The sequence below is a fragment of the Ursus americanus genome, chromosome 15 (assembly GCF_024610735.1).
Source record: "Ursus americanus isolate L20-20 chromosome 15, mUrsAme1.1.p, whole genome shotgun sequence".
Taxonomy (NCBI): Eukaryota; Metazoa; Chordata; class Mammalia; order Carnivora; family Ursidae; genus Ursus; species Ursus americanus.
This window is the reverse complement of record NC_142141.1, coordinates 45,009,388-45,081,476: the sequence shown is the minus strand read 5'-3', so window position 1 is coordinate 45,081,476 and position 72,089 is coordinate 45,009,388. Positions and strand designations below refer to the sequence as shown.

At 34.0% G+C, this 72,089-nt stretch overlaps 1 pseudogene; it reads right to left on the bottom strand.

Annotated features, from left to right (window-relative positions):
- Positions 1-32,088: 32,088 nt before the first annotated feature.
- LOC123785404 (AP-5 complex subunit mu-1-like) lies at positions 32,089-59,105 on the bottom strand (annotated as a pseudogene).
- Positions 59,106-72,089: the final 12,984 nt, after the last annotated feature.

The following is a 72,089-nucleotide window of genomic DNA, read 5'->3' as shown; positions in this document are numbered from 1 at the left end:
CAATATGTGCCCTCCTTACTACCCATCACCAGTCTATCCCATTCCCCCACCCCTCTCCCCTCTGAAGCCCTCAGTTTGTTTCTCAGAGTCCATGATCTCTCATGCTTCATTCCCCCTTCTGATTCCCCCCCTTTCTTTATCCCTTTCTTCCCCTACCGATCTTCCTAGTTCTTATGTTCCATAGATGAGACAAATCATATGATAATTGTCTTTCTCTGCTTGACTTATTTCACTTAGCATTATCTCCTCCAGTGCCATCCATGTTGCAGCAAATGTTGAGAACTCGTTCTTTCTGATAGCTGAGTAATATTCCATTGTATATATGGACCACAACTTCTTAATCCAGTCATCTGTTGAAGGGCATCTCGGTTCCTTCCACAATTTAGCTATCGTGGACAATGTTGCTATGAACATTGGGGTGCATATGGCCCTTCTCATCACTACGTCTGTATCTTTGGGGTAAATACCTGGTAGTGCAATGGCTTGGTCATAGGGTAGCACAATTTTTAACTATTTAAGGGACCTCCACACTGTTTTCCAGAGTGGCTGTACCAACTTGCATTCCCACCAACAATGTAGGAGGGATCCCCTTTCTCCACATCCTCTCCAACAATTGTTGTCTCTTGCCTTGTCTATTTTTGCCATTCTAACAGGCGTAAGGTGGTATCTTAGTGTGGTTTTGATTTGAATTTCCCTGATGGCTAATGATTTTGAACATTTTTTCAAGTGTCTGTTAGCCATTTGTATGTCCTCATTGGAAAAGTGTCTGTTCATATCTTCTGCCCATTTTATGATTTGTTTATTTATTTCTTGCGTATTGAGTTTGAGAAGATCTTTGTAGATCTTGGATACCAGTCTGTAGCATCATTTGCAAATATATTCTCCCATTCCGTGGGCTGCTTTTTAGTTTTTTTGACTGTTTCCTTGGCTGTGCAAAGCTTTTTATCCTGATGAGGTGCCAAAAGTTCATTTTATCTTTTGTTTCTCTTGCCTTTGGAGATGTGTCATGAAAAAGCTTGCTTTGGCAGATGTCCTAGAGGTTGCTGCCTATGTTCACCTCTAGGATTTTGATGGATTCCTGTCTCACATCGAGGTCTTTCATCCATTTGGAGTTTATTTTTGTGTATGGTGTGAGAGAGTGGTCAAGTTTCATTCTTTTGCATGTAGCTGTCCAATTTTCCCAGCACCATTTATTGAAGAGACTGTCTTTTTTCCACTGGATGTTTTTTCCTGCTTTATCAAAGTTTAGTTGCCCAAAGAGGCTAGGGTCCATTTCTGGGTTCTCTATTCTGTTCCATTAGTCTATGTGTCTGTTTTTGTGCCAGTACCATGCTGTCTTTATGATCACAGCTTTGTAGTACAGCTCAAAATCCAGCATTGTGATGCCCCCAGCTTTGTTTTTCCTTTTCAACAGTTCCTTGGCGATTCGGGGCCTTTTCGGGTTCCATACAAATTAAAGGACTATTTGTTCCAGTTCTTTGAAAAATGTTATTGGTATTTTGATCTGGATACCACTGAAAGTGTAGGTTGCTCTGGGTAGCATGGATATTTTAACTATGTTAATTCTTCCGATCCATGAGCATGGAATATTTTTCTATCTTTTTGTGTCTTCTTCAAAGTCTTTCAAGAGTGATTTATAGTTTCTAGAATATAGGTCCTTTACGTCTCTGGTTAAGTTAATTCCAAGGTAACATATGGTTTTTGGTGCTATTGTAAATGGGATGGATTCCCTAATTTCTCTTTCTTCAGACTCATTATTCGTGTATAGAAATGCAACTGATTTCTGAGCATTGATTTTGTATCCCGCCACATTACTGAATTGCTCTATAACTTCTAATAGTTTGGGAGTGGATTCTTTTGGGTTTTCCATATAGAGTATCATGTCATCTGCAAAGAGAGACATTTTGACTTCTTCTTTACCGATTTGGATACCTCTTATCCCTTTTTGTTGTCTGATTGCTGTTGCAAGGACTTCTAGTACTATGTTGGATACTAGTGACGAGAGTGGGCATCCTTGTCGTGTTCCTGATCTTAAGGGAAAGGCTTTCAGCTTTTCCCCATTGAGAATAATATTTGCTGTAGGCTTTTCATAGATGGTTTTTATGAGATTGAGGAAGGTACCCTCTATCCCTACACTCTCAAGAGTTTTAATCAGGAAAGGATGCTGTATTTTGTCAAATGCTTTTTCTGCATCTATTGAGAGAATCATATGATTTTTTAATTTTTCCTTCTGGATAAAATCTAAGACACCGATCGATTTGCAAATGTTGAACCACGTTTGCATCCCAGGGATGAATCCCACTTGGTCATGATGGATAATCCTTTTAATGTACTGTTGGATTCTATTAGCCAAGATCTTGTTGAGAATTTTGGCATCCATATTCATTAGGGAAATGGTTCTGTAATTCTCCTTTTTGATGGGGTCTTTGCCTGGTTTGGGGATCAAGATAATATTGGCCTCATAGAATGAGTTTGGTAGCTTTCCTTCTGTTTCTGTTTTTTGAAATAGCTTTAGGAGAATAGGTATTATTTCTTCTTTGAATGTTTGGTAGAATTCCCCAGGAAAACCGTCTGGGCCTGGAGTTTTGTTTTTTGGAAGGTTGTTTATCACTGACTCAATCTCTTCATAATTAATTGGCCTGTTTAAAAAAATCAATTTCTTCCTGTTTCAGTCTTGGCAGTTTATAGGTTTCCAGGAAGGCCTCCATCTTCCAGATTGCTTAATTTATTAGCATAAAGCTGTTGATAAAAGTTTCTAATAATCCTTCCAATTTCATTGGTGTTGGTTGTGATCTCCCCCTTTTCATTCATAATTTTATTTTTGGGTCCCTTCTCTATTCTTTTGATAAGTCTTGCCAGCAGTCTGTCAATTTTATTGATTTTCTCAAAGAACCAGCTACTAGTTCTGTTGAGCTGCTCTACTGTACTCCTGGTTTCTAATTCATTGATTTCTGCTCTAATCTTGGTCAGCTGCTTCCTCGTGCGTGGATTAGGCCTGTCCCTCTGTTGCTGTTCCAGCTTCTTGAGGTGAGAATATAAAAACTGCATTTTAGATTTTTCTATTCTTTTGAGTGAGGGTTGGATGGCTATGTATTTCCCCCTTAGGACTGCCTTTGCAGTATCCATAGGTTTTGGACCATTGTGTTTTCATTCTCGTTGGTCTCCATAAATTGTTTAAATTAATTTTTGATTTCCTGGTTTATTGAATCATTCCTGAGCAGGATGGTTCTTAGTCTCCAAGTGCTTGAATTTCTTCCAAATTTTTCTATGTTGTTGAGTTCCAATTTCAAAGCGTTGTGTTCTGAGAATATGCAGGGAATAATTTCACTCTTTTGGTATCGGTTGAGACCTGTTTTGTGTCCCAGAACATGGTCTATTCTTGAGAATGTTCCATGGGAATTAGAATAGAATAAGTATTCTTTGGTTCTGGGATGTGGTGTTCTATATATATCTATGAGGTCCAACTCATCGAGTATGGCATTCAAAGCCCTTGCTTCTTTGTCAATTTTTTGCATGGGTGTTCTGTCTATTTCTGATTGTGGAGTTTTGAGGTCCCCCACTATTAACATATTTTTATCTATATGTTTCTTTATTCTGGTTAAGAGTTGGCTTGTGTGTCTTGCTGCTCCCCTGTGGGGGCATATATATTTATAATTGTCATATCCACTTGTTAAATGCATCCTTTAAGAATAATATAGTGCCCTTCTTTGTCTCTAACTATAGTCTTTAGTTTAAAATCCAATCTGTCTGATATGAGAATTGCTACCCCAGCTTTCTTTTGAGGTCCATTGGCGTGAAAGATGGTATTCCATCCCTTTACTTTCAGTCTGAATGTACTTTAGGTTCAAAATTAGTCACTTGTAGACAGCAAATGGATGGGTCATGTCTTTTTATCCAATCTGCAACCCTGTGTTATTTATGGGAGCATTTAGGCCATTTACATTGAGACTGAATACTGAGAGATATAATTTTAATGATGCCATGTTGCCAGTAGAGTCTTTGTTTCTATCATTTGTGACTTTCTGTTCTGTATCACTCTTGGGGCCTTTTTACCTTTATAGAACCCCCCTTAATATCTCCTGCAGGGCTGGTTTCGTGGTTACGAAATCGTTCAATGACTGGCAATTCTGGAAGGTCTTTATTTCTCCATCAATTCTGAATGACAGCCTTGCTGGATAAAGGATCCTTGGCTGCATGTTTTTCTCTGAAAGAGCTTTAAAAATGCCCCCCCAACCCTTTCTCTCTTTCCTGGTCTTTGTAGACAGGTCTGACATAATTCTGATAACTTTGCCTTGGAACGTGAGAGATTTCTCTTCTGGCCACTTTCAATACTCTATCCTTGGATCTAATATTTGCGAAATGCACTATGATGTGACGTGGTGTAGGTTTGTCATGGTTGAGCTTGTTAGGGGTCCTCTCTGCCTTTTGGACACGGATGTTTATTTCCCTTGCTAGATTAGGGAAGTTTTCAGCTACAATTTGTTCAAATATCTCTTCTAGATATCTGTTTTTCTCCACCCCCTCGGGGTTGCCGATGATTCTGACATTGGAACATTACATTGAGTTAGTAATCTCCCGTAACCTATATTCATGAGCGTGGATTTTTTTACGTCCATATTCTGTTTTAGCTTTCTCTTTTACTAACCCATCCTCCAATTCGCTGATACGTTCTTCTGCCTCATTCACCCTGGCCATCAGAGCCTCTAGTTTTGACTGCATTTGGCTCATAGAATTTTTAATTTCTGCCAGATTCGCTCTCATTTCCACCTTTAGAGATTCTATATTCTCATTAACGTTTTCGTTAATACTTTTTTCAAGTCTACACATCATCTTGACCATTGTTACTCTGAATTCCATTTCTGATAATTTGGTTATATCCATATCCATTAGTTCTGTGGCAGAGGCCACAGATTCATTGTCTTTTCTTTGTTGGGGTGATTTCTCCTTCTCATCATTCTGATGAGGAGAGGTTGCGGGGTTGTCCAGAGCCCAAATTATTGACTGGGACCCAGGTCGTGTGCCCTCGTTTTATAGGGATCTTAGGGATGTGGGCCCCTCACCCGGCGTCCCAGCCCTCACTTCCAGGGCTGGCGTGTCTCTGTCCTTTGTGTTTCTAACACCGCCAACCACCAGCCACCCCTGCACGTTCCAGAGCTCCCAGTCTCAGTCTGGTTCCAGTGAGCACACCGGAGCTCCGTTTCAGTCTGGTGGCACACGTTCCCCAGCTCACGGTCTCAGTCCACTCTCTCACGGGTGCCGGTCAGAGAGCCCGCCCGCCCCCCCGTGCAGGTGGCTACGGCTTCCCGATGCCCGAATGCGGCGGCTCCCTACCCCTTCCATTTATCTTCCTATATCTGCGCGGTTTCACAGCTCCCCACTTCGTACCTCAATACTCAGCGCTGGAGATGTTCATTTGTAGAGATCCAGATGTATCTTCCTGAGTCTCAGGCTGATTCCGTGGATGTTCAGGCTGGTCTGGTACCTATCCAACTCGACTCAGGGGACCGGCTGAAAAAGCGGTCCCCTACTCCTCTGCCATCTTAACTCCTAGCCATAAGTAGAACATTCTTAAGCAAACTTTTTAAAAGCATCAAAATATCTAATCTCTTAAATTAGGGAAAACCTGACCTATCAAAATTTCCTGAAGACTAACAATGCCTAAATGACTAACTTCATATATACATATATACCCTATCACCTCCCCAAATAATCTCTTCACTCAAAGGAAGTATGTCACATGGACTCACACTTACACTAAAAATAGTAATAATAATAATAAGTCCAGTATCACAATATGAAATGTCACATATGTCTGCTTGAATATCTGTTATTCAAGAAAGCTTATTCTAGCCAACATCAATGACTTATTATGAGAGTAAGAAACTCTTAGAGAGAAAGCTGAAACTAACATAGAGGAGGTAGCTTGAGGGTATTTAATTAGATGAAGCAAAACCCTGATATACAATTTGGATTTTTTCCGTTGGAGATTGGAGTTAACGAGAACCAGCCAAAGACCACAGATAAGATAACTTCACCTAGCACAAAATATACAGAGGTAACTGCAGTGCTGAAAGAACTTATTCTGAGGGGTAGTAAGAGAATTCTAGATCAAATATCCTCTGAGTGGAAAAAATATTTAAACCCAGTTCTCTGTAACATCAAAGACTTTCTTTCTTACAATACTACTTATGCCCAATTGCACCAAGTTGAAATCGAGAGCAAGCCCAAGAAGTTACTAAAGCCCAGAATTCAAGATGATTCTCTAATCAAAACAACTGATTATAGATTTCAGCTGAGAAAGCCCACATTCAAGTGTCTATACTTAACTCTAAAGTCAGCTGCTTAGAAACACCGACAGTGCACAACCTATAGATACCATCCAATACACCGAAAGTGTGATGACACACATGTTAGACCAAGAACTCCCTAAAAGGTGTATCATACCAAGAAAATCTACAGATGATCTTGAAAAACATTGGAAAATCATCTCTATAACCTTGGCTCCAAATTTTATCCATTAACTAATTACATATCTCTTAATAAATCTCCAATAATCTAGGACCCCGTTACTCAATTTTCTAAGTAAGAAAGTAAGACAGGATAACTTTTAGGACACTTTCATTAATATAAATGTGTGATAATATGAAATATAGAAAAAACAATCATTTAATTTGAAAGTGAAATGATTGATTCAATTAAATGTGCAATGAATGAGTTAAAACCCAGAAAAGTTTTGAGTGTCGTCTGGTAGAAATTTATTTGATACTGGTTTAAAAAAAGGTGTCATGAACTATGGTTAAAGAAATTGAACTGATCAATCATAGTTTGCAGAATTACAGAAATAGAAATAAGTCAAGCAGAGAAAGACAATTATTATATGGTTTCACTCATTTATGGAACATAAGAAATAGGAAGATCAGTAGGAGAAGGAAGGGAAGAATGAAGGGGGGTAAACAGAAGGGGGAATGAACTATGAGAGACTGTGGACTCTGGGAAACAAACTGAGGGCTTCAGAAGGGGGGGGGGTTGGGATAGGCCGGTAATGGGCATTAAGGAGGGCACGTATTGCATGGTGCACTTGGTGTTATATGCAAATAATGAATCATGAAACATTACATCAAAAACTAAGGATATACTGTATGGTGACTAACATAACATAATAAAAAATTATTATTTAAAAAAAGAATTATAGAAATAAAAATATATTGGCTTAGGCTGTAACCTGAAAAAAATTAACTAAATGAGATACCATATAACTTAGGTAGAAATAATAAGATATATGTGAGAGGGGGGGAAAAAGCTAGATGAATGAAAAAAGCAAAATTGGAAAGATAAATAGGTAGATAAAAAAGGAAGACTGCCAAATTCACCGCTGGCCCACTGCAACAATGCTTTCCTTGAGCTGGCCGCAGACAATTTGCATAAATCACTGAGCTTTTCCAATTTAAGCTCAAAACTCATCACCAACAGTCTTTCAGATCATTACCAGCAGGTCAGCATTTGCACATTAAAAAAAGACTATTTCTGTCTTTGGTCCAATGTAATCTTATGGAAAACTTAACAAATTTCTCAAATAATAATGGTGTTTTTGATGTCCCTTTACCTCCTTTTTTTGTGTTCATGTCTCATCATACATTAATCTTATTTCTTTGACATCCTAGAATATTTCCTATTATAGAACCTAGCCAATCTGCCTAGATTTCATATGGAAAAAATAAATTTTAGAATAAAATTACCTATTTCCAATATAATTCATCAAAGTTCTAATTTAGATTTTTTTATAACTTAACTAACAGCTAGGAGAAAAAGAAACATGTAGTCTGTACTAAGGTGTAAATAAACTTCAGATATACTGTAAATCCTGCTTACTTGCCTTTCATCACAAAAGTATTTTACCGAATTCAGATCAATGACACGAAAGAACATCAAAAAGATTTGAAACAATATTTGTGAAGAGAATGCATTTCAGCTTCCCTTGAGTCATGTGGATAATTACCTATTCTGCCTGTGTCTAGCATCACCCCTTTTTATTCTAATTTAAAAGCAAATGTGATTTTAAAATTGAAAATGAGTAACCTGATTTTTATCAATATTGAAATAAGAAAACTTTGTAAGGGCCTTAGGAGAAGTTTTATGCCTGTCATGGAGAAATCATGTTTGGTATTCCTTAAATGTGTATTTTACTTTTTATAGCTCTTCAGAAAGTATAACTTTTATCTATTTTTTTTTCTCTTTCAAAAACTCAAGATCACCTTGACAATGATTGCTCCATTTGAACCGTTTGAGAAAGAACAGCAGAGCAATTTTACCAAGGACTAAACAGTTTCAAATGGGCTGAGATACTGATTCCAGACAGCCAAATGACCATTAAAACAGAGATGGGCGGTTGTGGAATATGAAACTAATTTGAGAAATGTGTATTTTGACATTTTTTATTACACAAGCAGTCATATAAACTCTAACATTTCCTTCTGTATATGGGGAAAAGTTATTCTTGCTGTAGAAATGAAAGGACAGTTAAGGAAGGAAGCTCATTTATATAGATTTTCAAGTAACTAAGATAAAAACCAACAATACCTAAATGATATAAGTGCGGGGAATGATAGGTGCAGGAAACCACTCAGCATTTGACCCTTGCCACTCGATCTTCTCAGAGACGCTAGCAGTTGACACAAAACCAAATAAACACACAAAGGGGGAAAGAATTAGAAAATGTTTAAAACTGGGTAATAATATACTAATATCTTGGTCCCTAGAATTTTCTCTTAAAAGTATTTTTTAAGTATTTTAAATAGTTTTGTGTAATTTGAACTTATTGTTAAAATAATAAATAATATGATTAATTAGCTATGTAGATATTGATCAGCAGAAGTTTAGCTCATCATAGTTCCTAAACATAACTCATAGAAATAAAGTAATACATATATTTCCATAATTAATAAAATTAAATATTTAATTTAATTTGGCATAACACTTGGTAAAGAGACTATATTATTATCAATATATTATAGCTAAATACTCTATTGCAGGAAGAAGTTAAATCATGCACTTTAACTTATTTTTTCTATTATAAATCAAGTCATTATCAGAAAAGGGGGTCTTATGAAGTCTTTACTAAATGAATGCTAACTGTTGCTTATAAATTCAATCTGCAAAGTATTAGCATTTTTTCGATTATCTGTCCTTATGGTATAGGAACGCTATAGCTCAATACAAAAATGGAAAACAAAGCACATAGAACCAAGCAAACAAAACTATACCTATTTGTGCTCTTGAATTTTTTATTAGTTACTTCAATAAATATTCTATTTTACTGATATAATCACAGTAGTTTATATATTCTATACATGTATGAGAAAACTCATTTGTAAGGTAAGCTTTGTGGTACCTTCTCCTTTTTGAAAGAAAGAAAGAAGAAAGAAAGAAAGAAAGAAAGAAAGAAAGAAAGAAAGAAAGAAAGAAAGAAAGAGAAAGAAAGAGAAAAGAAAGAAAGAAAAAGAAAAAGAAAGAAAGAAAAGAAAAAGAAAGAAAGAAAGAAAGAAAGAAAGAAAGAAAGGAAGGAAGGAAGGAAGGAAGGAAGGAAGGAGGGAGGAAGGGAGGAAGGAAGAAATTTATAAAATTCTTGCCAATTATACTATTGTTGGCATGCAGTTTCAAGAATGTCACCTTATTATTTTCTGGTTATCATTTGCAAAGCCTGCAATGCCTTTGCCTTAGAGGCTATGCAAATTTCTTGTTAGATATAAACCATCTCATTTCTGATTTTAGAAAGTCAACATAACCCATCTGCTGCTTTCACTTCCCAGCTGTATGCAGCTATGCCAAATTTCTCTAAGTTGAGCTTTATACTGTCTTCGTAGGCAATCTTTTACCCACCATGCCTACATTTTCCTTGTGTAATTCACCATAGACACAGGTGCAGATGGTATGTAAGAACAATGCTTATGGGAACATGCAATGTTAGGCTTGCAAGGCTTTTGACAGAGCTTTGAATTATAGCCTAAAAAGTGATTATTTAGTTTAAGTATAGGCACTAGTGCGTCAAAATGACTACAGACCTCAAAATGATGTCTAACTTCAGATCCAAAGTCCCTATATCCATGTTTTATTGAAGAAATCATATACTTCCATTGCTTCATTTTAAGCATTTCCAGAGGAAGATCTTACAACTTTTTACTAACTTCCCAAAGACACTACATTAAAAAATTTAGATAGATAGATATGACATTGATCTGTACTTATTAGCAGTGTGCAATATAATTATAATTATAAAATAATCTTTTAAATAACATTTAGATAGGCTTATATTCTAATTATGAATGATATTTAAAATAAGAACTGAGTACTCAGGTAATCTTTATCAACAAGGCCATTATAGTGTGCTCTGACTCCTCTGAAATGATCAAAAATCAAAGTGTATGTTGAGACGTTATAACCTAATAATTGCCCATTGAAAAGCTATATGTGGCCACCATCAGTCTCCTGACCCAGATTTTTATATAGATGTCATTAAGACCTCTTTGATTACTTAAAGTACAATTTGTAACCTTGGCATGTTTGACTTTTTATATGATATTTGGGACTGTCAGGTGGATAATTATTCTTTTCATGTTAAAATATTCTGCCATCTTTCTTTCTAAGAAAAGCAAGTTGATAGGAAAGAGTAATCTTTCAAACTTTCGAACTCATACCCATTTTAATATAGTTACTCTCTACAGTGACTATTTTTCATCAAAGTGGTGGAATAAATATACCTCAATATGGTTTTAAGTATTTTCTACATTTAGGCATTACCAGAACTGTAGAACTTAGCCATTTGTGACAAAAACAATGCCCACAATGAAAAAAATAAAAATGTTCTATTACGAGTATCAGTATATTTTATGATCTGATTGAACTTCTGGATTTGTTTTGAAAAGACTCTCTTTACTAAGTTGTAGCTTTTATTCTTGAATTGACATGATATATCAGGAAAGATACCATCATAACTGCTTGATGTCAAGTCTTCAAGATGAAAACAAACAAACAACCCATGAGTTTATCTGTAAGGATGTCATATGTTTCTTAGATATTTGACTGGCTTGTCACTTTACAACTTTTACAAATGTCATAGATATGCATTTAAAATAAAGGCTAAGGGAAAAAGTGTATAACTTGTGTAAGTTTAATAGAAATGACAAACTGCCCATTCTCCTTCCTAACCCCCTGCTGCTCAAATCAGGACACAATGGAATCATCAAAAGTATTGATTCCATTTTTCTGCTGTAAAAAAATAATTCCTAATAGGCTGTTCAGTCTATAACTATACTTTTGGGTCAATTCAGGGAATGCTGATGGATACAAACTATACAGGAAAATGAAGACATGATATTCAAATCTGATTATTTTCCACTTTTTAAAAATCACATTTTTAAAGGTCCATTTTCTTTCAAAGAATTAGAAATGAAATTGAAATAACTTTAACTTGCTAAAAACTTTTCTCTTGGGGGGCCTGGTTGGCTCAGTAGTTAAGCGCCTGCTTCGGCTCAGGCTGTGATCCCAGGGTCCTGGGATTGAGCCTCACATAGGGCTCCCTGCTATGCTGGGAGCCTGCTTCTTCCTCTTCCACTCCCCCTGCTTGTGTTCCCTCTCTCACTGGCTGTCTCTCTCTGTCAAATAAATAAATAAAATCTTTAAAATTAATTAATTAATTAATTAATTAAAAAAAACTTTTCTCTTAAATTTGAATATCGTATTTTTTTATCATTTTACTTTTTTCCCTTATAGTAAGTGTATTCTTTAATCCCCATCCCCTATTTTCCCCATTGCCCCCCCCCCCCGTAACCATCAGTTTGTTCTCTATAGTTAAGGGTCTGTTTCTTGGTTTGTCTCTCTTTTTCTCTCTTTTTTTCCTTTGTTTGTTTTGTTTCTTATTTCCACATATGAGTGAGAGCATATGTTATTTGTTTTTCTCTGACTGACCTATTTAGCTTAGCATTATACTCTCTGGCTATATCCATGTTTCTGCAAATAGCAAAATTTCATTCTTTTTTACGGCTAAATAATAATCCATTACACACACACACACACACACTCACACACACACATATATATAAACACATATGTATATTTTTTCATGTTTTTTGCTAATTTTTCAATTGAATTATTTGTTTTTTGGGTATTGAGTTGTATCAGTTCTTTATATATTTTGGATACTAGCCCTTTGTATGTGTCATTTGCTAATATCTTCTCCCACTTAGTAGGTTGCCTTTTAGTTTAGTTGATTGTTTCCTTTGCTGTGCAGAAACTTTTTATTTAGATGTAGTCCCATTAATTTATTTTTGCTTTTATTTCTTGCCTCAGTAGACATATCTAGGAAAATGTTGCTATAGCTGATGTCAGAGATTACTGTCTATGCTCTCTTCAAGGATTTTATGGTTTCAGGTCTCACATTTAAGTCTTTAATTCATTTGAGTTTATTTTTGTGTATGGTGTAAGAAAGTGGTCCAGTTCCAGGTTTTTTTTTTGCATGTAGCCATCCACTTTTCCCAACACCATTTGTTGAAGAGACTGTCTTTTTTCCCATTGGATATTCAGTTCTCTTTTGTCGAATGTTAATTGACTATATAATTCTGGATTTATTTCTGGGTTTTCTGTTCTATTCCATTGATCTGTGTGTCTGTTTTTATGCCAGTACCATACTATTTCAATTTTTACCACTCTGTAACAGTTACAACTTGAAATCTGGAATTGTGAGACCTCCAGTTTTGCTTTTCTTTTGAAAGATTTCTTTAGTTATTTGAGGTCTTTCATTGTTCCATACCAACTTTAGGATTGTTTATTCTAGTTCTGTGAAAAAATGCTGTTGGTATTTTGATGGGGGTTGCATTAAATGTGTAGTCTGCTTTGGGTAGTATAGACATTTTAACAGTATTTGTTCTTCCAACCCATAAGCATGGAATGTTTTTCCATTTCTTTGTGTCTTCTTGAATTTCTTTCATCAGTTTTTCTAGTTTTCAAAGTACAGGTCTTTCACCTGTTTTGTTAATAAGTTTATTCCTGTGAGCTTTTCCCCTAAGCTCAGGAGAAAGACCAGAATGTCTACTCTTACCACTTTTATTCAACATAGTACTGGAAGTCCTGGCCACAGCAATTAGATAACATAAAGAAATGAAAGGCATCCAATTTGGTAAAGAAGTAAAACTCTCACCATTTACGGATGACATGATATTACATATAGAAAACTCTAAAGACTCCACCAAAGAACTAGTAGAACTGATTGATGAATTCAGTAAAGTTGCAGGATACAAAATCAACATACAGAAATCTGTTGCATTCCTGTACACTAATAATTAAGCAGTAGAAAGTGAAATTAAGAAAACAATCTCATTCACAATTGCACCAAAAACAATAAAATATTTAGGAATATGGTATTTTAAATTCTGGTATTTCCTTAATTAAAGATGCATAAATGTATATTCTTTATGTATTATTATTTTATTTTAATACTTTAAATAAATTGAAAGATCAAGGAAGCCAGAATATACAATATGTAACAATTTCTGATTGCTATGAAGATTGGAGGAGATTATGCCATGTTTATTTTAAAGAATATTCTGAGACTATATATTCAGTCAATTAACGAAAATATTTTCAGTAGAATAATCTTACTGTATAAATCTCAATATATTCTTAGATTTCTCAGCTACTATTATTATTTTTTGGTTTGAATAGTTCTATAATTGTTTAGTCTATTATCATATCCACTAAGAATGTAATGTGGCTAATAATTTCAGAGCCAAGCAATATAGATAACCCTTCTCTAATGCTCTTATGTAATCTAATATTCTTATTGGATTTGAGTTAAATACTTATATCACATGTTTGATGAATAAGTTATTATTTCCATACTCATATAAGGGCTATGCTTGCCTTCAGGGGGCTCTCAGTTTACTGATACATAGATCCAAGTTTGAGTTGGCATGTAGTACACTGGTTAGTCAATATGAGTTTTGTTTTTTCAACTGACACGTCCTATTGCCTATGGAAGAATTTGAGATGCAGTGATGTACTGTATATTGGACCAACATCAACACTGTTGATCCATATGTTTGAGTAGGTAGTGGGATACACATATTCCATGGACAAGACTGAACTGAGGTAAGGAAGCCATCTTTCACTTTCCAGATAATGGAGGAATATCTGTATACCTGTTTGAATTAGAATGGGAAAGATCAGAAAAGACTATCCCTTCTTTATTACTAGACAGAATTACTGAAAAATCACATGCATCTTTAGGCTGGTATAATTTAACTGGTTCATTTATAAAATTCCTTCTTCACCACTGTCCCTGCTCTAATCTGAAGAGTAATCTAAAAAAAAAAAAATCTGTATTGTCTTCACTCTAACTATTCATTAATTTCTAATTGGGTTTAGGATAAAAACTCTATTTCCCTATTTACCATTCCACCATCCTCTGTGAATAATATCCCTTTGCTTCTTGTATGCTGATGCCAATAATGCCATGTTCCATTCCCTCCTCATTGCCAAACGTGCGCCCAATATGGAGCTTTGTCTTGTTTTTTTTTAACCATATTCATTTACTTAACCCTTACTCATTCTCAAATCTCATCTCAAATATTGCCTTTAAGAAAAGTGCTTGTGACAATAATTATAACTTTAACTGATTTTGTGTGTTGTTTTGATTGATGCCTTACTCAGACATTAGAATATAAGCTTTAGAAGACAGAGTTTTGTTTATTTTTTAGTCACATTTATTTGCTCAGTATATTTCCCATTGGCCAGCACTCTACTGCTAATAGAAGTCTGAATAATATTTGGAAAGGTTGCACAGCAGTTCATATAATCTCAGGAGTACATTGGAGAAATAAATAATAAAGCAGGATTTTAGACTTCCATTGATTAAGTTAATAGTTTCATATTCCTTGTTATTGTCTCTGCTATAATAACTTTCTCCCTGAAAAGTGTTTATTTACTGGTTTACAGGATAATTTTCATATGCATTATTTTATTTTGTCTTCACAACTTTTCTAACAAGTAAATAGCTGCTGAACATAAATCTGGATGGGCAGATTCCCAGTCTCCCTTGCCCATACACACGTAGACCTCAAAGTATGGTGCATAATCTTTCCATATATCCAGAGTAATAGGAATATCATCCTCTCCATCTTTTAGAATCCAGATTATATTATATATTCTGCTGTGTGTGTTTCAGGGGTGGACAGTTTTCCCCTGTTTAGTTTTACACTCTCATTATTTTAAGCTCCATATGTAAAGTTAGTGAATTAATGAACTTCATTTTTTTTATTTAGGTTTTTGAAATAGAAATTAAAAGAAGTACTTCTTGGGGTGCCTGGGTGGCACAGTTGGTTAAGCGTCCAACTCTCAGTTTTGGCTCAGGTCATGATCTCAGGGTTATAAGATCAAGACCCACATTCGGCAGTGTGCTGAGTGTGGTGTCTGACATTCTCTCTCCTTCTGCCTCTGCCCCTCCCACTTATGTTCTTTCTCTCTCTCAGAATAAATAAATAAATCTTTAAAACTAAAAATAAAATAAAAGCAGCACTTCCCTTAGTAACTTCACAGTGTGAAAAAGAAAACCTAACTAGTCTTTATTTTAGCATAATGTGAAGAGTAGAGTAGAGGAAGTTGTGTTCTTAGTTTAAAATCTTGCACATTTAAGCCAGTGTTTAGTATACACAACAAGGACCTGAAATGGTAGTATCACTATTAAATTGAAAGCATTGTTTTCATACAGTTTTACCAAGCCTTTGACAGTCCTAGTTATAATCTAATGCTTACATATTTTCTTTTCTTATTTCAGGAGTTCATTATAGTGCCATTTTTGTGGAAATTAGGAAAAATGATTTTTTTCACAAATTGGTTGCCACATTGGTTGCTTTATTAATTTATTTAATGGTAATGTTTAAGTAGCTGCAAGACAAGGGAAGTAGCTTATGTTTTTATATTCTAAAAATATTATTCATTTCCCATTTTTAGGTTTACTAAGAATCTATTACCTTAGGTAAGGCTTTGTGCCTTTCATTTTATCAATCTATAAAATTGACATAATATTGTTTATTATGCTTTAGGATTAGAGATATCAGCACTAGTTGATACTTCTAGCATATTTTTGAAATTATAGGATAACATTTATGTATTTCTAGCCTTTTTATTTTCACCTAATTATTCTCTTTCAGTGTAGAGATCTTCATTTATGACCTTTGTTGATCAAATTTGCTTTTCCTTCGTTCCATTTTCCCATGTCTGCCAGTTATAATATTTTGAAACAAAATTGCTCTAGGAGAAAACTGGTTTATTATCAAACTTCAAAAAGAACAAAAAGGTATATTGTGCCTTTATAACATTAATGAAAATGTCTGGAACAGACATTATTACCATAATTTGGTAACTCTACAGAAGGTTGAACAGTTCAATAATAACTTGTTGTCTTAAATAACGTAGAAGGATTCTGATGTTTTGGAGCAATAATTAGAATAATTTATTATGCACCAACTATTTGTTTGCAATTTGCCACCAAAACACCAAAGGGAAGAAAGTTATACAGAAATGTCTAGATAAGTGTGTTCCTGATTCTATGTCAAGTGCTACACAAAAGCCATAAGGTTATAAACTTGGCGGTTATAAGTACTTTAGTTCAAGATAGTAGGATTGCCAAATTGTTAATTCCTCAATTAACTAAAATGAAAAGAGAGGAATAAAAAATACAGAAACTTTTCTTGAAAAAAAATAGATGGGATAAGAAAATATAAACAATGACTTGTCTTAGCAAATCTCCATTTTCAGAAAATGTATTAGGAACTGGAGTACTTAGTTTATGGGCAATTTAGCAATCTGAGTGATGTGAACAAAATTCACAGTATAGAAAATCAAAAATTCTAGCAAAAATAATATGAAAACTTTTTTCCAAAACATTTCACAGCAGGCATGAAAGTGAAGGATATGTGTGGGCCTAAAATGATGATAAAGTGTGAATTTAAAGAAGAAAGTAAGCTTTGAAGTTGGTAGTTACCTTAGGGCATTGATAATCACTTGATCTTATGTCTTGGTTTTTAATTATCTGTGTGTATAGAAGATACAAAACAAACTCTTGAACCAACACATAGTAAATGTCAAATTATAGACTCCCAAGTAAAAGTGAATTCTTTGGAAGGGGATGCCATGCATAAAATTGAACAATTCTGGAAATCTACCACATAGAACTTGACTGTACCTACACTTGCTTTTATAGACTTTCATTTTCCTTGGAAAGCTCAGAAAAGTTTCCAGAAAATGCACAAACAGAGATTGGAATCTGAATTCACTGTATTCCTGTGTCCCCAAACACTATAATCCTAGAAGATGGTTTAAACTGGGTTGGTAATGACACAAGGCCAATGACAGACCCACATTTCTGAAGAAAAGCATCTTTAAACTCAGGCTTTCAAAAATTAACACATAAAGGAATATCAGCTCACAATGAAAAAGGCAATAAGTACATAAAGAACAAACCACTCTGGACAGGAATCAAAAGAAACAAGAGAAAAGACAAGTATGTTTTATTTGTTTAAAAAAGTAAATTTGAATCGCTTCTCGGCCTTTCGACTAAGATCAAGTGTAAAAAAGTAGATTTGAAATTATAACAGAGGAACAAGAGATCTTCAAAAACTAGGTTTGGAAAAAAATAAAAATTTTAAGAAGTAAAAATACAATATTTGAGATTATAACCTTGGTGTATCAGTTAAATAACAGATCTGAAATATCTAAAAAGGGATTAGAAGCTCAAAAATAAATCTGAAAAACAATAACAACATAAGCAAGGAAATGGAGAGCATGAAAGAGAGAACAGATATGGAAGGTAAAATTAGACAGTTCGACATATGACTTTTTATGATTCCAGTAGTAGTTAATAGAGAAAATGTGGAAGAGGCAAAATACAAAGGGATACTGAATGAGAATTTTCCAGAAATGTTTAAAGTCACAAACTCTTAAATGAAGACTAATAGATTCCAGAAAGAATTCCCATTTTGTCATATCATCATGAAGCAGTAAAGCACCAAAGACAATGAAATATGTTAAAAGTAGCTGGGGAAGGAGGGAGGAATATTATGTAAGGAAGGATGACAATTAGATTATCAGCTGACTTCTAATAATAACAACAGAAACTTGAATTAATACTAAATTAAATTTAAAAAGCATTTAAATGCAAGCCAAAATGTGAGATTGTACAATTTTGAGCCTATTGTTAAAGGAATTTCTTGAACATAAAACTCAGAGAGAAGGAAAATGAACTTAATAAGAAATTCTGAGGTCCAAATAAGAACATCCATTAAATAAAATGTTAAACATGCAAATGAATTTAAATAAATTGATATATTAAATGGAAATAATTTCTAACAGGTGGCATAAAAAGGAAAACTATTTTACAAAGTTGATATATAATTTGAAAGAATATCGTCAGAGAATTCTTTGCAGTTGTATCTTTTATAAGTGTAGTAAAGTTATCATTAACTTCATAGTTCATTCAATTAGTATATTGAAGGAAACAACTAAGAAAATTCAAAAGAGTATATACTTTGAACAAAAAGTTAATGGAGTTGGAAAATGAAATCAATCAAAACCAAAAGAGGAGAAACACACACACACACACCCACACACCCACACACACACACTTTGGTATATAGAGTGAAGTAACTAGAAAGAATGAAATAAGTGACTTTATAAATAATCAGTAATCCAATTAGATATAAAAGAAATAAATTATTCATTTAAAAGATAAATATTTTTAGGCTGGTTTAAAACACAACTGCATCTATGTGCTGTTTACAAGAATAATGGCTAAAACACATAAACAGATATACTGATAAGAAAATACAGATATACTGAAATCTAATAATAAAAACAAAAAGTTGGTGTAGATCTATTGAAATTAAAAGGAAGACATTTTAAGGCACCATTAAAAGCATGATGGAAATTTTAATTTTAAGCTCACATGCCCCTAACATAATATTTCAAAATTATAATTAAAATAATTAAGAGAAGTAAAAGTAAATATGTACCCCTATGATCAAGGTGTTCATTTTTTTTACATAATTCATTCAACAATTAACTGAGCATATGCAGAAAATCAGCACATATGTAGATTTTAAAAACATATAATAAATCTTAATCAGTGGACAAATAAAACAATACATGACTATATGATGCACATTTTCAAGCATACATGATTTGTATACGCCACTAAATTTTCTATGTATTATTTCAAAAGGAGGTCTTTCTTATTAAATTTCAAAACATTATATAACAGGAGTAAAAAAAAAATTTTCTGTAAAGATGCAGAGTAAATACGTACATCTTTGCCTGCCATGTAGTCTCAATTACAATTACTCAACTCTGCTGTTATAATACAAAAGTAGAACTGAAAATATGTAGATGAATGGGCATGATTGGATTGCAGTAAAACTTTTTTTTATCAAACAGGATTGGGGCTAGATTTGGTTTGTGGGACATTCTTGTTAATCTCCATTATAAAGTACACATTACCAGATGACATATATTTAAGCTCAAGTTCATATGATACTTAATAAAATTTTATATAGAATAATAATAATTTTAAAGATCATATCTATATATCTCAAATCAAAAAATAATCCATAACAAGAATGGAAATATATTTAGAAGTAAATAATAATGAAAATAACACCTTATAAGAATATCACAAATGCTAACTCAAGAACCACTTATGAGTTAATTAGAACTTAATAAAAGAAAGGTTGAAATTCAAAGACATAAATGAGTATACCTGAGAAGATGAAAATTAATGGCTAATCCAAACAAGGAAGAAAGTAAATAGTTAGAACAAGAAAAGAAATTAAAGAGAATACAAAATTAAAATGAGGCAGTATATAAAAGCATTTATTTTAGTCAAACACTTAAAAACTAAAATCAAATAAAATTTTAAAAGAACTGAAGAGCTGGGATGCCTGAGTGGCTTATTCAGTTAAGCACCTGATTCTTGGTTTATCATGATCTCAAGATCATGAGATCAAGCCCTGCATCGGGCTCCCCCTACTCAGTGCACTCAGACTCTTCCCTCTGCCCTTCCCCCACCTCTCTCAGATAAATAAGTTAAGAAAAATCTTAAGAAAAAAAGGAACTGAAGAACTTTTGCATATTTCCTTCTCCTCTCAAGGGGAAAAAATGCACAAGTACCAACAGTATATAAAAAAAAAACAGAGAATAATCATAAAAGTAGCATATACTTAAAAGGAAAATATGATCAATATTTTGCCAATATATTCAATATATTTAATAATTTAAACTAAAGAAAGCATACAAAAATATAACTTAAGAAAGCAGACTTATGAATAAGTGTAGACACTTAATAAAATAAAATGAAACAATATTGAAAAATTATTGTAACAACAAAATAGAAATATCAGTGTTACAGATGAGTTATATCACATATTCCAAGTAATATAATTCCAATATTATACTATTCAGAGAATGCAAAAAGTAGAAAAAAATCAGTCTACTCTTCTTATGATATAGAAATAAAACAGAGATGATAATAGAAATGAATATTATGGTCAAATGTGTCACAAAATACATGCAAAAATCCAAAAAGAAATAAGAAAATGTATTTAAAGGATGCTATATATATATATATATATATACACACACACACATATATATATATACACACACACATACACATGTGCATGCATACATACACATTTATTCACGGCACTGACATATTAAAGGGGAAAAACTTAAGCATGTAGCAAGATACAGAAGGAAGCATTTGGTAACGCCTTCCATATGAAGCAAAAATGAAAAAAAATTTAAAGTTTCCCAAAATAGAAATCGAAAGGATGGGACAACCATAGTACTGTGTGGTGAAAACATAAGAGCATTTCTTAAAAAGGTAAAAATACCAAGGATACCACTATTAATAAATCAGCCTGTTGTATTAAAAACTTTGGCCAGTGAAAAAGGAAAAGCAAGATCCCGAAAACAGTTTTCCCTTTCCATTCTTTCCTCTTGCCATCTCTTTCTACCAACAGTCACAAAGATTCTTGTCACTTCTCTCCTGAAATCAATCCAGTTTTTTTCTCAAATTTCTTAGTTACATCCAAACCCTAACAATGGCCTACAAGGAGTTGCATGATCTGACTCTCTTCTCCTCTCACATATCCTTACTCTCTGTTCCAGCTGTTCTGTCTTTGCGACTTAAGGCACATGCTCACTTTAAGATATATTCAGCAGCGTTTCCTTCGTGTAGACGTGGTTTTTCTAGATGGCCATTGCAGCCAGTCTGATCTTTACTGAAATTCAGTCTGCAATGAGGCGTAGTCTGACAGCCAGACTGACATGCAGCTCCCTCTCCACCGTCTCCCACACTCAATACCATCCACCCCACTTCACTATTTCTTTTTCTAGAGCACTTATCACCTAACATTCTCTATAATTTACTACTTTATTTATTTTGGTAAGTTGACCATTTAACGTATTATCTGACTAGTACAATTTGAAGAATGGAAGTTTGCTATTAACATGTCATGAAAACAGGCACAAATTGAAACATCACAAGCAAATGGGGGTATGTTTTTTTTTTCACTGTTATCATTTTTTTTCAATATTATGAGTTCCCTGAATGCAAATATCTTTTTTATTGTTGTTTAATGACATAATCAGGTGGCTAGAACAGTGTCTGCCAGAATAAATATTTGTTCAGAGACAAAATGGCTGAAAACTTATTCTTAGCCATTAAAAACAAACAAACAAAAAAAACCCACAACAAAACAAAAACCTTTCCTCCCCAAATACTCTGTGATCCGAAAAGTAATCAAATATTTTTGATCAGTTAACTAGGTCGCAAAAGGAATTCCTAATAATTCATATAGCATAGATTTTCGGTTATTCAGTACACAGTAATCATTTCTGAGGTGTAGCCTCACATTAATATGGATTTTTACATAATTATCTTGAATGAAAAGTTTCGAATTTTGACATAATGCAAGAGGGTGTTTTGATATAATATATTTTCTTTAAATGTTAAAAGTTTGCTTTTCTCTCATTGAAAAATTAGGTTGATTTTTGCAAAATAAATTGGAGAAGCAGGTGTCGGCAACTAGAACACATACATGCTGGCAGATGCCAAACAAATAGACCAACAAGCATTTGGAGGCTTTACATTCTTGCCAGTCTGATGCCTTAGCACAATCTGCAAAGTGCTGTGAGGATTGTCCTTATGTTTATTCATTGAATAGAAATATTTGTAAATTTCTCTTTCCCCTTTGGATATAAAGTTCTGTGAAATATGATAAAGTAAAAGGAACATTTCAATGACAGAATCTGCATACATTAATTCCATTACAGGCAATAGAAATGCTTGCGACTTCCCATCATTCAAGTATGAATATATATTTAAACATCTACTAGTAGATACTTTTTTATAGGAGAGCAATCAATAGAAACCTCAGGAAATCAGTATTTATTTTTAAATATGATCATTTAAAAAATTAATATTCTAAGCATTTAAATCTAACACCAGATACATGAAAGAAAAAATGCCACAAAATATTATATCTGGTTTACACAGCTAAATCGAACCCCTATCAGATATTGAAATATTTAAAATTATAAATTTTAGATATTTATAATCTTTGATAGAAACGTCTTTGTTGTGTATTTACATTTTTTTAAAAAACAGATTATTAACTTTGGCAACATACATTCCTTACCAAGTGCTTTGCAAATGTAAGATGTTGAGAACAAATGAGGTTGTCTTAATACCTGTAGGGTATGTTCATTTATCTTCTGTTTCCCAAACTCTGATTCTATTTGCATTGTACAAAACCCTTCAGACAAAGCCTCTTGCTTCTTGCATTCTAGACTAGACAACGAATACACATACACATATGTGATGCGTATCACACATCTTGTATACATGTCACATATATTAATATTACATATACACACATATCACACATACACACACACACATATATATACACGCATGCATATGAACATATATACTAGATATATAAATTTGGATTACCAATATTACATCACTTAGGAAGTTGGTTTAGAAATTCCTTAGAAATAAACACTCGAATCACTAAGTCTTTTTCATCACTTTTAAAAAAAAGGGCCACATGATGCTGTCTTCTAGTATAGAGGTAGGTAGTGTAATCCTAACTATATTGTTCTTCAGCAACTAGCATGAGTCAGAAAATTCACCCTCAGGAGGACCTTTCTAAATTAATTCGCTACCTGACAGCCGGGGCTAAAATAGTTGCTAACATAGTTACTGGAAAGTAATTGAAGTCACCCCAGAATCACATGTACAAGGAATTGAAGACATTTTCTTTCTCTATATAGATAACGCAAACATTTCTGGACATACTATCCTCATATTACCCTCAAATGTTAACAAGAATATTGCACACTTGTCTAGTGCTATCTGTATCTCTGTGAACTCAGAAACTTCCCCTGCACAGATTTATAACCATCACAACTCTGTCCAAATAATGAAAAAAAAAAACAGTCACAAACAACAATAAATTTCTCAGTAAACCTGAAATTGTAACATCCAGCCCACCAGAGAAGCCAGTCTAATGTAACAGAGAAAGGATTTGTTTTGTTGCTAGGCAGAGGAGATTAAATCTTGATATTACTAAGGGATAGCTAGGTCAACTTATTTATCCTCTCTAAGTCTTACTTCTGCCACCTCTAAAATTGCAATAAATCATAATTTCTGTGTATGTGCTGAATATTAAATGAAAAAGTTTTTAGAGTTCTCAGATCATTCTGTGCTTAGTATATGGCATATGTTTCCATCCTTTTCAAAAAGTTAAATATTATTATTTTATCTTAAATTTTTTAAATGATTTGAATTCTAATTTATTTGAAGTATCCTAGAAACATTTTACTATCCTTTAAAATGATTCAAAATCGAATATGTAGGGCATGGGTCTTTTAAACTTCCCCCTTTATATCATTAATAACAGAGAAAAGAAAATAAAAAGGAACTAGGGATGGAATATTGTTAATACTTTTGCACAATTAGTACTTTTTCACACACTAAATTGACAACTATCTATATAAGCATTCATATTTTCCTGTTAATTCAGTATTTTCCAATACAGTCATTTTTTTCTTTTCTTCAAAGATGTGTTTTTACTAACAAAGCACCTTGTTAATTATCAACTTTATAAGTCAACAATATGAATTAAAAAATAAAAATGGAAAAATAGGCTTAGTAGATTACATCCATCATTTTATATAGTTGTAAAGATTAGCCTAATCTTGGTCTTTTTATTCTTCTTCTTATTTTCAAGGATGTTCTGTGCGCTTTTAAATGTACCCATTTGTACATTTAAAAATAATGTCCTAAGGTGATGTTTTTTGGAGCTTGACTGCCCTCTTTGACACAAGACAGATATCTACTTATCGGGCTGTGCCAACTTTTCATCTATTTCATAAAATTCACTTATCAAGGCAATTTTCAAACTTTTCTAAGAGGAAGCTCCAAGCAATTAATTAATTTGTTTTTTGATTATACTTTTCATTGCATTGCTGCCAGCCAAGAATTTTCTCTTTTGAGTTGCAAAAGCAGTTTGGTCATATTCTTTCATAATTTGCATTATTGGCTTCAAAGTATTGCTCTGAGTGATATTTTCATTTAGTTATTGCTCAGGGTTTTCTCTCACAAGAGACAACAAAATGCAAACTCTTTTGAAATTTCAAAGTAATAAAATCCATATTTTTAGTATCTTTAAAAATCCCACTTTTTTTTTCTTTTACTTTGGCTAATGAGTAAATTGCAGTTATGATAGCCTACCCGGAAGCAGGAGCATTCTCTTTCCACTCTTGATGATTTCCAGTTATTATTCATTTTTCTTAGTATTTTATTGATTATAATATCACATATTAAAAATCTTTTAATCTCTGATCCTCATCTCAGTTTTTAAGAATAGAATTTTAAAGTATTATTTTTTAAATGGAAAAGTATCTGAAATATAAAATATTTTAGAATGCATGTATATAATATATTTGCCTCAAATGGAATTCACAGAAATATTATTTAAACTTAATGTATTTCCTTTATTTGGAATAAGTACATGGGGCAATAATCAGCAGCCTCAACGAAGGATAGATAGGATTGCAAAGTGACCAACTTATAGCGAAAGCCAAATGTGTTGAACTTTGAGAACACTAAAAAACAAAACAAAAAAATCCATTACTTTCTTCTTTTCTCTAAATAACCAGCACTAGCTGTACAGACCAGTGAATCAATGCTATCCTGTTCTAGTTCAGTATAATAGTGTTCTTTTACCAGAGTGATCATCCTTCCAGGTTCCAAAATAAGGCTTTTTGAAAAGTATTATTTACTGGCCACCTAATTCTCTGGGCATTGATGAAGAAGCTTGAGATCAACTAACATGGAAACATTGATTGATGAACTTACTTGCCCTTCTATATGGCAAAATCTTTAAGAGGAAATATATTTAAAATGTTTGTTTATTTTATTCTAAGATTGAAGAAGTAAGCAGTCACATACTTGTGTGATGCAGTATAAGATGATACTCCACCCCATAGCTCAGCTGTATTAATATCTCATCTTGACAGCACAGTTTGAAAAAAGTGGAGCTGGAAATCGTTGAAGTACAGTCATCTTCTTTGAAGTCTAATTAAATTAAATGGAATATTTTTATTATTATAGCTAGGAAACTGCAGTTTTTCTGGCATTTTTAGTTGAATCATTACATTCATGATCACCTATCGTATATATTTAATTGAAACTGTGAGTCAGCAATCATAAAGATATTCCAATATATAAAATCCTCAAATCTGTATTTAGTTATACTCAATTCTTAAATATTTCTTGGTTCTATGGATATTTTTTATTTCAGGAATTACACCATTACTTTATTATAATGGATATGACTTCTTTATGACATTGACTTAACAGCAAAAGGAGTAGTCTATAGGGGCTCATTCTCCTCTACTCTCACGTCTGTAACAGATGCTTTGTATGGTTCCAAAAGTTAATTTCCCCTACATATACTTGACAGAGTTCAAAATGAAATGCTGGAGAAAAAAGGAATAAATTTAGGTGCTTTATCTTATAGTGGCTTATAATAAACTATTCCAATAATTTAATTAAAGATATAAAGAATGCTACATAGATTTGTAGACCTCATTCATTTATTGCAAAATACTTAGAGGAAACATAGGATACTACTGACTGCCCCATAGTCCTATGAGGAAAAAAAAATAGCTGACAAACCCTTTCTTTCCAGAAGCAAACTGTATTAATGTTTTAAACTGAAACTACAAATAGAGACAGCAATTGCTTTTGGATTCTAGATGCTGAGAGTTTCACACATTATCAACCATTGATGCTTTAAACTCAGGATCATCTAATTTACAACATGGTAAGAATTTTACAGCAACATTTAATTCAAATAATCATACAATTCAGATATCACTACTATTAGATGTTGCATACTGGCAAGGCACATGCTCTATATTGCTTAAATTGAAGTTTCATTTGGATAAGAAAATATTGGTGTACCAATGTGTGTGTGTATTAATTAAATTTGTATTCGAATGGGCAATACCACATAATATTTGAGATGTGTACTCTTCTCAAAAAAAAAAAAAAGGACAAAATTGCACGTTTACCCCTTTTCAACACTGTGGCAGAGCTGAATAACAGTCATCTGTCATCTGTAAGCTTCATCACAACACAGTAGGTAGTTTCCTACTATCTACTCCTCCCCAATGATTTTTTGACATTCAGGCCCAGTGTCAGCCATCAATCACCAGCGTTTCCTTTTTGGTTTTTCTCATGAAGAGAGAGTCCATGAAGGAAAAAGCACATTTTCTGTATCCATGACTCGATAAAAACCAGACATTACAAAAAAATCAGTCAGCTCATAATCTTACATCTGGCTTGACTGTTTCAGTTCTATCACTATGCAAACTTCTGTACACATTTAGGTTTTGTAACTCTGCACTACAATATTTCCAAAGGTGATTATATGTAATTTTTTTATTATGTCATGTGCTAGAAATCTGCCACAACATGCAGCCCATGTCACTGAGGAACAGATGCAGCTATGAAAACTGTCTCTCTCTCTCTTTTTTTTCTTTAGGATTTTTTTTCATTAGGGACCTATTTTTTTTCTTTCTCACCAATTTACATTTAAGAGTGATCTGCTCATTGCACAATAAAAGTTTGCAGAGTATATCCATGATAACAAATATGATCAAAATAATACCTTGCACAGTCCAACCCATTATCTGGGTTAAAGCAGCATTATAAAATGTGAACTAAGCCTTTAGAAAAATTTCATTTAAATATCTCCCCGTCATCTGCATTAACATTCATGGTGTGTTTTCTAAATATATTAGAAAAGCATGGCCTTCCTCACTTATGAAACATAATCATTTAGATGTATATAAACCATGCCATTATCTTTTAATTATTAAAAAATCAGAATAAAAACTAGAGATATTTTTAAGTTAAATATGTTCTGACATGCCACCTATAAGAGATAGAATATTTTCAATAAATGTTATAATACATTATAAGCAAACATTATGCTTCCTCCTCATCCCTGCATTTAAAATTTAAGTTGTAATTTATTTAAATAACCAAGGTATACAAGCTAACATTTTGGTGTCACTATATCTACGTAAGACAATCATGAAGCCATGCTCTGTAGCGAGCACATATATATAAATTAGAATAGCAGGATGTTATATTTAAAAACAGAAAAATACAACCTCGGGGCGCCTGGGTGGCACAGGGGTTAAGCGTCTGCCTTCGGCTCAGGGCATGATCCCAGCGTTATGGAATCGAGCCCCACATCAGGCTCCTCTGCTATGAGCCTGCTTCTTCCTCTCCTACTCCCCCTGCTTGTGTTCCCTCTCTCGCTGGCTGTCTCTATCTCTGTCAAATAAATAAATAAAATCTTAAAAAAAAGAAAAGAAAAGAAAAGAAAAATACAACCTCAAGAAATTATTAAATATCAATTGAGGGGCACCTGTGCAGGTAGGTCGGCCAAGTAGCTGACTCTTGATTTCAGCTCAGGTAATGATTTTAGGGTCCTAGGATGGAGCCCCAGGTTGGCTCTGCTCAGCGGGGAGTCAGGATTTCTCTCTCTCTGCCCCCTCTATCTTTCTCTCCAAATAAATTTAAAAAATCTTTAAAAAATATATCAATGGAACACATTTAGGTGTTAAAAGAAACATAAATGTTAGGTGAAATAAAAATAATTATGTTTGTTATATATAAAATTATGTTTAGGTAAAAACTCTCCTAAGGCAAAACGTCTATTCAACTGTTGGACTATTTTTAATGATTTATTTAGCATCTAATAATTGAGTTTGAACAGTTCTTTATATACTCTATTTCCTTTATCAGACACGTTTTGTAAACATTTTCTCCCAATCTGTGGCTTATCTTCTCATTTTCATAATGGTGTTTTTTGAAGTACAAAGAGTTTCCAGTTTTGATAAGGTCCAATTTGTCATTATTTTTTCTTTCTTATTAAGGATCATGCTTTTGTTGGTTCAGTTAAGAACTCTTTGCGTAACCCATAGTCATGGATATTTTCTGCTATGTATTCTTTTAGATATTTTATAGGTTTAGTTTTGTATTCAGGTTTATTTATCCTTTTGAGTTAATTTTTATGTACAATATAAATTATCTAATTAATTTATTTTGCAGTGAATGCCCAATTATCTCAACACAGTTTGAAGATATCCTTTCTCAATGAAACTTATTACAGATTGATATAACTGTAAATGCAGAGGTTATTTCTGGACTCTCAATTCTGTTTGATTGATCTATATACCTGTTCTTTCACCAAAGCTACACCCTACACTATCTTGATTACTGTATATTTACATAATTTCCATCAAAATACAAATACATGTTAAGTTCGATTTCACAATTTCTACAAAAATATCTGTTGAGATTTTAAAAAGCAATGTGTTGAATATAAAACAAATTTTTACAGAATGAAAATTCTCCATTTACTTAGGTGTTCTTTAATATTTCTCAGCATTGTTTTGTATTTTCAGGTTGCAAGTTCTGACCATATTTTGTTAAATTATTCTTTTTAATGTTATTATAAATGGAATATTTTCAATTTCATCTTTTAGTTCATTGCTGTTTTCTAAAAATACAATTAATTGATTTTATTATATTCATCTTGTATCTTGAGATGTGATGAAATAGTTTTAATTCCAAAAGTTTTGTTGTATATTCTTTGGGATTTTCTACACATAAGATGATGTCATCTGCAAATAGCAAAGTTTTATTTTTCCTTTACAATGTAGATGGTGTCTATCTATCATCTATCTATCTATTTCTCTATCTACCTATCTATAATTTTTGTCCAATTACACTGGCTAGAACATCCAGTATAATGTGAGATAGAAGTGACAAGAGCAGACATGCTTAAATTTTCTAATAAAAAAAATGTAGTGACTCGGTATCAGTTTCATTGTTCTATTGCGGAAGTATAATCATTGAATGTCTCTAATTCTTAACTCAAATGACTTTGCATTAATGAGGACTTTATTAAGATTCTTTTTCCAAAATTGATACTTGTTTTAAATTATTTTCAACATAAGTAATTATATTTCATTAGACTTTTATTATTAAAAAAACACGTTTAGGAAAGTTTATCTAGTCATATGAAGGAAGGAGTATGTCTTAGTTTATTAAATTAAACTTTAAAATGAGATTAGCAATATATCACTCCATATAGAAAATTAGACTCTTTGGGGCATTTATTCAAGAGTATATCATGTGTTATTATGCTGTATATTCTGATCTAGAACATATTTAATAAAAAGGTTGATATTCATCTACTCAATTATGTTCTTAAAATATTTATATCAACTTTTTCTTAAAAACATAAAAATTAATTATGATTTTTTATTGCCTCTGCCCCTGATTCTCAGGAGGTTGGATTTATTTTACATTTGTTAAAGTTTTATTTTTGATAACATAATTTTATGGAAAAGAAAGTTAAATATGTAAGCTTATATATTGGAAAAATTTTTATGGAGTGTTTTGTGTTTATTTGGATGTTTTGGTTATTTTCCTTAGAGGGGAAAAAAGAACTCCAAACAAAATACTTTTCAGAGTATATCTATGGTTTACTTTTTATTTTTATTTTTATTTCAGTGTATAGCTGACACATATTACATAAGTTTCATGTGTACAACACGGCATTTCAGCTTTATGCTATGCTCACCACAAGTATGGTCACCATCTGTCACCACACAACACTATTCCAATATCATTGACTAATTCCCTGCACTGTGCCCTTTGTTCTTGTGATTTTTTCATTCCATAATTGGAAAACTATATTTCCCACTTCTCTTCACCCATTTTGCCTATCTCCATTCCCCCCACCCCCTTCCCTTTGGTAACCATCAGTTTGTTCTGTGTATTTGTAGGTCTGATTCTGCTTTTTCCTTGCTTGTTTATTCATTTGTTTCTTTAGATTCTATATATGAGTGAAATCAGATGGTATTTGTCTTTCTCAGTCTGACTTATTTCACTTAGTGTGTGGTTTTTCACCATCCATGTGGTTGCAAATGGCATATCTCATTATTTTTTATGGGTGCATAAATTATATATTATATATATTACATATATCTAATCTTCCTTATCCATTCATCAGTCAATGGACATTTAGGTAATTTCCATATCTTGGCTATTGTAAATACTGCTGCAATAGACATAGCAATAAATATATCTTTTCAAATTAGTATTTTCATTTCCTTTGGGTAAATACCCAATAGTGGAATTACTGGATCATGTGGTATTTCTAGTTTTTTTTTATAGAGGAATCTCCATGCTATTTTCCACAGTGGCTACACCAGTATGCATTTCCACCAACAGTGTTCCTTTTTCTCCACATTCTTGACAACACTTATTATTTGTTATTTCTTACCTTTTTTATTTTAGGCATTATGACAGGTATGAGTTGATATTTCATTGTGGTTTTAATCTGCATTTCCTTGATGATTAGTGATGTTGAACATCTTTTCATGTGTCTGTTGGCCATCTACATGTCTTTTTGGAAAAATTAAAAATGTATGTTCAAGTCCTCTGCCCTCTTAAAATTTTCTATTTATTTTTAAGTTTTTTTTAGAATTATGCAGATTCTTTATTAGTCAATAACATAGTTCTGATTAGAACAGGTTACTATTTAACCAATATTCCTTCATTTTTCATTGACTATTTTTTTTCAAGAGATTTACGGTGGTTTCTGATGTGGTATCTGGTATTACATAACAACACATTATACTGGGGGCTTACTACTCAGCTTTGAAAGAGCAAAGAGGTTTTTTTTTATCTTGCATATCATCTTCAATCCATCAGGAGTAGCTTCCTGCAGCTCTGCAATGAGAAAGAGCCTGAGCCCATATCCACGAAGGCTTAGTGGAGAAAGAAGGCTGCAGCTGATAGCCACATCTGCCACAGGGGCAGGAAGGAACATGTATGGTAGGGTGACCCAGGACTAGTCTAAAATAAGCCTGAAGTGAATCACTACTATTTTATGCTCTAGATCATATTTAAGTAAAATCAAGGAGTAACAACATAGGAAACGTTAATCTTTAAGATGTTCTTTCAAAATGGGGCACCTGGGTGGCTTAGTCAGTTAAGCATCTGCCTTCAGCTTGGGTCATGATCTCCAGGTCGTGGGATCAAGCCGCACACCAAGCCCCTCATCAAGCACCGCATCAGGTTCCCTGCACGGTGAGGAGTCTGCTTCTCCCTCTCCCTCTGCCCTTTCACCCCCCACCACTCCACTCCTGCCTACTCGCGCTCTCTCAAGTGAATAAATAAAAATCTTAAAAAAAAAAAAAAAGATGTTCTTTCAAACTATGTCAGATTAAAACTTTAAACCAAAGCATTTTTTAAATTAAATCATTCAATGATTTTTTTTCACTCATAGGTTATATGCATACACATTAAAAATAAAAGACTACTATTTAATTTAAGCTATGTTACCATTGTATAGATCCTATTTAAGCATGGGAAAATTACAGTAATAATGATCCATATGTTACTGGAACAGGAGCTTTATAATTCCAAATGTAATAGTCAGAAGAAATTTGTTTCCGCTATGTACTTATTTTTGGTTTTCCTGATGCAAAAACTTGAACTAAATGCTGATCCACATAACAACCAGTGAATGTATAATCTAAGATTCTAAAATGAAGCTTTAAATATGCTGTACCTCCAATGAAAATCTGGTCAAATAGCTGCTTCTCGTGACTCTTGGCTCCAAAAGTTACAGTTCCAGAAAGACCAATTTCCATTGATTTGGGGAACTTCTGTCCAATAATCGAGATCAATAAGCTTTTCCTCGAAATACTTCAAGCTGGCCAAAACTAACTTTGCATTCCACATGTGTAATTGGACCTCTATTATAAAAAGGTATATGAGCTTCACAGAATTCAAAATTATTTTTCACACTTTCATGAAGTTTTAAATTAACTGTTATTTTTACTTATACTTCTTCCTCTTTCATTTGGTAAAGACCCACAATTGGAGGGATAGAGACCTGGAAAGTATAGTAGCATAAGTTGAATGACTCTTAAGGAAGAGTGAACAGAAATTTGTAGGGTACACTAACAGCAGAATCATCCATTGCACCAGTGCTACTGTAAGTCAGAATGGCAGGGTCAAGATAAGTCACACAAGGATGAACTACAATATTCTGAAGTGGAGATCCATTGGTGGGGAGACTCAAGCTGGTGGTAATGTTTGGCATGATTCCTTCTAAGTCACACTTGCAAGTGATAGCTCCAAGTACTTGCCTTGTCTCTGCTATATCCTATTTATCATATTGCATGGATTTTACCTTTTCAGTGATAGAAATAGAAACTTGCGGTTTTCCTTTGTATGTTCTAACTTTCCAGGCTGGCTGTTTTTACGGATGCATCACGGAAGCAAGATTAATACTATCCAATGAATTCTGTAAATTGATATCTAACAAAATTCCAATGGACAAGTTTGTAGAAGTAAATCAGGCAGATGGCTCCATTTTGTATTTAGCTCAGTGTCAATTTTTGGCCCAAGTTAAAAAAAAAAAAAATCCTGTACCTCCAAAAGAAAAAAGCCTTGTGAAATTCCATTAATGTTAATTAATGGTGAATGAGGGGATAAAGCTTATTTATTTATTTATTTATTTATTTATTTATTTATTTATTTTATTTTATTTTCCCTATGGATTTTCTTTAATTATATTATGTTAGTCACCATACAGTACATCCCTGGTTTTTTATGTAAAGTTCGATGATTCATTAGTTGTGTATAACACCCAGTGCACCATGCAATATGTGCCCTCCTTACTACCCATCACCAGTCTATCCCATTCCCCCACCCCTCTCCCCTCTGAAGCCCTCAGTTTGTTTCTCAGAGTCCATGGTCTCTCATGCTTCATTCCCCCTTCTAATTACCCCCCCTTCTTTATCCCTTTCTTCCCCTACTGATCTTCCTAGTTCTTACGTTCCATAGATGAGAGAAATCATATGATAATTGTCTTTCTCTGCTTGACTTATTTCACTTAGCATTATCTCCTCCAGTGCCGTCCATGTTGCAGCAAATGTTGAGAACTCGTTCTTTCTGATAGCTGAGTAATATTCCATTGTATATATGGACCACAACTTCTTAATCCAGTCATCTGTTGAAGGGCATCTCGGTTCCTTCCACAATTTAGCTATCGTGGACAATGCTGCTATGAACATTGGGGTGCATATGGCCCTTCTCTTCACTACGTCTGTATCTTTGGGGTAAATACCCAGTAGTGCAATGGCTTGGTCATACGGTAGCACAATTTTTAACTTTTTAAGGGACCTCCACACTGTTTTCCAGAGTGGCTGTACCAACTTGCATTCCCACCAACAATGTAGGAGGGATCCCCTTTCTCCACATCCTCTCCAACAATTGTTGTTTCTTGCCTTGTCTATTTTTGCCATTCTAACTGGCATAAGGTGGTATCTTAGTGTGGTTTTGATTTGAATTTCCCTGATGGCTAATGATTTTGAACATTTTTTCATGTGTCTGTTAGCCATTTGTATGTCCTCATTGGAAAAGTGTCTGTTCATATCTTCTGCCCATTTTATGATTTGTTTATTTGTTTCTCGCGTATTGAGTTTGAGAAGTTCTTTGTAGATCTTGGATACCAGTCTTTTGTCTGTAGCATCATTTGCAAATATATTCTCCCATTCCGTGGGCTGCTTTTTAATTTTTTTGACTGTTTCCTTGGCTGTGCAGAAGCTTTTTATCTTGATGAGGTGCCAAAGGTTCATTTTATCTTTTGTTTCTCTTGCCTTTGGAGATGTGTCATGAAAAAGGTTGCTTTGGTGGATGTCCAAGAGGTTGCTGCCTATGTTCACCTCTAGGATTTTGATGGATTCCTGTCTCACATCGAGGTCTTTCATCCATTTGGAATTTATCTTTGTGTATGGTGTGAGAGAGTGGTCAAGTTTCATTCTTTTGCATGTAGCTGTCCAATTTTCCCAGCACCATTTATTGAAGAGACTGTCTTTTTTCCACTGGATGTTTTTTCCTGATTTATCAAAGGTTAATTGCCCAAAGAGGCTAGGGTCCATTTCTGGGTTCTCTATTCTGTTCCATTAGTCTATGTGTCTGTTTTTGTGCCAGTACCATGCTGTCTTTGTGATCACAGCTTTGTAGTACAGCTCGAAATCCGGCATTGTGATGCCCCCAGCTTTGTTTTTCCTTTTCAACAGTTCCTTGGTGATTTAGGGTTCCATACAAATTTAAGGACTATTTGTTCCAGTTCTTTGAAAAATGTTATTGGTATTTTGATCTGGATAGCATTGAAAGTGTAGATTGTTCTGGGTAGAATGGACATTTTAACTATGTTAATTCTTCTGAATCACGAGCATGCAATATTTTTCCATCTTTTTGTGTCTTCTTCAAAGTCTTTCAAGAGTGATTTATAGTTTCTAGAATATAGGTCCTTTACGTCTCTGGTTAAGTTAATTCCAAGGTAACGTATGGTTTTTGGTGCTATTGTAAATGGGATGGATTCCCTAATTTCTCTTTCTTCAGACTCATTATTCGTGTATAAAAATGCAACTGATTTCTGAGCATTGATTTTGTATCCCGCCACATTACTGAATTGCTCTATAACTTCTAATAGTTTGGGAGTGGATTCTTTTGGGTTTTCCATATAGAGTATCATGTCATCTGCAAAGAGAGACATTTTGACTTCTTCTTTACCGATTTGGATACCTCTTATCCCTTTTTGTTGTCTGATTGCTGTTGCAAGGACTTCTAGTACTATGTTGGATACTAGTGACGAGAGTGGGCATCCTTGTCGTGTTCCTGATCTTAAGGGAAAGGCTTCCAGCTTTTCCCCATTGAGAATGATATTTGCTGTAGGCTTTTCATAGATGGTTTTTATGAGATTGAGGAAGGTACCCTCTATCCCTACACTCTCAAGAGTTTTAATCAGGAAAGGATGCTGTATTTTGTCAAATGCTTTTTCTGCATCTATTGAGAGAATCATATGATTTTTTAATTTTTCCTTCTGGATAAAATCTAAGACACCGATCGATTTGGGAATGTTGAACCACGCTTGCATCCCAGGGATGAATCCCACTTGGTCATGATGGATAATCCTTTTAATGTACTGTTGGATTCTATTAGCCAAGATCTTGTTGAGAATTTTGGCATCCATATTCATTAGGGAAATGGTTCTGTAATTCTCCTTTTTGATGGGGTCTTTGCCTGGTTTGGGGATCAAGGTAATTTGGGTCCTTTCTCTATTCTTTTGGACAAGTCTTGCCAGTGGTCTGTCAATTTTTTTAATTCTCTCAAAGAACCAGCTTCTAGTTCTGTTGATCTGCTCTACTGTACTCCTGGTTTCTAATTCATTGATTTCTGCTCTAATCTTGGTCAACTGCTTCCTCGTGCGTGGATTAGGCCTGTCCCTCTGTTGCTGTTCCAGCTTCTTGAGGTGAGAATATAAAATCTGCATTTTAGATTTTTCTATTCTTTTGAGTGAGGGTTGGATGGCTATGTATTTTCCCCTTACGACTGCCTTTGCAGTATCCCATAGGTTTTGGACCATTGTATTTTCATTCTCGTTGGTCTCCATAAATTGTTTAAATTGATTTTTGATATCCTGGTGTATCAAATCATTCCTGAGCAGGATGGTTCTTAGTCTCCAAGTGTTTGAGTTTCTTCCAAATTTTTCTATGTTGTTGAGTTCCAATTTCAAAGCGTTGTGTTCTGAGAATATGCAGGGAATAATTTCAGTCTTTTGGTATCAGTTGAGACCTGTTTTGTGACCCAGAACATGGTCTATTCTTGAGATTGTTCCATGGGCATTAGAATAGAATGAGTATTCTTTGGTTCTGGGGTGTAGTGTTCTATATATATCAATGAGGTCCAACTCGTCGAATATGGCATTCAAAGCTCTTGTTTCTTTGCTGATTTCTTGCTCAGGTGATCTGTCTATTGCTGATAGTGGAGTGTTGAGTCTCCTACTCTTAGTGTATTTTTATCTATATGTCTCTTTATTCTGGTTATGAGTTGGCTTGTGTGTCTTGCTGCTCCCCTGTGGGGGCATATATATTTATAATTGTCATATCCACTTGTTGGATACATCCTTTAAGAATAATATAGTGCCCTTCTTTGTCTCTAACTATAGTCTTTAGTTTAAAATCCAATCTGTCTGATATAAGAATTGCTACCCCAGCTTTCTTTTGAGGTCCATTGGCATGAAAGATGGTATTCCATCCCTTTACTTTCAGTCTGAATGTATCTTTAGGTTCAAAATTAGTCACTTGTAGACAGCAAATGGATGGGTCATGTCTTTTTATCCAATCTGCGACCCTGTGCCATTTTATGGGAGCATTTAGGCCAGTTATATTGAGACTGAATATTGAGAGATATGATTTTAATGATGCCATGTTGCCAGTAGAGTCTTTGTTTCTATCAATTGTGACTTTCTGTTCTTTATCACTCTTGGGGCCTTTTTACCTTTATAGAACCCCCCCTTAATGTCTCCTGCAGGGCTGATTTCATGATTACAAAATTGTTCAATGACTGGCGATTCTGGAAGGTCTTTATTTCTCCATTAATTCTGAATGACAGCCTTGCTGGATAAAAGATCCTTGGCTGCATGTTTTTCTCTGAAAGAGCTTTAAAAATGCCCCCCCCAACCCTTTCTCTCATTCCAGGTCTGTGTAGACAGGTCTGACGTAATTCTGATAACTTTGCCTTGGTACGTGAGAAATTTCTATTCCCTGGCCATTTTCAATACTTTATCCTTGGATCTAATATTTGTGAAATGCACTATGACGTGACGTGGCATAGGTTTGTTATGGTTGAGCTTGTTAGGGGTCCTCTCTGCCTCTTGGACACGAATGTTTGTTTCCCTTGCTAGATTAGGGAAGTTTTCAGCTACAATTTGTTCAAATATCTCTTCTAGATATCCGTTTTTCTCCACCCCTTCGGGGATGCCGATGATTCTGACATTGGAACATTTCATTGAGTCAGTAATCTCCCGTAACCTACATTCATGAGCATGGATTTTTTTAAGTCCATATTCTATTTTAGCTTTCTCTTTTACTAACCCATCCTCCAATTCGCTGATACATTCTTCTGCCTCATTCACCCTGGCCATCAGAGCCTCTAGTTTTGACTGCATTTGGCTCATAGAATTTTTAATTTCTGCCAGATTCGCTCTCATTTCCACCTTTAGAGATTCTATATTCTCATTAACATTTTCGTTAATACTTTTTTCAAGTCTACACATCATCTTGACCATTGTTACTCTGAATTCCATTTCTGATAATTTGGTTATATCCATACCCATTAGTTCTGTGGCAGAGGCCACAGATTCATTGTCTTTTCTTTGTTGGGGGGATTTCTCCTTCTCATCATTCTGATGATGAGAGGTTGCAGGATTGTCCAGAGCCCAAATTATTGACCGGGACCCAGGTAGTGCACACTTGTTTTATAGGGACCTTGGGGATGTGGGCTTCTTGATTTTTCAGCCTGCCTTCTGGGGGAAGTGGCCTGTCCTGCCGATACTCAGGCAAACCTGTTTGGGTAGAGTCTCTGTGTCCCCTGCGAGGAGGGATGGGCTTGGGCACACCGTGAGCTGGTATTTCCAGGCTTTTGTTCTCTGGCGGCTTTCCCTGGCAGTTTGCTGTGCCTCTTCTGAGAGTCAGAGCAGCAGTAGCCGAATCTAAGCCTCTGTCTCAGAACAGAGAGATTGCGGACCGTTCTCTACTGATGTTCTGGCCACTTTAACTCTGTTTCTGTTGGTGCTGCTCAACCCTGCAGCATCCCAGGATGTTCACCCCTCACCTGGTGTTCCAGCCCTCACTTCCAGGGCTGGCGCATCTCTGTCCTTTGTGTTTCTATCACCGCCAGCCTCCAGCCACAAGCTGCCAGTCACCCCTGCGCGTTCCAGAGCTCCCAGTCTCAGTCTGGTTCCAGTGAGCGCACCGGAGCTCCTTTTCAGTCTGGTCGCATGCTATCCCCGGCTCAAGGTCTCAGTCTGCTCTCTCGCAGGTGCTGGTCTGCGGGTGGCTACCGCTTCCCAGCGCCCAAACACAGAGGCTCCCTCCCCCTTCCGTTTATCTTCCGATATCTGTGCCGGGTTTCACAGCTCCAAGTTTCATACCTCAATACTCAGCACTGGAGATGTTCATTTGTAGAGATCCAGGTGTATCTTCCTGCATCTCAGGCTGATTCCATGGATATTCAGGCTGGTCTGGTACCTATCCAACTCGACTCAGGGGACCGGCTGAAAAAGGGGTCCCCTACTCCTCTGCCATCTTAACTCCTCTCCGGATAAAGCTTAATTAGTGGAACGTATATAATATATCATGTTATTCTTCAGAAAAGCAATAACTTTCCAGAGTTCTCCACCTTCCAGGAGACCATAAACAGATGTTTTATTGTGTGTGAACCATATATCATGACTCTCTATCAAGTCGTTATCATCATCCAATAATCTGAGTTTAAAGAGCAATGCTTTAAAAAAGGGACCATCATCAGGAATAGGCATATGAATTACTCCATTGAAGACTTTGACTCATTTTCCAAGAATGCGATACCATCTGGAGAATCTGTTGGTGCCACAAAATGGAGATCCTGGTTCATGGCTATGAGTCACACTGACCACTGAGACAAGATAAGCTGCTCAAGCATCAGCTCATCCCTGAGGTCACCATGGAAAAAGGGCACAGACTGGCCTCCTCAGATGGACTATTACCAGAAGACCCCAGGCTCACCCAACTTGAGCCACCTTCTACCCCACCACAAATAGGGCTGGCTTAGCAGAGGCTAACTCCTTTAGATGAAATTACTAAAACCTCTGAGTCTTCCCTGTCAACACATGCCACCAAAGTTCTGTGAATCCTCACCTAGAATCTCAAGAAACATCCTTCCCCAACAACCCCAGTAGTTTCTTCCTATATAGTCTACTTCTTGGACAATGACCCAGAAGGATCATGGTTCTTCACTTGCGCCAGCAAGGAGACTTTCTGCAGTGTGCCTGTTACTGACTTCCCTCTACTTCCTCCCAGCAGCTAACTGCATGCACCTCCACTTTGCTCTGCCCTTTTTTTAATTGGCTTGTTTGTTTTTATGGTATTGTGTATAAGTTCTTTATATATTTTGGATATTAATCCCTTATCAGATATAACATTTGCAAATATCATCTCATGTTCAGTAAGTTGCCTTTTTGTTTTATTGATGGTTTCTTTCACAGTACAATAGCTTTTTATTTTGATGTAATCCCAATAGTTTATTTTTCCTTTTATTTCCCTTGCCCCAGGAAACATATCCAAAAAATATTGCTATGGCTGATAGCAGAGAATCTCTGTCTGTATTATCTTTTAAAATTTTTATGGTTTCAGGTCTCATATTTAGGTCTTTAATCCATTAGTTTATTTTTGTGTATGGTGTTAGAATGCGGTCTGGTTTCATTCTTTTGCATGTAGCTGCTCAAGTTTTCTAGCACCACTTATTAAAAAGACTGTGTTTTTCCCATTGTATATTCTTGCCTCCTTTGACATAGATTAACTACCATATAAACGTGGGCTTATTTCTGGGCTCTCTATTCTGTTCTATTGATCTATGTGTCTATCTTTGTGCCAGTCTCATACTGTTTTGATTACTACAGCTTTGTAGCATATCTTGAAAGTGGAATTGTAATACCTTTAGCTTTGTTGTTCTTTCTCAAGATTGCGCTGGCTATTTGGGGTCTTTCATGGTTTCATATAAATTTAGTATTATATTCTACTTTTGTGAAAAATGCTGTTGGTATTTTGGTAGGGATTACATTGAATCTGTAAATTGCTTTGGTTAATGTGGACATTTTAACAATACTAATTCTTTGTGATTTACTTTAATAATATTTTCTGAATTATTAGCTGTAACTATATGTAGACATAGAAATGAATTAATTTATAAGGTTATTAATATGAGGTAAAGAAATAAGGCGTTATTATTATTGTTATTATTATTTGGCTTGCTGTGTCAGACTTGGAAAAGCAGGAACACTACTCACACTATCTCATCCTAGAAGGAACTTCTGTCCAACTACAATTTATTAAAATCTGCAGTGCTTAGAATTTTAGGGTACACCTACATTTTAGAGCAGCAGCTATGCTCTTGTAAAAGAGGTGCCCAGCCAATGGCTGACCACAAAAGTAGTAAAATGATTTAGCCATTTCTACCCAACAAAGGGATTTCTTTAATATGCTGTATTTGCTCTGGGAAATTTCCATTTGGCTGGCTCATATGTTGTCATGTTGGAATCACAGTCTGATTATTTGCCCTGCACAATCCTACCCATTTCCCCTTTTTTCTTTCAAAGTGTTACTTTTCAAAATACCTTTTGCAATTCTAATTCCCTTTCAGTATCTGCTCCAGGAGAACCCAAACTGCACCACTTGAATTAGAAGGAAAGCAGAGTCAATATAGAAAGCTTTCAGGAGTCAGTATGGCTCCAGTGGCAGATGATGAGGGAGTGGAGAGCAGAACAGCATTATCAGAAAGCTAACCCATGAACAGGAAATATCTCTTCTGGTTTGTGCATGTGATCCTTTGGGTTCTGAATTGACACCTTATGTCTCAAAAATGATTCACACAATTGTAACCAGGACACAAAAATTAATAGATTCAGAGATGACATAAACTTAAGCCACTCACAGACATTTTGATATTGAAGTAAACTTATAGAAAATAAACAATCTGAAATTCTCAGAATGAGGATGCTAAAACCACCTTTATCTTTTGCTTGTAATCCTTTAAGACCCAACGTAATAGACTGCTTTTTATCATTTTTAAGTCTAGAAATAAGAATTTATATTCATTTTGATATATAAAATTGTGAGCATTAAAATATGATGTTCATAAATTATTCAAATCTAGAAACTTTTCCTCACTAAGTAATATATCATAATATCAGGAGTACTTTTTTTCTAACCCACTTGCATCTTCCTTGTCATTTTGAGAAACCCTGAAATGCAGCACCCTCCGCTCTAGGAAACTAAGACTCATTTTGTGGAATAAAAGATATATTGCTTATGTGCGAAGCAATTGTATAAAATCAGGTAGAAAAAAGAGAAACACTTCTCATTATGTAATCATTCTAGGAAATAGAAAATCAAACACAGGAATATAGTCATGTTGGAGTTGCAGGAATGAGAAGTAAAAGGAATACTAGGATTAAGAATATTAGGAAAGAATTAAAAACATAAGGAGAAAAACGGAAATAACTCAGTGGACTTAAAATTCCCAGATGTAAAATGATGCTCTACAGTGTTGTTACTATAGGATTTAGCGATATATTGTGATTGAAATTAATAAATAGCTGGCACATAGAAGAAAATATTTTATATTGGGTAAAATAAAAATAAAATAAATAAAATAAAGTAAAATAAAATGAAAACGGAGGGGCAAAGGGAGAGGGAGAGAGAGAATCTTATGCAGGCTCCACGGTAAGTGCAGAACCTGAAGCAGGGCTTGATCTCATGACCCTGAGATTTTGACTTGAGCCAAAATCAAGAGTCAGATTCTTAACTGACTGAGCCATCCAGGTGCCCCAGTCACACAGCTTCTAAACTAAATACATAATTTAAACATATACAGTAATTCTATACAATAAAACGTGTGGCCACTCAGATTTATGTGAATAAAACAGCTATATGTAGAGCAAAATAAGTTATGATTTCATCAACTATAAATGTTTTTAGTATACATGTGCCATATAATGAAAAAGGTAAATAAAAGGACAAGCTATAGGCTGGGAGAGAATATTTGCCTATCTCTTATCTGGCAAAGGACTTGTGTTCAGAACATACTAAAAATTCTCAAAATGAAACAATGAAAAACCAAAAAAAACAATAAAAATATGAGCAAAAAACTGAACAAACACTTCACCAAGGAAAAGAAATGAATGGGAAAAAAGTACATGAAAATGTATAAAAAATCATTAGTGATTAGGGAAGTACAACTTAAAACCACAATGAGCTACCACTATTTACCAATTAAAATGGCTCAAACAAGGGGCATCTGGGTGGCTCAGTTGGTTGGGCAGCCTACTCCTGGCTTTGGCCAGGTCACGACCTCAGGGTCCTGAGATCAAACCCATATGGGGCTCTGCACTCAGCAGGAACTCTGCTTGAGGATTCCCTCTCTCCCTTTGCCCCTCGCCCACTCATGCACACCCGTGGGCTCTCTTTCTTTAAAATAAATAAATAAATCTTTAAATAAATAAATAAAATGGATAAAACAAAAACAAAACAAAAGCTTAACAATACGAAATATTACCAAGTGCTGGCAAGGATATAGAGCAACTATATCTCATACATTTTTGGTCAGAATGAAAAATGGTACAGTCAATTTGGAAATCAGTTTGATAGTTTCTTGTAAAGCCAAACATATACCTACATATAACTGAGAATCCCAACTAGATTTAAAAAAAAAATCATGTCATGCAAAAACTTGCACATGAATGTTTACAGAACCATTATTTAATCTTCAAAAACTGGAGGTAAGCTAGATATTCTTCAAGAAGTAAATGGATAAGCTATTCATTCAGTGGGATACTATTTAGGAATAAAAAGGAACAAAATATTGGCACAACCCATGACATGGAATAACTACAAATTATGTTATGCTAAGTTAAAGAAGCCAATCTTAAAAGGCCAAATACAATATGATTCCAGTTTTACAAATTTCTGGAAAAGATAATTCTCTATAAAGATGGAAAACATATCAGTGTTGTAAGGGGCATGGGGTGAAGGGAGGGTTTGTCTACATGAGGGGATTTTTTGGGTGATGGAATTTTGCTGTATTCTGATTATGGGGTTGGACACATGAATCTTTGCATAATGTTAAAACTCAAAGAATTAGAAACCAACCCCCATAAAGAAACTGCATTATTTTTAACTAAAAATTATAAAAATATATTTTAAGGAATTTGATTATGAAATTAACATGTTTATGGCACAAAACATTGTTCTATGCTCTTTTGTGAAAAGTATGTCTGCTAGAAAATAAATTTGTATTTTTTAATGTTATTATTTTATATGTGCAAGATAGGACTGGTATTCTGCATTAGCTTTCCCAGCTCTAAATTCAGCCTATGTAGAAATTAATGTGTTTTGGAAGGAAAAAATTGCACAGATGTCATTTTCCTCAAAAGCAGGCAAATTATGAATGTAAATAATGCACTGTTTTGGTTTTGAGCTTCCAGAATCACTTGGAATCTGAGATATTGAAATGTCAACAAATTTTAGACCATTTTCTGCCATAAATGGAGATGAATAGATTGATAGCCACTTGTCTTATTTGTAACTTGCATTAATTTTTCTATAAAAATATTTAAGAATAAAATTTGGCAGTTTCCTTATCTATCATTATAGTACCATTATGTTATTATGAAAAAGCACAATCCAAACATAAACATTAGTTTTATGTCACATTTCTTTATCTTTTATGTCACTTTTACTATGCAATATTCATTACATAGGAATGTGAAGATGAAAAGATAAGTCAGAATAGGATTATATTAAAATAAAAATTCTTGGAAGCTTCTGGGTAAAAAGTCAATTTGAGTATAGATGTGTTCCCTAAGATATTCATTAAATGATTATACACATACTAATGTCTATACAAACATGTAGATGAGATCGATAACAAGCATCAACATTTTACAAGCTATTACACTGGTACCAAGCAATGTACCTACCAGGTGTCACAAAATTTGGTCAACACTTAGTTTGTATATCCCTTGACTTGGCTATCTATTGATAGCCAACGTGAATGGTAGACTGAAGAATTGGGGCAGCACATAGCTAATAGTCATTCCTTACATTATCAAATTCTTCCATTATCCCACTGATCAAAAATAAAATTTTAAAGAAATCATTAATATCATAGAACTATCTCATTAATTATCAAGTCTATATCCCTTACTATTGCCATGAATTCTCCAGGCCATCAAAAAGCCAAGTATATTTTGTGAACAAGATAAAACATCTTATAACTATTACATGCAGTACCTAAAATTATCACTTGCTTATAAATGTTAATACTTTAAATGGTGTAAATGGATAACATACTGCTTGTCTAAGGAAAATATTTAATTTAGACATGCACAGAAAAATGATCTTGGACTTTTAGACTTCTAAAAATAAATTACTCTTGTTTATTGGCCACCAAGTCTATATATAGCATTCTGCTATAGCAGCCCAGATCTACCAATGTTATTGAAACCCAAGTTTGGCTGTTGTCACTCAAAAGGCCAGTCCTCAAGAAATGAATTTTGATTGGAAAAAACTTTGAGCCTTATTCAGGAGGCTGGCAATCTGATGAGAAGGCGGACTCTTGTTCAAAAGCCAACTCCAAGGTTTCCTGCCTGGCCCAGAGTTTTTTTAAGGGGTTAAATCAGTTAAGGGAGACAGTAGTCTGTGACATTTCTTGATTACATGAAGTCTCGATGATGCCAATTACACAGTTATCTTACAGTGCTCAGAGGTTATGAAAGAAGGTCTGGTGCCTTGGTACCCAGTGGCTGTGCAAGAGTATTTTTTTTAAGTATTTTTTTGATTGATTGATTGATTTAGAGAGGAGGGACAGAGGGAGAGGGAGAGGATCTCAAGTGGACTCCGCACTAAGCATGGAGCCCCACACAGGGCTCGATCTCATGACTCCTGAACCAGGACCTGAGCTGAAACCAAGAGTGGGTAGCTTAAACCGGCTGAGTCACCCAGGCACTCCAAGAGTATTCTGTTCTTTCTGGAAAAGAGGGCAAGGTCTCTAGATGTGAAAAGGAAGGTCAGTAAAGTCATTTGTGTGACCTTAAAAAAGAAAAACATTTTGCTAAAAAAGTGCTGGACTAATTGGAAAGCTGAGGCTGCTTCAAACAGACTTGCTGCCCTCTCTGGCCTGGGGAAGTTCTGGTCCTTCATTCCCCAATACCAGTGGTCTGCAGATCTCAAAGAAAGTAAATTAATTTTGTTACAGATCAAGGGCCTTAGGTCAGCAAGCAAGGAGTGTGTCAACTTGAAGCAAGTTAACCCTTAAGGCCAGTTGTAGTGCTGTTAAACCAAAACATTTTATAATATTCCTTTTCATGTGTGGAGAATTGACCACTCTCTGCATATATTGAACAAATTCTCCTTAAGTCATTCTTTGTTCACTTTTTACCCCTTACCCACAAAATCAGAGGAGAAAATAAAATTATCAACTACATATATGGATAAAGTACACATTTCCGTTTCTTTTGTGTAAATATCATATAACATGCTTAAGGGTACCTATTTTGACAATAATGGAACATAGTTTTGCAATAGTGTTTTAAAATTTAGAAAATTTCTTATGCTCATTTATTTATTTTTCCTATTAAAGCAAATTCTTTTTAGGGAAGGGTTATAGAATAATGGTTGGGGCAGAAAAACTGCATTTAGGTTTTAGCTCTACTATGTTGCAAATATGTACTTAAACAGGATAATTTATTGGAAAGAAATCCAGTTGTGTTCCAAATGAAAATTCAGAAGAAACTTCATAAATATCTAAAAATGCAAGAAAATGACCATATCAGCTCTGTATTCTGTATCAGTTTGCAAGCTGTTTTATTTTTCTTCAGCAATCAAAACAGTACTTAGTTGAAATGCATAACAAAATTTGAAAACCATAGCTTTGCATGTTTGCTCCGTCTCCGGTTACGAATGTAACACTTTTGAATGTTCCAGAATGGCAGTCTTAAAATGAAAGGAAAAGAATATACTTGCACAGCACATTTGGCTCTAAAATCTGATTTCTGAAAGCTCTTGATGGCCTTTCCAAGAGTATTAAGGTTATGTTTGCCTGATAAGGAAAACAGCCAGTCACTTTAGTCAACAATCTAGTTATCAGATATCCCGGCGGGGGGAGGGGGGTTGCATTCATAAATGCTTTCCTCCTCAAAATTTTTCTTTGCCATAATAAATAGGGATTCTGAATTTTGAGAAACCTATTTAATCTAAGAAGTAGAATTCATATATTTACTTGGTAAATTGCAATTTAAAATAGTATTTGCAACAGGATAGAGGATAATCTTTGGTATACTTTTAAAACCAATTTGATATCTCAGCCCAAACTAGATTTTCATCAATTAATGACTTGGAGAATATTTATATTTATCACATTGGCTCTATAATTTAGGTCATGAGAGAAAGTTCTCCTGGGATGCAATAAAACTTATGATTAGGGGAGAATACAGTATGCTCTTGATCATTTTCCAAGTCTGACTTTCACTCTAAATACGTGAAATTTGAAAATTTACTGAAATTCTCTAAGATTTTGTAAGGATATCAGAGAAATAGCAACTATGTCTTAGTACAGAGTAAACTGAGAATGTCCCTTCTTCCTGTCCTCCCTGGATTCCTTCCTCTCTTAAACAATTTCTACTTCAACCAAGAGAACTGAGGTGTGTGTGGTGGGCGGCGGGTTGGGGGATGTTTTGGTTTTTTCCCTCTCACTGCTGAAATTGCCTGCACAGAGCTCTCACCGAGAAACTCTTGGAGACCTGTAAATATTACGTTTTTTTCAGTGTTTTTTTTTTTTCAACCTCTAGTCAAGCATCACCATAACTTTTTTAACAGAGAGACCATGTTGTTCTCAGTCCTGGCTCCTTCGCCTTAATACATTGGCTGATGTTATGCCCAAATCCTCAGGAGCACCCTTTGTACCTGTCCAGCTCCCATCCAGCATTTTACATATCCACCAATTCTTTCTATTTTCTCCTGGAGAAAGTTATTCTCTGCTGGAGGACTACAGCCGCTCTTCCTAAGCTCTGTCAGGTAAATTAGAAGCCTTTCAGTAAACTAGCCAGTTTATAAATCAAATATATACTGTTCTTGGTTTATTATCCTTTCATGAAAGCTCCATCTCAGGTGATGAATCCTCGTATTTAATGTTTGTACTTCAAGAAGCTACATGCTGCACCATGGGTCTGTATAGAGCTCTATCATCATGGTTTCTGAGAGACCAGGAACATGTGTTATACTTTATTCTCTTCTAAATGCTGATTGCAGATTCTACCGTCTCTAGTCTGCACTAATCCCAGAGCTACTAACACAAAACCCAAGAGGCATTGATTTGCTATATTTTAACTCTTGGCTCATTCCACCCAATGATGCTGAAATATGTAAACAAATTTTATTGACAAAATGGGCAAATAGAAGCAAATTCAATGATGAGGAAGCGAAGAAAAAAATAGAATTATGTATATGAAATGAACTCAGAGACAAAAATCAATTGATGAGTAAAGCAGCACATTAGTCACAAAGGAATACAAATTTTGTAAATTCGCAATATATTTAAAAAGATCACTCAATACAATTGAGAAAAACAAAAAGACTTGAAAAATGAAACAACAGTTAAATGACTATGGATTAAAGGACAGTTAAAGGACTATGGATTAAAAGGCCTGAAAACAGCAGCAAGTCAGTGGAATGTTCTGAGAATGTCCCACACTGATAAAAGATATAAAACCACAGCTAAAAGAAAAACACATACCAGAAAGTTTAAAAAAAAATCACTTACTTTATATACAAATTCTAGCTGAAATTGCAGCAAAACAAAGCCAAAAAGATGTATTAAAAGCAGCCAGGGAGGGGTGCCTGGGTGCTCAGTCTGTTAAGCATCTACCTTTGGCTTAGTTCATGACTCCATCCCCTGGGGTGGAGTCCCACAACAGGCTCCCTGCTCAGCGAAGGGTCTGCTTCTCCCTCTGCCTCTCCCCCTGCTCATCCTTTCTCTCTCTCTGTCAAATAAATAAATAAAAATCTTTAAAAAAAATAAAAAATAAAAGCAGCCAGGGAAAAAGGAAAATGTACTATAAGAAAAAAAATATGACAAGAAGTTTTTCAAAAGCAATATATGTAAGATTTTTTAAAATGGAATAATAATTTTAAAGAGCTGAGAGATTATGCTGACAAACTAGATTGTTCTGCACAGGAAATTATTTTTTCATAATAAGGGTAAAATATATTGCAAATAACCCAAACTTTTTTTTAATCAAGATAACATTAAACAAGAGATTCTGAAGAATGCGCTTTAATAAGAATCAACATATTTGAAAAATAAAATCTGAGAAATTATAGAGAAACACATTGGAAAAACAGTACACAAGTTTAAATATACATTTACTGAATAACACAACATTTATGCAAATGATGATGATCAGGAAGATGAGGAATATGATGATGATACTTAAAATAGTAATGAAGAATAATAAATAAAACTGAAATGTTGTGTAACAAAAACATGCAACCTTTTTGGAGGTAATTAGGCTTTTTAAGTCTTTTTAAGTCTTCTTAATTTGGAGGAATGACAATAGTGATTTTGAATTAATCAATTTTTAAAATATCAGCTATGCTTAATTTTAAGGGTAACAATTAAAATTTAATTTCAAACAAATTGGGGGAAGTAAACAATATGGAGATAGTTATAAATAAAGGTTTAGATATACGTTATAATAACAAGATAGTATTTATTCAAAACACTAGTTTACTGAACTGTTAAAAATCATGCCTAATTCACCATGTTAACATATTGGAGAAGGTAATTCATACGGTCACCTCAATAACTCAAGACAAAGTATTTTATAAAATCTAATACACTTTTATTATCCCAAATATAAAAACTAGTGGTAGAAGTTCCATATCCTCATAAATTCATTTGGCAAAACAGCCAAATTCTTAGAAGTAATAGGAGAGATTTTTACTAGTTTTATGTAAAATAAATATACAAAAATCAGTATCATGTCTGTACACATGTAAAAAACAAGTAACAGCATAATTTAAATGAAAAAATGCTTATAATATCAATAATAGTTCAGAGTGCCTGAGAGTATTTCTAACAAAATGTATTTAGAAACTTTAAACATTATATTATGACATTTTATGGTGTGATTTTGTAAATAAGCTAACTTGTTGAAATATAAATAATACTCATGAATAGAAAACATGTCAGTCCTTCCCAAATTGAACTATGGATTCGATTAGTTCTAACGAAAATCTCAATGTATTTTGTTGCATGGAATAAAACATATCTGACAAAATAATTCTAGCATATATATAAATGAGTAAATAATTCAGAATTGTCAATACATAACTAAAGAAAATCAAAGAGGGAGACTTTCCTTTCCAGATGTCAATGGTTATAATAAAACCATATTAATTAGAACAATACAGTATTGATAGACAAAAAGAAACATAAAACAATGGAAAGAATACAGTGCTTAAAAACAGACTAGACCATATGAAGAAATAATATATTGGTCAGAGGTAGTACAATTAAATGGAGAAAGGATCTTAAGAAATAGAGAAAGATTAAATTGTTCCAAAATTTAAAAAGAATTGGGTGTTTATCTCACAGTACACACAGTAAACTTAAATATGACAAGCAAAATTACAAACATTTTAAAACGCATTACACTAATTTGTAGAGTTGGGTAAAGACAGGTGTTTATAGAAGACATTAAAAATAACTGCAAGAGAAACAATTTATTAATATGGAAATCTTAAAATTAAGGTTCTAGAACAACATAAATGAAATAGGTCAGTCACAATGGGAGTAAATGACATTTCCATAGAGGTAAAATACCATGTTTCTGAAAGTTGAGGCATATCCCTGTACTTAGGATATTGTTACCAATTTTCATGGCACAGGTTCTTTAAAATATTCCAGGAGGAAGCTTTGCAGAACAAAATTGTGATATTATTTACCCTCTCTCTCCTTCATTCTGCTGTCTGACTTAGTCCTCAGAATTAAGGCAAGATATTTTAGTTATCAGTGTACATGTCCTGAAATGTGTAAAACTAGTGAGGAATATAATGGGAATAACTTCTTTGGGAAAAAGAGCAGGAATAGCTGGTGTTCGATCTGATCATAAAAGTAACTGAGTTTGAGATATGTCTCAAGAGGTGATGAAAAGCAAGAGGGCATTTTAACATTCTTATTCTGTAGATAAGCCTTAGCCTGTATAAGAATTTATGTTCCTCATCAGGTCAGGGTGGGACCTGGAAGGAGCAGCATTTTATTTTTGTATGAGTTTTTCCTAAAATCAATCAGAATAGTGAGGTTCTTTTTAAAACACAATATCTGGAAATTATTTTGGAATCATAACACTTTTCTTGCTTGACTCAATGACCAAAAATATAACATTATCTATGATTTTTGTATATTTTAATTTATATTACAGTAATTAGCTAAGTTGAAACTTTTGCTTCTCTTTTCACACAAAGACTAGCATATATTTTTCTTTTCATTGTCGTAAGGAGATATAGGGACAATTCTAAAATATGACCAAAATTACTATTTGGCACCTCTCTACTGCCAGTTCTCCAGTTCATAATCCAGTGTGTCTTGCCTGGAATACCCATAAAGTTCTGTGCAATTTCTTTTTCCTGTCTCTCCCATAGGCTCTGATATTTCAGTTCCCAAGCAATCAAACAGCACCAAAGAAAACAAAATTGCCAGTGTCTTTTTGTAATACCCCAATTTTATTTTCCTGATATTTAATTTTCTGCTTGAACTAACCCCACTCAACTTTCTCAGCCTTATCTTTTTCTAATCCCTTTAATGAGACACAAGACCTGTCCAAACTAAGGATTTTTTTTTAACACATGCTTATACCTTCAGATCTTCATTATTTCTACAAAGATGCTCCTCAGTCTTGACTCACCTCCTTTGTTCCACATTCCGCTTGCACTTTAGAGTCTCTCTCAACTGGTACAAAATATTTCTTGATCTCTCAAGACCTGTGCTAAAGCATTTTCTCCCTTTTCCAAATAAATAATGACTCTTATATTTAACTCTTTATGACCTATATTTTTCAATCCTGTGTTATATTTATGTCTGTATCTTATTCAACGTTTTAGGTTTTAAAAACTTAGAAAGGTTATTGTATCTGAATACCATTTATATTCACCATATAAATACTTTTTTATAATTATTATGGTTCTAATAAGCATAGAAGTCAAGTTTTTACCTTAAATCAAGATTGAAAGCCTTTTTTTCTTTTCAAATTTGAAGAAAATAATTAAAAACCAAATGAAAGAGATAACTTAAAATGTCTCCTTTGATTTATCTCAAATATGGAAAAGAATAAAGGTTCACCAGATGACAAAAGAATAAAGTTAATAATATAAAATTTTAAAACATAATAAATAAATATGATCACTACTTATTAATTATAAAAGCAAACTGAGCATGATTTTATGTGAATGCAAGATAAACATTTTGTTTCCTCATATCTAACCCTTTTTTCAGTGTATTATAAAGCAATGGAAGCAGCAAGATTTAACTATGATCAAATTTACTTTGTGTTATACAGTGAATTTCAGTCCATACAAGACAGAGAATGGTAATTTATTTCTGTAGTGATGAGTAAATACAAATGATTTAATCATAAAATATGGTTGACAAATAATACAGTTTACTTTTCCTAGTTACTTGCTTGACTCCTTAGTGAAGATCAGACTGCATTGTTCTTATAATATACTAGACCTTTGTTGATAGTTCTTATATGTCTGTCAGCAGGAATCAGGAGAAAGATCCTCATCTGTATACTGTTACTGATTTTGTAGATTCAGGAATTCTCACTGAGTTTTTTAGATTGTGAACATTGAAGTGTTTTAAATGTAACATTGTACTGGCTACGTATCCTTTTATTTTCAAAAATAAAAATTTGAATAGAACCAAAGTGGGCAAAACCAGAGAATATAACTCACTATGTGGTTCTGAGGGTAGATTACAGAAACTAGTTTATCTCCACTTTGTTTTTCTTCCCTTGAAGCTCTTCTGTGTAATCCTGTTGTGGAAACATGGTGGCAACACAACCAAAATATTTTTAAAATAATTTATGTCAAAGCCTCCCATAGTAAATAACTAGATGTGATTCTGTTTGCCTGCATTAGTCATAAGTTGTCTGAATATATGTTAGTGGAACATCTGCTTTCACTTCAGTCCCTTGATCAACCAATTTTCTGGCTGAAAGAATGCAGCATGAATAGCCACACTGAACAAGCTAATGGTCTTCATGGACAGTAGTTCTGTCCATCACTACCAGTAATACATCCCCAGTCTGCCACCAACATCTTCATTATCTGATACTATTCTTCTCTTCACCATTATATTAAATGTGCTGAGTTCTTCTGAGTATGTTGTAATCATCTTCTAAGTGTACATACACCATTCAATCTATTGCTAAAAGCCTGAGAGTATTACTTTCAGAAAGTATAAAGCCTAATTTGACCATGAATTTGCTGTTACCCTAAGAGGCAATAAAAATTCTCCCATTTCTCTGTTCATATTAGCAACATTTCTAATTTGTGATATTTTTTTTCTGAAAAATCATGCAGAATACATCCAGTCTGTGATTATCATATGAGTATCATCCATAAAACTAAGATTTTTTCAATCTCCTTAATTCCCCACTTCTTTAGAATTTTAACATATGTATAGATTTTTGTTATGTTTATTCTTTAAAAGCATAACACTTCTAGATAACTATTATGCACTTCTATAATAATACTAATTAGTGTGAAATGAATAAATAATATTACATGTTCTGAATTCTGTTAAATCTATAGTTTAATTCTAAGAGTGGCTTATCCAGGAATTCAAAACATCAATTTATTTTAAAAAAATCTGATCTAGCTGTGCATTCATCTTTACCTGTACCAACCTACATACACAGATTGTTTGGGGCAGGACACGGGCTTTTATATCCTTTGACCAAATCCCCTCCAAACCCGTGCATTCCCTTACTCAAAAAATATTTTGAAAAGCTTGTCTAATATCAATATTACAACCTCTACTTTTTTATTGCTTGTGTTTTCTTGGTATAATTTTGTCCACCCCTTTAGCCGTGACGAGTCTCTCTATTTTAGGTAAGTATCTTATAGAAAACAAACTAAATTTTGATTAGTGAGCAAATCCAAAAGCAGAAGACTTAAAGTCCATCTATAAATATTGATATGATTGTTATACTTAGTTCCATATTTTCATGAGATTTTAAGTTACTTTTGTGTGTGTATTAAATGTATCTTTCTATATATAGTGTGCTTTCTCGGCTCTTTTGTACTAATTCTGATATTTATGAGGATTTTGCTTTTGTTCAAATTATCATGCTGCAATAATATATTTCATTATAGCCTTAAGCTGCTATTTATGTGGAATTCTACATATCTTTGACTTTCACTCATTACTGATGCAATCATCAAGGAGGTTATTTTACATTCTCACATTTTATTTATTTCTACTTATATGAACTTATAAAATTTAAATAGCATTAGTTCATTTTGTTCCCACTCTGATTCCAATAACTACAATTAAATACGTTTAGCGCTGAGCAATGTTCTTCACTACAGTCTTACCTCTAGTTGATTCTTCAGAAAGGACTCATTACTACATTCTTGAAAATTCAATTATTCTCATATTCTTGATAGTTGAACTAACTACAGCTTGTCTGAATTATCAAATGTTTTTTTTTCCCTTCTTTGTGGATCTTAAAATACTATTTCACTGTTGTCTTATTTTGTGTGTTGTCAAGAAGCTGCTGTTGACCTGATTTTCTTTAGAAGTGACTTGATCATTTTGCCTGGAGGTTTTGCATCCTTTTTCCCTATGAATTATAGTACAACAGTGTTATATGTTCTAAAATTCTCAGTCATGTACAATTTTTCATATACATAATGAAACTTTCAATATATGGATAAAAACTATAAGTAATAGTTTTAAATATTATTTCTATCCCTTTGTTTTGTTTGTTCTTTGAGAACTCGATTTCACATTGGATTAGATTACAGTTAGGTTTAGGGTTATAGTTAAGGTGTTCTAAATATTTCACTTTCTCATTTTTTAGCACATTATATTGTTTTGATTCTCTTCACAGTTTTGTTTCTTTTCATAGTAACACTTAATTGTTTCCTGGCTTTCTTGCAATTCCATCTTCTTCTTCTTTTTTTTTTTTTTTTTTGATTTGGTGAGTTTCTCAGTGAATTTTCTGAATTCTCTTCTCACATTTTATGTCTTTCTTTTAAAAATTCTATTGTGAGTTTTAAAAATTGCTGATCCATCATGTACAATTACTACATACAGTTGTATTGTATGTACAATACATTCATTGTACGTGTTGCTACAATTGTTAATTTAAAGATATTTCATTTATCTTGGAGGGATTTTTTTTAATAGTTTTACCTGCCAGCTTAGTATTTTCATCATGTGGAAATCTTGTTTATCACTTTCTGTATTGTTTTATGCTAACTTTTCAGATATGACTTCTGACTTTTTTTTATTATGTTAAGTGTTTTGAGAGGCAGTAACCCTTATCTCTATGGACCTGAGGTGTTTCATTATTTTACTATGTCTCCTACTGTTAGTAAAATGAAGTGCATTTTTTTCAATAAAATATTCCATTTAAAACAACTATGGTTTTCAGATGCTCTTGTTACTGTAGGACTCTTATTTTTACTACTTTATTCTTTTTTTTTTTTTTTTTTGTATCCTACACAAAATCAACAATGTATGCCTCTCCTTTCAACTTGTTTTCCTCTCCATCGGCACCGCCTCTCTGAACACAGGCACCGTGGAGAACCTATTTCAATTTCCCAGCAGCCAGTGCTCTGCTCTACGAAGTCTCCCTCCCATTCTCATTGTTTTCCTCTTTCAGTAAGACTCTCCTCTGGGTGATATTATCTGCACCTGCCCCCAATAGAACTCTATTGCACTCTTCCTTTTCAGTCCAGATTCTTTGCTCTGCTACAGACTCCTGAGTCTGCTCCTCTGGTTTCCAGAAATTTGTTAAATCACTTGGGTACAAACAGAGGTCACTGGATTCTGTATCCTACTTCTTTCCTACATGTGGATTGTGAGTGGTTTTATTTGCTCTTTTTGTTGGACTCTGTAGTTTACAAGGACATGTATAGAGATTTAACTTATTTCACCACCATCCCAGGAAAACACCTATCCATCACTGTAGTTGTTCCAAGGAGGGGGAAGGATGTCTTAATAATTTTATAAGGACTAAAAATGATTTATGTAATTGAAAAATATAGTTTTTTTAAATGAAAAATATGAAAGGGACGTTGTTTCAACCCCCATATTATTGTCTTTTAAATCTGTTGCTATACACAGTTGTTTCTGCTTACATGTCAAATATTTTTATTTCAGATATAACATGATGTTTTTGCATTACTTTCATATTGTAAACTAATCCGTTGTTCTAGAGAAGTTGATATATTGCCTATGAAGGGAGCAGAATTTGCTACCGTAAATTACATCTCTTTGTCATAGGATTATTTTAGGCTGATTATTTTTAAGAAACAGCTACATAGGAAAAGCTCTGAAAACTGAGTAGAAGTTACCCTTTTATAAGAGGCATTTACATTTATAAGGGAAATCTCCCTTTCCCCTCTCTGTACCAGGAAGAAGGGGATGACTAAATCTCTAGAAACTCTTTATCAGTGAAGAAGGCACTGACCTAAATCTGAGTAACAACCTAGCCCATGTTTACTGTGCTTTTCCTGATAGCCTCCCATAACTGGGTCTCAACTTCCCAATATCTTCTTTTGTCTTTAGCTGTAGATGGTATTTAAGGTGGTCGCTTGGGACATTTCTGGGAGTTACTCAAGTTTTCCTGGGTATCTCCGACATAGACAGAAGGTATACATGTTATTAAACCTCTGTTTTTCTCCTGTAATCTGTCTTTTGACACGGGGGGGTCTCAGCCAAGAACCTAGAAAGGTAAAATGAAAGAAGTTTTTCGTCCCCTATACCTGCAACTCTGTATAGTCACTGATTTTTTTATCCTCAAAAATTTTTTCTCTTATGGAGTCCTTTCACCTTCTTGCCTTTGTTAAAAAATATATATATATATTAGTAAATAAAAAAATAAAAATAAAAAAGACAACAGAAACAAAATAGAGTTACTTTGTTAAGCCCTGTGTCAGCAAACCACGACTTAATACCTGACCTAATTGCAGTTTCAGCCCCTGAAAGGAATAAAGCCTTTAACCAGTTAGTCTGGAATTATCTGGTCAAAACTAGAGAGGTCATCTGGGAGAGACCCTATAAAGGGAATGTGACATTGCCTGAAAGATTTGATATAGCTTCCTTGTCCCACCTCCTTTCTGCTTATAAAAGCCTTCCATTTTGCACATCTTGTCAGAAGTCCTTTCTGATAGATAGGATGCTGCCCCATTTGAGAATTATTAAATGAAGCCAATATGATTCAAAAATACTCAGTCGAATTTTGTTTTTTAAACACCTTTATTAAGTGTATGTGCAATTAATATCTTCCATTTCATATAAAATGATGTGGATTATTTTTCTTTTATGATAAATACTTCACAGAATAATGTTTAGTAATATAATTTTTTTGAGGAAAGTGAATAAAATTATAATGTACTAGTTTACTCAGCTGAATTCTAGCAATTTTTCCTTATCTATTAAAAATAAGTAATATTCTGAGTAGCAACACATGTCCATAGAAAGATGCACATGGACACACATGCAAAAGCTTTTTGTATATGCTTAATTTATCATAATCAATGTAAAATTATTATTGTAGTAGTAGTAGTAATAGCACATAGTAAAGTTTTTCTAACAATGCCACCAGTTATTATTTGATTTCAAAGAAATACCATTAATAAGAGTATAAAAAACCCAATTAAACTAATTTATTTTATACAGATTATGTAATGTACATTAATCAACATTTAAGGGTACAAAAGGTAATATAACCCCACACTTATTTCTAGCACATAAATTAATACTTCAAGTTATAAGTAGTGTCATTATTTTTTTGAGATTCTACACATCAACAAATACCCTAGAAATTTACTACACTTAGAATGTAGTTCCAGTATTTCCTAAAAATACCAATTTTTTTGTGTGTTATTGAATGAGCCAGAATTGGGACTGTTAAGAGGTAATCTGAGGCATATTAAAATTTTTAAGAGTTTATTTGAGCAAAAATCAATTCTGTCAGGCAGTGCCAAACCAGAAGTGGCTAGGATGATATGCCAATAGATGTTGGGGAGAGACTGTTACAGACAAAAGTCAGAAACAAAGTAAAGCGATCATTAATTTACTACAGCTTAACACCTACTTGGCTGTGATTGGTTGTCCTTAGCATTTTAAATCTGCAGCCTTGCGACATTTACAGGTTTAGATTTTGGCTTGCTTACATAGGTCGCCACGGCATTAGAGGCAATGTGGTCTATTGGCCTTCTTGCTTAATTAAACAGAACTCACTTTTTGTTAAAGGGAACTTTTAACTCAGAATTCTTTCTACTAAACCATCTGTCACATACATCAATGATATTTAACTACAAATTTCCCTCCTAATTCATAAAGTTAATGTCCCATATTTAAACATTCTGCAGAATGCATCCATATCTATATCTATATATCTAACTCATAGAGAAAATTGAAAGTTAGCTAACCAATAATATTTTCACCACGCACAGAAGTCTGTGGAATATAATATTGTTTTATTTGCTATCATATACCTTGCATGACACAAAGAACCTGGTATTCAACATTCAAAAACCAGAAGTTGAATTAGGTGAATATATTTATAAATTAAAGATTTGGGAATATGTGTATAAACTAATTAACTTTATTAAGAGTATTTGAAGGAAGAATAGTGATAGAAAGTAGAGTTGGCTCTAAATTAGGGGGGCCCAGTCACAGATCAAACTCTGTGGCCAGCTTGCTGAGTGAATTCAAAAAAAGCCATTTATTGGGGCGCCTGGGTGGCGCAGTCGTTAAGCGTCTGCCCTCGGCTCAGGGCATGATCCCGGCGTTCTGGGATCGAGCCCCGCATCAGGCTCCTTCGCTGGGAGCCTGCTTCTTCCTCTCCCACTCTCCCTGCTTGTGTTCCCTCTCTCGCTGGCTGTCTCTCTCTGTCAAATAAATAAATAAAATCTTTAAAAAAAAAAAAGCCATTTATTATCCTTTTATTTTCTGAAATGTGAAGTCACAGTGTTTCTTTAAATGCAAGTGAAATTTTTACGGAGCGTCTTCTTTAGGTGATATACTTCCAGTGTTATATAAAGGGCCAAAGATGGCTTCTGTATATTGGCTCGTAAGTTTTATATTTCTTCACAACACACTGACTACTCTTAGCTCAAAAGCTCACTGGTACAAAGTTTTTACACAAGTATTTGTTTTAAATAAAGTCCAAATAAGCATATTTTTAGCCAATAAGAAATTGATTGTTCTTCTTGACCTACAAAATTGTGCACAGAATCTGCTAGGCATTGATAACACTCATGCCATAAAGACCCACAAACCACTGCTACCTTCAAGTGTCCTCTGACTCAAGGAAGGCCTATCATGCTGCCCCGTGACATCACCTAGGTACATAAGGTCCCTTTTCCATCCCCTTCTTGCCCAGAGTTCCCTTGACCTCCTCACCTTCTGTGTGGTGGCCCTTGCTGTAGCTTCTGAACAGTTTGGTGCTAGAAGAATTTCCTCCAAGCAAACCCATGCCGGCGTCACCTAAGAAAGTTTGTGTGTGTGCTACTGCCACCTTGTGGTCATTTCTGTTTTTTTTATCAACTCTAAAATCCCAAGAGCCTTTAATGAATGTCACTAGGGTTAACCAGAATAGTTTTTCTTATAACTACATATACTTCTTTTTCTCAAAAGAATAGCATCAACTGAGTGCTTCATTTTCTGTAGGTCAGTCAAATATATAGTGCCAGTCTATAAAATTTAGAAATCTAAAATACAAGAATAAAAAATTGATCACTCCATTGTTAAGATTAAACCACTATGTTAGTCATTAAACATACAAAATAACTGATGTGTTAAAAACCTCACTTTGATATATCTAGCAAACGATTTATGAAAACATCATGGCACTTTGATCTGCCACAATCAAGGAAGAAAGCATTCCAAATCTTTGCCATTAGTCAGCATTGTAAGCTTAAAAAAGGGGGGTGATTTTAAGTTTTGGAGTTAAAAATGGCATGTCATGTTAATATACATATAGCTATTAGCTAGTGAAACTCATTAGAAATTTTTGTTTAATCTTATGAAATTGATATCATCACCTTAGCATTATTCATATAAATTAATTGGATTTCATTATGTATTTGATGTTAAAAACTTATTTTAAAAAAATGTTTGATTGATGTATATTTAATAGTCCCAGCTTACAACTAAAATTTTCCTTGTGGTTGTTTTCATTGTTTCAGAAATGATTTCCCAGTAAGATATAAGATTTTTTTTTTCTATATTGAACCTTATAAAGATTTAAGTATCTATATTCAACTAGATCTTCTATACTGGTCATTTTCTAAAGTGTGTGGTAAAATATGCATTACGTAAAAGGGGCCATTTTCACCATTTTTTAGTGTATAGTTCAGTGACTTTAGTACATTCACATTGTTGCGCAATTACCATCACAATCCATCTCCAGAATTTTTCATCTTCCCAAATTGAAACTCTATTCCCATTAAAAACAAAAATAAAAACAAAAACAAAAATTTTCAATCCCTATTTCCTCCAGTCTCTGGCAGCTACCATTCTACTTTCTGTCACTATGAATTTGGCTACTCTAAGTATCTCATATAAGTGTATCATACATTTATAAAGAGATGTCTCTGTTTGACTCCAGTTAACATGACCTACTCCCTCAGAGTGACCATCGGGCCCACTCCAGTCATGACTTTATATCTACCATTACGATGTCAGCATTGAGCACTGCTTGGAAGCTTGGAAGCACTGCTTTCCATGCTTCATGGAAAATGCTTCAACTAAGTGCTGAATTTAACCAATCTGGTAGAATTCTAAGATGTTAGCTCAGGCCACAAATCCTGTTTCGTTATAACACTATAAAGCACCGTAAAAGCTTTGAATGCTCTTTGACATGTCAAGGGGTGGGCTAATGTTCTCCCAACCCTGAGGCTAAAAGCCCACTGCCCAAGAGTCGGGCTTCCTTTATCATGTGTGAGATGCAGTCTACTAGACACAGTGTAATGTTTTGGAATGCAAAGAAAACTGGAAACCCACACGCCTGTGATTTATCTTGGCCTCTGAGTTTCAAGCTCCGGAAATACTGATCCAATAGACCTGATATGTGCACTGTTGAATACTCTGTCTTTGACTTCTCTAAATGTATATTGACTGTCTTCAAATGATCTGTAGTCTAGAATATCTTACGTTAAAAAAAACTATTAAAAAAGTGAATTTTGATATTATATACTTATATAAAATATTTGCTGCAAAATACTTGGTTTCTATAAAAATATATGTAGAAATTCAAATAAAGTAGATTTTTAAGTTCCCTGCTGATAAATGATGAGTCTACCAATTTTATAATTAAAAAAGTCTTCTCTTCATTTTTAGAGCATAGTCTTAAAATTGTTACTATGGAAATCAGTTAACTTTTCTATTTCTTTTCTTAAATGTTAAATGGAGTTTCCCAAGCAAAAGATTTCCTTTACTGTCGATAACTGACTTCCAGTTTAATCTGAAGCTCAAAGCATTTGGATTGACTGTCTGAGTATAACATTCCCAGCAGCTTTATCTTTTATATACTTCCTATCTCTTTGTGGAACAGCAGTACACCACAGTAAGATGGAAGCCTTCTGGGTAAACCCTAATGCTGTTTTGAAAGATATATTTATGTAGCATTATAATATCTTTTATTCCTTGTAACCATTAACAATATTGGACTTAAATATCATTAACTTAAAAATAAGTACTTTAGAATTATTTGCTTCTTATGGAACTGGAATTGGAATTTTCCCAGTTTATTATGTAATTGGATACATCATATTTCAAAAAGCAAAATAATATGACACTCACATAATAGTGGTAGAATGAGAAAACTACTTACCAATAAATATTTTCTTTCTTCAAACTCCAAGTTTATTGATGATACATAAAGTTAGAAAAGAGGTTGAAGTTTTCTAATATAATCCATCAATTCAAATTTTTTTCTTTCAACTAAAACTATTTAATAAATACCAGTTCAAAATAACTAATATATGGGGGCACCTGGGTGGTCAGTTGGTTAAGAGGCTGCCTTTGGCTCAGGTCATGATCCTGGAGTCCCAGGATCTAGTCCTGTATCGGTCTCCCTGCTCAGTGGGAAGTCTGCGTCTCCCTCTGACCCCACCCCCTCTCGAGCAGTCTCTCTCTCTCTCTCTCTCTCTCAAATAATAAATTAATAAAACCTAAAAAAAAAAACTAATATGTAGAACAGAAAGAATAGATGTATGCTGGTTTTTTAACTTTGAATGAATAGTTTATAACCAAAATACCAATTAATGTATAAATCATAAACAACTTTCATATGCTTTGAAACTTAACTGAGTATAAATGAACAAGCAGAGTAAAATACTGACAAGTTCTTTAATTTTTACTCAAAAATTATGCCTTTTGAGCTTTAATAATTACCAAAAAAAAATACCTGTTGCTAACTTTATATTCCTACTCCATTAATTTTAAGAAGTGGACTGGACTAGAAGAAATATAGTGAACTCAAATTGACATATAAAATTTTTAGGTGGATGTATTTAGGAGGAACAAATGTGTATCTAACAGAGTGCTTAAAAAACCCAAACTGATATAATATTTAAATTATTCAATACGAAAGATGCATGTATTAGAGATTCTGCATGAGGATACAGTCACTAGTTTTAAGAAAAAAAAACATTCAATTTGATTAGAGCAGATGGTGGCAAGTTTTTATAGAGTAAGGATAGAAGGAATATTGCAATTCGTAGTTACAGTGACAGAGGTTAAAGTTGCAGCACCGGGTATTATATGGAAGTGTTGAATCACTATATTGTAAATACACACACACACACACACACACACACACACACACACACACACATATTCTTTTTATTTCAACTCTAAACTAAGAAGAGGGAATATTAAACACCATATAAAAGTAAACAGATTAATAAAAACCACCACTTTTATTGATTTAACATAGGTGAGAGAGGAAATTCAGAGAGGGAAAAAAGTCTACTAGAGACACAGAAGGTGACTCTGAGGCTGAAATAGAAGAGAACATAAATTCAATGTATGAAATAACTCAGAAACACAAAGTCATATTCAATACAACTGTGCGAAAGACAAAAGAGAGAGCTTTTCTGTTTTTGTTTTTGAACCAAGGAGCAATTTCTACAAATAAATGTGGCAGGTACCTGGTCTGTGGAAACTCTAACAGAAGCAGAAGGAACACATAGGTCAAATCAGACCAAGCATCCATGCCAGTTAGTCTTGAACAGAGGTACATGGGAGCAATGAAATTAGAGTGAACATGAATCTAAAAATGTACATAATGACTATACTAAGTTATTCACGAAGGATCACATAAGCAGTGAGATTCAGAAATAAAGCAGAATGTCTGCCAGACACCAAGCTGTTATTAGAAGTGGCAGACATGTAGTGTGTGATTAAAGAAACAGCAATAGTTGAAATAATTTACTGTGTAAATGTCAGTTACCTGCATTTTCTTCCAGTCTATTGGAAACTATTTCTATCAGAACAGGGTCTTAGAAGTGAGGACCTCTAGGGGCGCCTGGGTGGCACGGCGGTTAAGCGTCTGCCTTCGGCTCAGGGCGTGATCCCGGCGTTATGGGATCGAGTCCCACATCAGGCTCCTCTGCTATGAGCCTGCTTCTTCCTCTCCCACTCCCCCTGCTTGTGTTCCCTCTCTCGCTGGCTGTCTCTATCTCTGTCAAATAAATAAATAAATTCTAAAAAAAAAAAAAAAAAAAAAAAGAAGTGAGGACCTCTAAAATATGCTGGTTCTTAAAGTCAGGCAACCAAAAATATAAGAGGGAGACTCAGACACTTGACACAAACAAGTGTAACCTTTCATAAATTGACACTGCTATGTTGTGCACTTTTTCCATTTATACTACTAAAGACTTTTAAGTCTGTGTCAGTTAAAAATGACTATAAACTTTAGTATGATATCTTTTCTCTTGTTTCACAATCCACATAAATCTGGTTTTGTGTGGCCTGTAGGATGGAGGTTTATAATCAATAATTTCACTTATCTCAGAAAAATAAATGGAAAATGAAATTGGTTAAATGGTCAAACCCAAAGCCTCAAAATAAATTCAGCACCTTGAGGTGCTATCTTATACCATAAATATTTATAGTTTGGGGTGATAAATCATTATGACCTTAAGACATTATTTACTAAGGTAACTTCAAACATATTTGACTCTTCAGTGACTCAAAATAATATAGGGTGCCAGGGCCATTCAATGGGGAAATGTCAATCTTTTTAACAAACAGTCCTGGAAAAATTGGATTTACACGTGCAAAAGAATGAATCTGAATCCTTACTTTACATGATATATAAAAATTAGCCAAAAACGGTGCAAGAACTCTAAACAAAACTCTTGAAGAGAATATAAAGAGAAAAAACTTTATGACATTGGTAATAATTTCTAGGGTATGAAATCAATAGCACAGGCAACAGGGGAACCTGAGTGACTCCGTCAATTGATCATTGAACTCTTGGGCTTGGCTCAGGTGGTGATCTCAGCGTCCTGGGATGAAGCCCAGCACCTCCTCCTCGGGCTTCACGCTCAGCAGGGAGTCTGCTTGAACATTCTCTCCCTTTGCCCTTGCCCCTTCTTGTTCTCTTTCTTTCAAATAATAAATAAATCTTTTTAAAAATAGCACAGGCAATAAAAGAACATATAGGTATATTGAACTTTACCAAAATTATGACATTTGTGCAGAATTTCATGGTGCATTGTAGTAAGGCTATAATGAGATACAAACATTGTCAGTACTTAGAAAATTGATTATAATCTAGAATGTGGCTTGGTCAAAAAAGGGTAAATGTAGAAAAAATAAAAGGAAAGATGGAAGGAAGACAGTATTGAAGGCAAAGAAAAGGAAATGAAGATGAGAAAGTCAATAAAGGGAAGAAGGAAGAGAGGAAGGAAAAAAGAAGGAACAAATAAAGGTGAGTTAGAAAAGGAAAGAAGATAACTAGGGAAGTGGGTAAATGCAAAATATTGAAAAAACTTTTGGTTTAGTTTTGGTTTTGATTTCAGCTCCGGTCAAAGTTTTTCTTGAATTACTAATAAGACACCAGCAGAAAGACGAGATCATGCCGATAGGTGTTTGAAGAACTCATTAAGGAATGCACAAGTAAGAAAGTCACGTTAGCTAAATGACAGGTTAATTTTCTACAGAGCTACAAAATAACAAGCTTTGATTATCCTTTTTATAGGCCACATACAGTCACAACTCATAGTTTTTCAATAAGGTAGTTTCTAACTTTATGGGGCTGGAAACCATCTGTCAAATATAGAGATATCTCTTGATTAGGTTATCTCTTAATTAGATGAATAGAAAGTTAGCTTATAAAAAATATACTTCAAAATATTACATAATCAGTTGTCATTTTGCCTTATTTTCATGTTTGAGTAAATTACTTTTTTGTAAATACGAAAATGAATGACAGGGGGCGCCTGGGTGGCACAGAGGTTAAGCGTCTGCCTTCGGCTCAGGGCGTGATCCCTGCATTATAGAATCGAGCCCCACATCAGGCTCCTCCGCTATGAGCCTGCTTCTTCCTCTCCCACTCCCCCTGCTTGTGTTCCCTCTCTCGCTGGCTGTCTCTATCTCTGTCGAATAAATAAATAAAATCTTAAAAAAAAAAATGAATGACAGAAAAAAGAGAGAAAAGGAAATAACTAAGAGGAAACTTTGGAGAAGTAGTTATCCAAAATTCCAATTACATAATGCAAGCTTATTAGGGGAGTGTAGGCTTTCTAAACAGGATGTAACACTTTTCCAGTGATGTAATATTCAATCAAATAAGCCTAAAATTTATGTTCTCTGTGAATGCTTTTTTTCTTAAGTGAATATAATTTATCATAGTCTTGCTATGCTATTTGCATAATTAATCATAGCTTTTCTAATAAAATTTATATAAGTATGAAGAATATTCTAAAATATCTAAAAATTACACATACAAAAATCTTTTTTCTTTAGTCTGGTAGACATACTTTAAAGTAGTTGAGTTGGATCAGTTCAATTCCTGTATCATCAGAAGTTAATACCATGAATTTTAATCAGTATGCCTTTACAAAACTTTCTCTGTTTAACAACATATGTAATCATCTATTAATAATTGAAAATATAACCTTACTAATTAAAAATTAGTAAAACATTAATGCTAGAAAATTATAGGGCTGTATAAAGTAATAAGGTTTATGATACTGTGAATTTAATACACAATTTAAATAACCAAGTCTTTGATTTCACTAGTTTCATGACTGAAATTGTACTTTCAGAATTGGATGAACCCAAATGTTGTTTAGAATTTGGCCACAGAGTTAAAATTTTTAGGCTTATACTGAGAGTCATATATATTTAGGCAACTCCAAAAGTTTTATTGTCTTCTGGGTAAATACAGTACACTTTTGGTTCTATCCTCCTTGAGACACATTGATATTCAGATGTATATTGAGATAGCCAGATGAATTTAAAACATGATTTATATACATAAAAATTTGTTAAACTCTTCCGTGGTTATGACTCATCTCCAAATATAAGTAAAACTCTGATTCTATTGATCTCAGAGTTCAGCGTTGGGAAATAAGTGCTGTCTTCACTTGCTATCTGAATAACTCATGCATTCCATTTGAGTCTGAGATTTCTAGTTTATATGTTCATAGATGTTGTCTTATGTTTGCTATTTTTATAAAGGATTTTTAAAAAAGATTTATCTACTCATTTGTCAGAGAGAGGGACAGGGCACAAGCAGGGGAAGCAGCAGGCAGAGGGAGAAGCAGGATCCCCACTGAACAGGGAGCCTGAGGTGGGACTCCATCCCAGTACCCTGGGATCATGACCCAAGCCAAAGGCAGACACTAAACCAACTGAACCACCCAAGTGTCTTTATAAAGGATATTTTACAAGATATAGAAGGATAGGCTGATGTAAATGTCCATAGGCCAAGTTCCTGAAGGGCCTAGAGCATAGAAGCTTCTGTCCCCGTGGCTTTGGGGTGTGTGACCCTCCCAACACATGGATGCTTTCACCAGCCTGCAAGCTCCTATCAATGCAGAAATTCTGCCTCCTTCTGTGATAGTCCATTAAATGAGTTTAAGATTTTTTTCTTATGATTTCTTGCTCTGACCTAGACATGTGGTAAATAATTGCACATATTATAAATTTAATATGAAAGTATTATTGTGAGAGAGTTATTTCCACCTTGCTTTATGAATATGAAAACTGAGGCCCAGAAAGTTTGAGTTATTGGCAATGATTCATGACTACAATGCCTTTCATTGATAATCACAGAGCTTCCTGAACAGAAATTTGATCCTGGTAATTTCCATTATGACCAAAATGAAAAAAAAAATACAATATATATATATATATATATATATATATATATATATATATATATATAATCAGCTATACATGTGGCAATCTGTAACTACAGAAAGAAAATGTACAGATACTTTACCTCCTGAAACTTTTCTGTGCTCTGTGTTATGAACAGTCTTTACCTTAACAATATCATGCAATTTTAAGTTCTTATGTTGTTCTCATTGCTGAGTGTTCCTCCTGTCATCATCCACATTCATTCAAGTTTGATAATGCAAGTCTTTGAGCATGATCTAAATTTGAATATAGTGTATCTGTTGTAACTGAAGTATCATGGAACAGATATAAAATGCTATCCTTGAATATAAATGCATCATTAGAAATGTCAAGTACGTTTAGTGTCTAATATTTAAATACTGCAACGTAGAACCTGAGAAAAATGTGTGCATAGAGAAGACTCTGCCTTTGAATCACATTCTAAGTATTAAATCTTATAAAAATAATGTATTGTTTTAACTTAATTTACATTTTTAATTATGTCAGAAAATGATATACCTCACTTGTTTACAAAAATACTGTAAGACTCCTCTGTTCATGTGTCCCTGGAGGCTGGTTGCTATGTGTTTGTACTGCATTAATACCATTTATTCTCTATAATTGGTGAATATGTTGTGTTAGGAGCAACCTTAAACATCCAATTTTCCCTTGGTCTTCTCTCTTAGAGAGGCTGATTTTGCGCCTGATGACGCTACTGCTAGGTCAGGAAAAAGACCTATGAGGTCAAGCAGGAGCCTTGTTCTTGCAGTATGTATCCTTTGCATTCCTCAGTTTGTACTTGGGCATTCTGCTTTAGCAATTCTGACTACTGTTAACCTTCAAAGTCCTAAGTGTCTACAAGTGAACTGCAGCTTATTTCATTACTCAAGGGCAGATACTTTATCTTTTCAAATAATAGCAAGCATTTACCAAGCATGGTCTTGAAACTATTTTAAGTGTTTTGTAGAATTGTCTTCCTAAGAGTCATAACTCTATGAGGTAAGGTGGTAGCCACAAAAATGTACCTCGTAGACCCCCAATTACCGGGAGAAAAGTCAACCTAAGGCCCCAGCCGCTCTGCTCAGAAATGCATCCCTGCCTGTCTTCTGAGTCCACACTTCACTTAGGATGCTATCAGGCAATAACTGAGCTCAGCAGGGATACTGCTGGAGACCCATTCCTGGGATGAGAATATCTCTGATGGTTGTTTTTGGCTTAAAGACTCCCCAACAACCTTGTGAAACTTTCCACATTGCATAGTAGTTTATAAACCTTCTACCCAATCTACCTTCTTTTTTATCCTTCTTTCTGGGTCAGACTTCAATCTTGCTTAGATGGCTGTTCCAATCTTACGAAGCTCTGTCTCCAATTTCTCTCTAACATCCTCGCACATTTAAATTGTCATGATCCTACTTCTCAGGTGATTCAAACCAACACAGGTGTATACTACCTGATCCAATTTTTTATACCATGATAAGAATTAAGGTAAATAATTTATCCAAGATTACTGATTTAGGAAGGTACCTGTTTGAGACTATACTACATTCCCCAAAATGGACTCATCTTAGGTCTAGTCAATTTATTGCAACCGTAAGTTCCAAGAAAGAGTACTTATGAATTGTACCTCAGGATCTGTATGGAGTTTGAAATATTTTCCATTTGCATTATACCTAGTAAGAATTATGTTCTGTAATACATCATTGTTCCATAATTTTTAGAACTTTTGTAGCAACTCTTACATTCCCTTTTTTTTTAAATTTTTCTTCATGTTATTTCATTTTTCAACAGGGGCAAGGACTTGCAGTGACCACATGTGGATAGGATATGTTGAATAAAGTGTGCATATATTCATTAAGATTTATTTAACATAGGTGCATCTTTAGGTCTTTATTTGTTAAAGCATTCATTTAAACTATATTTGCATTTCTATGCATAATTATTTAGTTAATTTAGTTAATATTTTTTTAACAAATGAGACCAATTTATTTATATATTCATATGAATATACATATATTCGGCTTCTGGCCTGTCACTAATTTACACATTTAAAACTTCTACCACTCATTGAGAGATTTCTTTTTTAAATGAAATAATGCCATTTGTTTTCTTTTGTCACCTAATTAAAAGGAAAATTAGCTTATTAGGTGTCCTCCCAGGGCACACTGGCAATTTTCCATGGTTGTAACATAACATGGACTTCCATTATGTAAGATAATTTAACTTCAAAAGAAAAATACAACTTTTATTATGGGTTTCTGTTTACCAGAACATGTTTAGAGTTCCATAGACCTACAATGATGGCATTGTTTCAAGGAGAACCGTAGATGTGGTATTATGTGTTTATTGAGATATTCTTCAGAATATGTATGCTTAGATCCCATTCCAAACCCTCTATCAAAAATTACATATAATAAAAATATTATAAATAGAAGCATTTTTATAGATTACTTTTTCTAGCAAGTGTTCTTCTAAACAATTTGGGAAATACTGTTCTACACGGTCCAAATTTTGTTTTGTTTTGTTTTGTTTTTTTAAAGATTTTATTTATTAATTTGACAGAGAGAAACAGCCAGTGAGAGAGGGAACACAAGCAGGGGGAGTGGGGGAGAAAGAAGCAGGCTCATAGCGGAGGAGCCTGATGTGGGGCTCGATCCCAGAATGCTGGGATCACGTCCTGAGCCAAAGGCAGACGCTTAATGACTGCACCACCCAGGCGCCCCTACACAGTCCAAATTTTGAATGAGAATACACACTCTGAAAAATATAGGGCTCCCTGCTCAGTGGGGAGCCTGCTTCTCCCTTTCCCTCTGCCACGCCCCCTGCTTGTGTGCGCTCTCTTTGTCAAATAAATAAATAATCTTTAAAAACAAAGAAAAATATATAACTTCTATCTATCAGTATTGTCAATAATTAGAATATTGAACTATCATGTAGGACTGTTAAATCAACACTATTGGTTTGATATAAATAAAATGGTTCTCAGAATAAAGGCTTCAGGATCTGGAGACTATACTAATTATTTAGCATATAAGTGAGGATTACAACAAGGATAATAGCTGGTAGGTTCTAATTAAAGCATGAAAATAAATAATAGGTTTTCCTTTTATCTCTGACCTTTAGTTACTTTTAGAAATTTCGTGATTATTTTAAGTATTAATTTTGGAAAACAGAAACAAACACGGAGAAAAAATAAATTGTCAGGAGATAACTTGAGAGTTTTTCTTTTGAATCAAAACAACCAACATTCGCACAAAGTTGGGAGTCATTAAGCTGAATGAATGACACATACTAAAGTATTCTTGAACATTTTCCCATTCTTTGACATTGAATGCAGATTTTACTAGATGGTAGTGTTCCTTCAAAAACATGTTCTGATATTCATGTAAACCTGATCATCATTTTATAGCTTTGATGAGTTTTTTTTGTCTTCATTCATGGATGGATGATCTGAGTCACTTGTGGCCCAACAGTATTTGCATTTCTACTCCTCAGTGCTTAAAAAATGTAAACATATCTGAATCCATTAGCAGACTTCGATTTATGGCTTATAAGATTGTATTATTCTGAATAAATGAGGTTGGATAAAAATCTAATAAATTTACATAGTGGAATCTATAAATGTAATGGATTAACTGCATTAATGTATTTGTTGCAGTAATTTACTTTTTCTTTTTAGATGGAAAAGAATGTTTTTAATTTTCCTTTAACAGATATTATTAATCTTGTTGACTTTGTGGCTAAACATGTTGTCAGATCTATTTACCACTAAAGATAAAATTGCATTTAAGCCTCTAGGGGGAAAATGCTACATGAATTTCTAAAAGATTGCTTTGAATATAAACAGATATATAGGAAATATTTAAAACATATCAATGGGAAATGAAAATCATTACTATATTGCATTATTTCTAGGAACTAAAGCAAAAGCTAATATAGTGTCAAAATACAAAATGAAAAAAAATATTTATATACAGTTACACAACAACATTATTAACCTCATATTTTAAAACATGTAAACATGATTCTAAAGTAACAGACTTTACTTTTCATAAATGAGGTTGAAAATAATCATTTTTTCCCTTATTGTTATCCAGTCATGCACTAGTATGTCTACGTAACAATCATATTTCATTAGAAACTTTATTAATTTAGTTTCTATTTTCTGAATTCTGGGAAACACATTTTCTCTACTAAACACAGTTACAGTTCAGGAAACAAAAAAATGCATACAGATGACATTGAGTTCTAAATGACTGATTAAACATGAATAATTATCTTTATGGTAGTCAAGATTTTAAATTATGGAATAAGTATTATTTAAGATAGTAAATTAATTAAAATTAAGTTTAAATGGAGTAGTTTAGGAAAGGTGGTGGTGTGCTTCCAGCATATACAAATAGTAAGATGGTTTAGATGACATAAAAAGAATAAAGACTTTGACAATAAAATCCAATACAGCTGAGAAAAACACAACCACATTCAGATGAAAACGAGGATCACCAAAAGTCAGTTCTTTAATATTTTACCCCAAATATGAAAGCATTAGAAGTTAAGATTGATAGTCTGTACCAATAATTAATTAGGGAAAGTAGAACACCTTTAATAAAACCAAAATATTTTCTGGCTTTAGTACATAAATAACTGTCTCAGGCAGAATTTATGACAAAATGATTTTGTGACTAAAGAATATAGTAGTGGCCAATGTAACTTAAATCACCAATACAGAGAAGGAATTTTTTTTCTAATCCAATATATACACATACATACATACATACATACATACATACATATATACAAACATACATACAATCCATATTTGTTTTCTATTTTTGCAAAATAAATTATGACAAATGTAGTGACTTAAAATAACACCCTTACTATATCACAGGTAGGTCAGAAGTGTGGGTGACTCTGCAGCTTAGAATCTTACAAGGAAAAATTGCAGTGGTGGTCAGCCTGGGAGCTTACCTGGAGATTCTTGGACACAGTCCACCTCTAGTCTTATTCATTTTATGAAGAATCCCGTTCTTGTTGTTCTAGGATAAAGGTCTCTAATTCCTTTCTGGTTGTCAGTTGCATTCTTATTTCCTTCCTCATTGTC